The sequence below is a fragment of the Suricata suricatta genome, chromosome 12 (genome assembly GCF_006229205.1).
Source record: "Suricata suricatta isolate VVHF042 chromosome 12, meerkat_22Aug2017_6uvM2_HiC, whole genome shotgun sequence".
NCBI lineage: Eukaryota > Metazoa > Chordata > Mammalia > Carnivora > Herpestidae > Suricata > Suricata suricatta.
The window spans coordinates 9,398,496-9,461,508 of NC_043711.1; the positions used below are offsets into that span (position 1 = coordinate 9,398,496).

Genomic DNA, 63,013 nt, shown 5'->3' on the forward strand with positions numbered 1-63,013 from the left:
AGGCGGTCCAGGCGAGCGCCCGCCTGGCCTCATACGCGCCGCAGTCCCCCGCCTCCGCTCAGTGCGGCAGCGGCCGCCGGCCAGCCGAGGTTGGCGCCAGAGCCTCCCCCCACCCTCCCGGCGCAGCCGCTGTCCACCTGCCAGCGGGGGAGGGGCGCGGCGGGCACCTCGGGTCAGAGGTCGCCGGGCCGCAGGCAGTCGTCATTCATAAGGCCTGGCGCAGTAAAGCAGGGTCCAAGCCCAGGAGCCTTCTGGGTCTCCTCCAGCCATAGCCAGATCTTCAGGAGGATGCTGGGTCCCCGGGAGTAGGGGGTGGTTGGGAGAGGGCTCTGTGCCGATCCCTTTGCTGGGCATCTACCCTGGGCTTGTGCGCACTTCAGTAGTAAGAGCTGGCACTCCTTTGCACCACGCTCCTATCACGGAGGAACTGGTAGCATCACTCGCACTTTACAGATGAGGAGTCTGGGGCATAGCCAGCCTGGGACTTCCCTTTGTCCCAGAGCATTAAGATGACCATTTTTTCTAGGTGCCCTTTTATTTTTGTTTTTATGAAGATTTTAAGTAATCTCTGCATCCAATGTGGGGGTCCAACTTATCAACCCTGAGATCAAGAGTCCCATGCTTCCCCCACTGAGCCAGCCCTGGGTGCCCCTGGGTGTCCTTCTAAAACACAGCCTGAGGTCAGCTTCTCACTGCCACCCTACTGACATTTGGGGCAGGGTCATTCTTTGTTGGAGAAGGGGGCTGTCTTGTGCACTGCAGGTTTAGAGGCATCCTGTCTCTACCCACTGGATGCCAGTAGGGACCGCCCCCTTCTCCTCCACCGAAGCCATTTCCAGACCTTGTTAAATTGCCGCCTCTTTGAGAAACACTGCAGTAGACCCAAAAAGAAGGTGCCAAGAGGTGAGGGGGGCTGGATGAGCCAGCTATCTTGACTCAGAGAGGCTAGCTGGTGCCAGGCCCGAGAGCCAATCTGCTGCTCTGCCTATAGGCCTCTACGGCCAGAACCCCCTCTGGCAGCTGTCTACTCCCTTGTTCCTAGGGCCACCAGTTTCCGGGAGGTAAGTGGGCACTTCTATGAATTGTGGGGAAATGGCTTACCAGCCAGACCAGTCTACCCTGAGCTGTGAGGTTAGAAAGTAAGGTTAAGTAAAATTTAATAAAAGTGGTGCTGTGGGTGTCCTTGGAGCATGATGTTAACTTCTTCCTGTGGGTCAAGGTCAAAGTCTAAAAAATCACTGGTTATGCTCTATCCAGAACAGCTGCGTTGCTTAACTTTTGACAAAGAAAAATCCCCCCCTGAACCTCAGTCTGGAGTACAATTAGGTAACCAATTAAGACTAGGGTAAGAAGCTAAGCAAGGGGACAAGGGGCAGTCAACCCACTGTCTGGGGCAAGAGCCCCCTCATGAGGAGAGATGGACAGACATGCCTCAGCCCACCTAAGACAAAAGCAGAAACAGTCTAGATGAAGTGCTTTTTATTTTTAGATCAACCAAACATGTTTAATATAAAAACCTTTTAATATACAAACTGCAATCACAATAGCATCCACGTAGCAGCGAGAGGACTGGGTGTGATGGGGGAGCCTGGCAGGGGACAGAAGTTTTTAGGGTCCCTACTGTTTCCTGTGCCTGGCATCTGTCTGTGGCCTGGAAGAGCATGAGGTCTTTGCAGAGGGGGCCTGATGCTGGCACCGACATGGACCGAGCACAGTGGCCTCCCCCGCCCCCCCCCCCCCCCCCCCCCCCCCCCCCCCCCCCGGCAGCCTCCAGGGAAAGCCAGACCTCATTAGGAGAGGGCAGGAAGGTGCTTGGGACTGAGAGTTGGACCATCATTCCTCAGCATCCTGCGGAACACACCTTTGGGAAAAGAGGTCTTCCAGAGGCTGTTGGATTGCAAAGACCTAAAACCTGTCCAGGAAGGACAGAAATTGTGTCCCAGTCCACCTTCTAACCAAGATTCCTTGCCTGTGACTCCAAAAAGCTGGGTGGGTCTGCTCAGATGTTTGGGGAGGGACAGGAATGACAGCCTTTGTCTCAACAGTGCTGGAGCCTGGCCAGGCATTGACCGGGAGGGTCTCAAGGCAGGTGAGTGAGGTCTGGGGGAGGAGCACTGGGCCGGTGGTGCTCACAGGACCGCGGTGGCACAAAGGCCCGCTGGTAGATTTATAGTATGTGTGGAAGAGAGAAAAGACACAAGTCACAAACAACGAAAACCTGAAGTACCTGCTTCTTACAGGCCTGGGCAGTAGAGGGAAGATGATCCTTTTGGGTCAGGGTTAGGAGAGACCTGAGGCCCGCTCCTTCCTCAGAGCCATGTCTGACCCGCCTTGGTGTAGCTGATGGCCCCAAAGTCCTCCAGGTGGCCTCCATGGGACTGTCCGGGAGGCCCGGCTGCCCCCTCCACATGCTCAAGGAGACTGGCCACTGTCCCAGCTGGGCCCACGTTGGGCCCGGATTCCTGCAGTTAGATGCAGTCCATGGAATTCTCGGGGACGAGGCCCGGGATGCAGCCAGGGAGACCCAGGCCCTTGACGGGTGCACAGCTGAGGGGGAGGCCACAGCCCAGGGCAGGGTCCTGGTTCTCTATGGCTTCTAGACTGTCCATGTTGTTGTCCCAGTTGATGTGGAAACGGGTCACGCGGGGGTTTGAGGCCAAGATGTTCCTCTGGAGCTGGGGCAGAGAGAGAGGAGTGTCACCCTTGTGGGCATGCCTGCTCATTACTCCCACCGAGCCGCCCCCCCAGACCCCCTGCCCCAAAGCCAGGAAGATCAGACCTCAACTTATTCCATCTCCACCAACCACCACTCCTAGGACACCAGGGAGGGCCTGTGTGCCCTTAGGGCTGGGACCTATCTAATCTCGATTCTGCAAGGGCCGCTCCTGGGAACAAAAGACCTTTCTCTTCTCCAGTTCTAGTCTGGAGCCGCAAGATCTGAGGATGGCGTGAAATCCTTCAGAAGTGACCTTGGCTCCCAATTCCAATGAGTCAACTCCCCCAGGTACAAGGGAGCCAGCCCGTCTGAGCAGGAAGTGCAGAGAGGAGCCCCACCTGAGAGAAGTCTGGCTTCGGGGGCGGGCTCTCCCGCAGCTCGGGACTCGGGTACTCGTTGTTGACATAGTAGCCCACGCGGATGAACTCCTGGCCGTGGTAGGTGCAGGTGATGAGGACCACGGTCACACCCACGGCGTCAGTCTCGGGGATGAGGGACGGGTTGGGGGCGTCAGCCTAGAGGAAACACATCCTAGGCCTTAGCACTGACCACATAGCCACATTGAGAGCAGGACGACAGTGATTTTTCAAGTGACACGTATTTGAGCCAAAGGTACGTTCTCTGCCAACGGGAGTTCTTAATCGAGTAGGGAAGACAGAATCAATCCTGCGAATGCCTGTAAAATGCTCAGTGTGACAAGTGTGCCACAAAGAAGGAAGTGGTGCTGAGGAGTGTAGTGAGCAAGGGGGGAGGGTAGCGTCAAGATAAGGCTGAACAGGTGGGCAGGTTGGTGGCCAGCCAGCCGGGGCCTTCTGGGCCAGTTAAGGGCTCAGGAAAGAGCAAGAATGCTTAGCAGGAGATAAGGGATAGGTAAAGAAGACTTGCAGGGGCGCCTCAGTTGGTTAAGTAGCCACCTTGAGCTCAGGTCATGATCTCACAGTTCATCAGTCGGAGACCTGTGTTGGGCTCTGTGCTGACAACTCAGAACCTGGGGCCTGCTTCAGAGTCTGTGTCTCCCTCTCTGTCCCTTCTCTGCTTCTGCTCTGGCAGAAATTAAAAATTAAAAAGAAATTGAGTCAACTCTCAGGGCACCTGGGTGGCTCAGTCCATACGTCAGTTAGGCGTCCCACTTGGGCTCAGGTCATGATCTCATGGTTCGTGGGTTCGAGCCCCGCACTGGGCTCTGTGCGGACAGCCCAGAACCTGGAGCCTGCTTCCGATTCTGTGTCTCCCTTTCTCTGCCCGTCCCCTGCTTGTGCTCTCTCTCAAAAATAAACATAAAAAAATAAAAATTAAAAAAAAAATGAAGACAACTGGTGGTGTGGGACACTGTCGCCTGAGGAGGGCCGGATATTGTGGAGGCAAGGATACTGGGCAGGAGGTTACAGCAGTCAGCCTGGAGCAGGCAGAGACTTAAACCAGGAAGTAGAGGACAGATGTGGACAGATTTGGGGGTGTGTTGTTATGAACAGGCCCAGCTGTGTAACTGGTGCAAAATGAAACACGGGGTCCCTTGTTCATAAATTAGTGGAGAGGGGTAGAGGGGCTCACTGGGGCCTGGGTACAGGTGGATGGAACCCCTCCTCACGGGATGAAAGGAGGTGCTTGGACTGCGGCGGGCGGAGCGGAGCGGGAGGAAGGTGAGGATCTGAGCAAAGCCTGCCAAACTTCAGCGAGCGTGAGAATCGCCCTGCACCTGTGCGCCCGCAGCCCCTGTGATACTGGGTTAGAGAGCAACTCCGCAGTGACAGTGAATCTTCATCTGCGATTTCACTTACTCGATAATAGTGATTTGTAACCTCAGGATCGGGGTGCTTTCATAGTCCTCGAGGACATGCACAGAGTGGGGAAAAATCTGAGCTGCCTGATGTACAGGTTCCCAGGTGAGGTCAGAAAAGGTGATGCTCTCGGCCTTAGCTCAGTGCATATTGTAAATGGGCATCCTCCTTGTGGTCTTTTTAATGCCACGGCTCCCACATTTTGATGCTTATTGTTGGTGATTTTGCTGTTTAAAATGGCCACTGGGGGTGCCTGGGTGGCTCAGTCGGTTAAGCCTCCGACTTTGGCTCAGGTCAGATCTCGCGTTTGTGGGTTCGAGCCCCGCCTCAGGCCCTGTGCTGACAGCTAGCTCAGAGCCTGGAGCCTGCTTCCGGTTCTGTGTTTCCTTCTCTCTCTCTGCCCCTCCCTCCCTCATGCTCTGTCTCTCTTTGTATCAAAATAAATTAAAAAAACATTAAAAAAAATAGTTAAAAAAAAAAATAAAATGGCCACCAGAGGCGCCTGGGTGGCTCAGTTGGTTGAACGTCCAACTTCGGCTCAGATCATGATCTCCCAGTTCGAACCCCGCGTCAGGCTCACAGTGTCAGTGTGAAAGCTGCTTTGGATCCTCGGACCTCCTCCCTGCTGCCCCTCTCCCACTCACACGTGAGTGGGTATGTCTCTCTCTCAAAAATAAACAAACGTTAAAAAAGAACAAAAGGCCACCGGGTGGCTCAGTTGGTTAAGTGTCCGACTTCAGCTCAGGTCATGATCTCATGGTTTGGGAGTTTGGGCCCTGTGTGGGCTCTGTGCTGACAACATGGAGCTTGGAACCCGCTTCGGATTCTGTGTCTCCCTCTCTCTCTGCCCCTGCTCCCTCACGCTGTCTCAAAAATTAAAAAAAAAAAAAAGGCCAGCAAGCATAGTGCTTAACGCTGTCTAGGGTTCCTAAGTGCAAGAGGGTGATGATGTGCCTTATGGAGAAAATACGTGTGTTAGAGAAGTTTTTTTCAGGCATGAATTATAGTGCCGTTGGCCAGGAGGTCAATGGGAATGAACCAACAATAATATTAAATAAGAGGTTTAAACATAAACACACAGAAAACAAGATTATGTATTTACCAGCTGACAAAAATAGGACTTGTAGGAACCCAACCCTGTAGTTCTTCCAGGGGCCATGAATGGTTCAGTCTTTGTTAATTCAGCATTCACAGCGACCTTCTAGAACCTAACTCCCATGAATAAGGAGGACTCACCCTGAACCAGTGGCTCGCGGTGACAATACAGAGGTGGAGGAAAAGGGAAATGTATGAGGTACCTCTGAGAGGCCAGACGGTTCTTGAAAGCAGAGCCAGAATTTTGAACCTGAACTTTTGACCACTGAACCACACCGTGGGCTTTCCAGGCAGAAGCGGATGTTTTCTAGGGGTCAAAGCCTCAGGCCTGGTCTTTCTTACCTGAAAGACGAACATGTGTCTCCCTGCCGGAACAGGCCCCACCAGCACGGAGTCTAGGATTTGATCAAACTCCTCACTCTCAGCGGAGCCAACATAAATGATCTTCCACTCTAGGTCTGTAAGGATATGAAGTGTTAGGGACTTGAAATGGCCGGGCAGCATGAAGGCAGGGGAAGGGTCTTCTCAAGTTGAGTTTTGGGACGGATCCTTAATCTATCGGAAGATTTTTCTTCTCAAGAATACCTGGACATCTGCTGGGCACTACTTGCTGGGCACCGCTGCTGCCCTGCACACTGGGATGGGCACGAGCCTCTAATTCTACGGGGGAAGTTTCTCCTGTGAGTCTAGCTTTGCCAGCCGCCCTTGACCCTGCACCTCTGGGGGAACTCGGGGGTCTCAGAGCCCGAGGGTAGACTGTGCGGCAGAGGTTGAACTAGGCACCACGTGACAGAGGCGTGCTGGGGAGGGAACAGCAGGGAATTGGGCCATTTCAGGGCTCTGCCCACTGGGTGCCGGGAGAGGAAGCAGCATCCTCTTTCACACACAGGGACCGGTGCCACCGAACTGAATAGATCCCTCGACAACTGGGGCAGGACAGCAGATTCCAATCCAGCAGAAGAGCCAGCCGGCAGGAGGGGGAAGACGAGGCCACTGGGGGAGTCAGCCAGTCCCCGGGTCTTCTAGATCTGGCACCAACTCACGCCAGGCTCTCAGAGCCTTGGGTGACAGTGACTTAAGTTAACCAATGTGGCACCACAGAGGGACCCTCCGAACCCCAACTCTCTCTTTCATTCCATCCAGGGGGGGGTGGGGGGGTTCTCATCCCTGAGTAGGTTCCAGCAAGGTAGAAGGAAAAGTGCTTAAGGAGAGCCGGCCCATCAAGCGCCGGAAATCCCTGGTCACGGCTGCCTCTTGCAGGAGGTCCAAGTGTATCAGGGGCAAGGTCACGCTAGTACAGGGAGGCTTGGCAGGAGACTTGAAACTTATTTTGGGTTCTTTGAAATCACACAGCCCATAGCTCCAGCAGCCGGGGGCGGGGGAGGTTTCACAGGAAACAAACTGTCGTTGGAGTTGCCCTGTTTCTTGGTCCAGCTGTCCGGCAAGAGCATCTAACTTTGGAAAAACAGCTCTGTGGGCCGCAACCACGGAGGTTTGTCACCTGAGCCCAGAGCTCTTCCTCGATACGCTGATTTCCTGTCCCTTTGCAGTTTCACCCAGGCTGTCTACTCAGGGACCCTTGGCGGGTTTGTGGGACACAGTGACCAGCAGGCTCACTGGGGGCTCGAACTCCAGTCTCTTATTATTTGCAGGGAGCCGTTAAGTCTACTGATTTATCTTTGTTGCAAGTAGTGACATGGCTAGGACATAACAATGCCTTTGGAGGAACAGAAATCAAGCTAGCTCTGCCCTTACCTTTCTAACACAGCTCTAGATTTTAGGATCTTTCCTCCTGGCCTCCCCCGGTCCCCCCAATCACCAGTGGAGTCCCGTATGTGTGCATTTAACTAACGTGCTGGTGGGGAGATAAAAAGGAGACTGAAGTAGAGTAGGCCCTGTGTAGGCCACAGGCACTGGATGTTCAATACTATTGGCAAAACCTACACAAAGACTGGAGTGGGTGCTGACCGGAAGAGAAAACCGGCAGCCAGGCAAACGGCCGCTATGGTGCCCTCAATGCGGGCCATTGAGGAAATCAGAGAGAGAGAGATGGGGCGCCTGGGTGGCTCAGCTGGTTAAGCATCCAGTTTCGGCTCAGGTTATGATCTCATAGGTTCGAGCCCCACGTCGGGCTCTGTGCTAACAGCTACTCAGAGCCTGGAGCCTGCTTCAGATTCCGTGTCTCCCTCTCTGACCCTCCCCTGCTTGCGCTCTCTCAATCTGTCTCTCAAAAAAAAAAAAAGTAACCAGAGAATTAACGGAGGGCCATATATAGTGAAATACTGACTCAAGGGTCAGAGTTGCTGATGAAGTCATCCACGGAAGATAGATGATTGGAATAAGGACCTACAAATTGGATCACCTTAAACTTGCCGAAGTGGTTTAAGCAGAAGCATACTTGAGTGCCTTCATTTTGTAATGTAACCATTCTTCTGAATTAGATGTGGGACAGAAGTCACTAGTAGAGCCCAAAGTCATTCCTTTGGAATACAGGACACAACTATACCCAGGAAATGCAGTGCACCGAACTATTTAGGCAATTTCAAGGGTAACTTGATGGCACTATTTTGTCTTTATGCTCTAACTTCACAATCGAACAGCCGACAACATGCTCCTCTCCACTAGGTATGGAAACAAAACCAAAACTAACAACCTGATTAAAGCCATGTAGAAAACTAGCGTCTTTGATCTAGCTGGAAAATGGTTCCTGCCTTAAAGCAAAACACAACACACAAACACACACAAAACCCACCTACGCAGCAAGCTGTTTTCTGTTTATCACTGCCTTTTTTCACAATCATCTACATGAACCCTGGCCTGACCACGGTGATTGCTGTGGGTCAGGACATCTGGTTCCATGACTTATTCAAACACTGGCTGTTGAATTTCTCAGTGAAACAGTGGAAAAACACACCTAATGTATTAAACACAGATTTATGCCTTGGAAGCATCTATTTTCGGAGCCAGTGGGAAACATGGTCAGCCGATGACCGGGGGTTGGATCTTTTGTCAGATCGTCAGTTGCTAGTGTCAAGGTAACAGGACTGAGATTTCTCCAGAATCTGAGAGACTCCTGAAGCCAAGCCCCCTCCATCTGTTTGAGAGGCAGGAAATGGGTTCTCTCCGCTCCACGGGAAGAAGGCCAGGCAGAGGTAGAAAGCAAGCTTGGCAGGTCAGAGTCATGGCCAGCCCCAGGGATAGAACCAGGGTCTGGATTTTCAGGCCAGAGTTTGCTTTCCAACTTGAATTTCTCTGAGCAAAAGCTTTACGGTCTGGGTGTAATTAAAAGCACTCCCTTCCTTCTCTTTCAAGAGTGTCCTGATGTGGAAATAAATTCTACGGTCAGTTCTATTTATGTCCCACTTCTAAAATAAGGGATGCATTCTTTCTTTCTCAGGTTATAGCACAGGTGGGGAACTGCGGCCTCGGGGCTCAGAGACACACTCTAGTGTCAATACTTCTACAGACTGGCTGTGTGACCCTGGAGAAGTCATCTCATTTCTATTAAAAAAATGACCGGCAGCGGGACTTTTGCCTTTCCTGCTCTGACTCTATAAACAGATTAGTAAAGTAACAGGGCAGGGGTTTTCCTAGGAATAGAAGTACTAGATAATGACTCTGCAACTGTTTTTAAATGCAAGGAGCACAAACAGGCTGTATGAAACCCGATCTCCTGCCTTCTGGGAACTGTGAATCCCTTAACCTATTAGCTCCTTACATCTCCTCTTGGCTTTAAAATTAAATCTTATTCCACAGTGTCATTCTACACTTTAATTATTTATTTACACCCTGCCTTGTTCCAGAAAGGGTTTAACTGGGCTTATTCTATAGTTAGTCATAAGTAGGTTCCTTAGTTTAAAAAGCGGAGAAACCAAGGAGAGACGATGCCTTGGCCCGGCCCAGAAGCACACATTACCTCAAACTTTATCAGCCCCAAGCGGATCCAAGGATCCAAAGGACTGGCTTTTCCCACAAGCCACCCACCCACTTCGGACAGGTACTAGTTAGCGCCCCTGGCAGATCTCTACCTCCTCACTGCTGTCTCTTCTCCTTTAACCATCAAGTGGAGAATTGGTCTAATGGAGTACTTCCTCCCTGAAAGTGGTGGCAAGAGTCCGCCGGGGGCACCCTTAGATTTTTAGGTTTTTATAGATCTTTACTTGAAAGGTCTTTCATTCTTTGTGGCTCCGGTCTTCTCATCCGTGAGATGACAGCCACGTCCACCATTAAAACACCCAGATGAATGAGTACGTCTGTGAAAGCACCTTGGAAAAGATGCACAAAAAGGTCTGACCTCTGAGCCGGTTGTTTGAAGCCAGATACCGTCCTGGTGCAGCCTGGCCCACCCAACTCCCCCACCCCCATCCCACTAGGTCAGACCATCAAAAGTGTTGGAAGAATTGCCTCACATCAGCTGGAACCTGGTGGGCAGACAGTGGGGACCGACTCATGCTCGCCCGGCGATGCCACCCCTCGGCTAGGAGTGTGTGTATCAAAGCAGGAGAGGAGGGAGGAACCGGCGCTGGGGAGATCGGGCTGTAAATCTGCGCTGCCGCCGAAGGTGGACATCAAGAGTGGAAAACAGGGGCCTAGCTAAGGAGGTGGAAGCCAGGTTCTAGGTGTGGGCTTTGGGGAAGAAAACCATCGGAAGTGGGTGGCGGGCGGGGTTGCTTTAAATATCAGCAGGTTAGGGAGGAGACTGGGAGACAACTGGTTAGATAGGGGTGAATAAGGTCTTGCCACGGCTGAAAGGAGTTTCAGAGGGAGAAAGGGTCTGGGGAGGGAGCGTGGGGAACACAGGGTGGCTGAAGTTCTTTGCAGGTTAGAATGGAGGCTGAGATCTCTGCAGAGAAAATAGGTGCCCAGCAGAAGCTCGAGGGGAAAAACGGGGATGATGAGGTCTCCACGGGGGAACCTGGAGTAACCCCGGGGAAGGGGTTGGGTTGGCCATGGGATGTCAGGGGTAGTCCCTACAAGGAGGCCGGGGCTGAAGGGGAGGGAAGGAGGGAGGTCAGGGTTGGAAAGGAGATCGGTTGTTTCGCGGGGGAGGTCGGGGTTGGCCGGGGGGAGGGGGAGCTCCACACAGGCCCAGCCTCACCGTCCGCCAGGTCCTCACTGCACTCAAAGCTGATCTCGAACCGGAAGGGGCTGTGGAAAGGGCTCGGATTCTCCAGCACCGCCACGTTCAGCACGGAAACCTTGGCCATCGCCTTGCCGGACGCGGCAGAGGCCACAGCTGGGGCCGAGCCCGCGCCGGAGTCCTCTATGGTCAGGCGGGTAGCGTTACACAAACCCGCTCCCGCCTCTTCTGTCCGCCGACTGAAGTGCGTATTAGGTCCGCGCGCCTCCTTCAAATAGCCGGCCCCACCCCCCGGCCAATCAGCGTCAACGCTTTCCGGCGGCGCGAGCACACCCTCAGCCAACCCTGGAGTGCGGGTCGGCGCGCGCCGAGACTCCTCGGACCAATCCGTGGAGCTCCCTCTCCGGGACGAGCGAGGGAGGCGGAACCATTTCTAGGCTTCTTTGGGTGTCCCCTGGGAACCAATCCCCAGCGTCTCCGACTCGGATGTCTAGGGAGGGAATGGGTGGAGTCAGAGCGCAGGGCTCCTCTCGGCCAATCCCGAAGGTTCCCGCACCGGCGTGGCTCGCGCTTCGCCCAGTCCTTCCGGAAGACGCATCCCCACGGAGGGCAGCGCCTCCAACTGCCTAGTGGTGGCGCGCGGCGCTCGCTTAAGAGGGCGGGAAGGGCGGTGCCAGCGCCCGCTGTGATTGGCAGGCAGGAGTGTGGCAGGGACGCAGCCAATTCTTTGAGAGATGATTGGCTGGGTTGGTCGCGGGGGCGGGCGGAGAGGAATACTTAGCCGGGGATTCGTGGCAGAGGAGCGGAAGTTGGTTGCCGGCGTGGTGGAGGCGTGCGTGGAGGGAGAGGAGGAGCGTTTGTCGCCTTGGCGTCGGTCCGCAGGTGAGCGTTGCCAGGATCTCTTCTAAGGGGCTCCCGGCCCCTCATACCCAGCGGCGGGGGAGTCCGTTGGGAACTTTGTGAATGTTGGTCACCCCACTCCCCCACCCCCGCCCGAGGGGAGAACGGAGCTGTGGTCGCGCGGCGCGCTTGGGCTGAGGCCCGGGAGTGGGGCCTCTGCGACTCCGCGGGTTCGAGTCCCGCTCTCGCCTTCTTGAGGGCCGCTGGGAGGTTGACAGGTGGACGTCGAGCGCTGTCCGAGGGAGTTGGAGTCCGGCCCCTGCGACTCAGCCCCCAAGGCCACGTCCCCCTCCTTCCCCCGCCCATTGCCCGGGCCCGTGAAAACTTGCCGACGAGACTCGTGACTGCAACAATGCAACGAGAAACTTCTCTCGGCGGCCCCCCACGGCGGGGTCGGACCGCCGTCGCGCCCTGCCGGCCAGACTCTGCTTCCACCCGCGACCAGTGGAAAAATGACACAAGCCGCATTTCTCGTTTCACAGTTTTTCTAGTACGGACGTTAAAAAAAAATGAAATGAAGTTTAATGTTACCTTTCACCCAGTATGGCCGATATAGTATTTTGACAAGTGATGGGTCTCAACAGGACAAACGGGATCTCTTATGTGCTTCTGCAGGGGCTGAGGCTTCGAGGTCCCGAGTGTTTTAGGGTTACAGCTACACTTTCACCGGAAATAGTTGGTCTGGCTTTGGGTTTCATAAAATTGACACTTGAAGGTGGAGATGCACGTGCCCACGCGGTTCGCAACAGGCTGAAAAGTTTTCCCCGCGCCACGTTACACAGCGGTTTTTAAGTGTCCGTGTGAATTAGTTAGAATTAAGTGATGTGGAAAGCTCTGTTTTTTACCGCGGCGGGAACCACCGCCGGGTGTGGCTCCTGTTTTCCTGGCCCGTGTGGGTCTGAGACAAATTGGGTCACTCTATAAAAATAATAATAATAATGGTTTTTAGAGGGCAGAGAGAGAGGGAGATACAGAAGAAGAGGCAGGGCCCCAGGCAGGGCTCGAACCCACCAACCGTGTGATCATGACCTGAGCCCAAGTTAGATGCTTAACCAACTGAGTCCCCCAGGCGCACCCGGATCAGTCCCTCTTAAACATGAGTGGTTTTCGTTTTCTGGAGGAGACTATGGTCTTCCAGGCTCTACAGCCTTGGTTCGCGTCACCTGTCCCGCCCCCCCAGGCCCACCCTCTAACTTCAGTTCAGCCAGACTCTCTTTTTGTTCCCTACGAATCCGGTGCGGCATTTCCAGTGCGGAACCGCTACCCACAACCTCTGCTCCTTGCTCTTGGCATGGCCGGTGCCTTGTCACTCAGGTCTGCCCATTCAGATGTGCTTTTCCCGGAGAAGCCGTTCCGGAGGGGGTCCCCCTGGCCAGTATTCAAACTCCGAGTGTAGGTCTCAACACCAGTTCAGGCTGCTGGCTTTTCTTAGCCAGCCACCACTGTGGTTGGTGTCGGTCTAGTTTGCTGTAAGGCCCTCGTGATGCTAGGCTTTCTTTTTTTTGGTATTTGTATCTTAAAAAAAAAAAAAAATTTTTTTTTGGTGGGTAAATTCATTGAAAGTTTTTTTTCCCTTTGAGATGATTTGGCTGCAAGAAAAATCCACTTTTATGATCGGCTACAATTTCTTGGCGGATTTTTGTGACTGGGAAAATCTAATTCTCCAATTATTTCCAAATGTAACTCAATTGTTTATGTGAATGCTACACTTAATTAATGATGAATGAAGTTGCCATGATGTTGTTTCCCAGACATTTTAATTAAATACTTACGCCCAACTTTGTAGCGTTCTTTTTGCATTGTGGGACTCCCCTCATACCCCCCAACCTTTTCATACCTCCTGAAAAGCTCATCAGCCCCGAGCGTTATGTCTGTGGTGCTAATGAAGAAAACGGCTCCGTCTATAATGAGTCCTCCGTACAGCTGGCGGAATCCTCTCCAGTGTACACCAGACCATGTCGTTGCCCTGCTCCAAACCGTCAAAGGCTCATCAGACTGGGAATGAAACCTAAGATCTTTACTGAGGCTTAGGGCCGCACGGTGACCTCCGCTGACCTCGCCGTCTCCTGGTCTCCCTCCTGTCCCCACTCTCCAGTCTTGCTGGCTTTGCTTACTGTCTCTCAACACACCATGCTTGTTCCTGCCGGAGGCCTTTGCCCTCGCTGCTCCCGCTGCCCGGAATGTGCTGTTTTCCGACAGTTGCACGGCTGTCTCATCCCCATCGTTTCTGGATCAACTACAGTGGCCGCCTCAAGGAGGCTTTCCCAGGCCACCCTAGTTAAGGCAGCTCTTTTTTTTTTTTTAATGTTTATTTTGAGAGAGAGAGAGAGCAGGGGAGGGGCAGAGAGAGAGGGAGACAGAATCCCAAGAAGGCTCCAAAGCTGTCAGTGCGGAGCCTGCTGTGGGGCTCAGACCCAGGAACTGGGGAGATCATGACCTGAGCCAGAGAGAACAGCGGAGGGGGCTTAACCTACTGAGCCCCGCAGGCGCCATAAAGCAGCTTTTCCTTAATCACGGCACCCTGCCGTATTATCTTGATAGCATTCAGGTCGCAAATTGGTTTCAGACTGCTTTTCTCTCCTCATCCCTCAGTAGAGTGACAGCTAGTTAAGGGCAGAGAGCTCACTTGCCTCCCCCTGACCTCTGAGTGTATGCAAAAAATAAATTCCTGTAAATGGCTTAACATGGGCCTGGGATCTGAAAGGCGCTCCATAACATGAGCGCCTAGTGGTGTGTGGTAATAAGGAGGGAAGTCTTTGCTCTTGCGTAATATTTCAGCTACACACACGTTTGGGAAGGTAGAGGAAATGCTATAACAAACATTTTTGCCTGTTGCCCAGCTTACGTAGTCAAACATCAGAGATGCAGTTGAAAGGCCTGTAAACCCCTGCCTCAAACCGAGTCCTTTCCCCTTGTAACTACAGCCCTAGATTCCGTGTTTGCGTTTCCGTGTGCGCTTGTACCACTTAACATACGTGTGTCTTCAAGCAATGTATTATATGTCACGTTCTACAGTCTTATGGAAATGAAATCTGTGCAAAAAAGAGTGACCATAGTAGGCATGGGACTGCTGTCCTTAGGCCTGTTTGCAAGGTTGGCCCCTTGGAATTCAGAAGGGCTCCACCATCCCCTAAAGAGCGGCTCGCGGTGCCTGAACTGTACGGTGTACTCTATGATGCAAGTGTCCTTTTCTTCTGGAGTCTGGTGTTCTGGTACCCGGCTGGCCCCCAGTAAATACCCCGCGCATTGGGTCTCTCATGAGCGTCTGCGGGGGGCGTTATTTCACGTGTGTTGTCACAGCTCTCCTGGAGGAACTAAGTGCATCCCATGTGACCCACGGGCGGAGGATGCCTGGAATCTTGTGCCTGGTTTTCTCCGGACTTTGCACCATCTGCCTTTTCTCTTGGCTAATTTTGCTTTGTACCCTTTCCCTGTAAGAAATCATAGCTGTGTGTAGGCTCTGTGCTAAATTCTGTGAGTCCTCCTTGTGAATCCTTGAACCTGGGATGATCTTGGGGGCCGCTGACACAGTCGCATGCTGGATATACACTTAAAAAGTGAGGCAGGCATGGCACCTATGGCCCAAAATTTAAGGAGGCGTTCACTCTCGAGGTCACACAAGTCTCCAACCTGTACAGCCGTGAGGGTGAGTGCCTTCTAGAATTTTCACTCTAGACGCCTTGCTCGTTCCACTCTAGTCCCAGCCATTACCTCTGAAACTTGCTTTTTTTGTCCAACATGATGCTTTTGCGGTGCCTCTGTGTTTACACATATGTAGTGTTGCTGCAAAAGCATTGTGTTGGACAAAAGTATATTTTCACTGCTGTAGCTGCACTGTCTGATGTGGTAGCCATTTTCTACATGTGACTATTTAGATTTCAGTTAATCAAAATTAAATAAAAGTTCAATTCCCTAGTCACTCTTAGCCATGTTTTTTGTGTTCCTTGGGCACCCTGTGGCTGATGGCTACCGCCTTTGGACAGCGTGGGTAGAGAATACTTCTATGTCACAGAAAGACTTGTTGGACAGTGTTTACGTACCTGCTTGCCACTTGCTTAGTATTCCGGTTGTTTCTCGCTTCCTACTCCTGCAGACGGTGCTTCCGTAGTCATTGTCGTACGTGTCTCCTTGTGCACACACGTGAGGGTGTCCCTAGGATACGGATCTAGGAGTTGAATTGCTGGCTTACGGGAATATCCACCTTTACTAGATATCACCAGTTTGCTCTTCAAAACGGCCATTCCAGTTCTTTCTCCCACCAGCGGTGTTGCTCTTGCTCTGTGTCCTCACCAGTACTTGGTACTGTCAGATTTTTACGTTTTTGTTTTTCTGATGGGTGTAAATTAGTGGTTTCGGTTAGCATTTCCCTGATGACCAGTGAGATTGAGCTATTTATGTCTGTTTATGGACCCTTCGTCTTCTGGGAGTTGCCACTTCATGTCTTCACCCGTTTTCCTGGTGCCTTGCCTTGTCTTCTTGAGCCCAGATGTTCCCCCGGCTGCAACTTGCCTTTTCATTTGCATGGTGTCTTTTGAAGTTCAGAATTTATTGGGGCGCCTGGGTGGCTCAGTCGGTTAAGTGTCGACTTCGGCTCAGGTCATGATCTCATGGTTTGTGAGTTCGATTCCCGTGTCAAACTCTTTGCTGACAGCTCAGAGCCTGGAGCCTGCTTTGGATTCTGTGTCTCCCTCTCTCTCTCTCTGCCCCTCCCATGATCACACTGTCTCTTTCTGTCTCTCAAAAATAAATAAATGTTAGAATTTATTATTAGTATGTTAATGTCATCAGAATGCTCAGTCTACTTAAAGTTTGTGTTTTTTCGTGCCCTGCTTAAGAAATCTTAACCTATATCTACTGTTTTTTTTTTTCTTGGAAGTTTTACTTTTCATATTTAGCTTTTAAAACATCTATCTGGAATGCATTTTTGTTTATGATGTGAGGTGGGACTGTGGTTTTGTTTTTTCCACACAGAAACCAGTTGGCCTGGTTTCCTTTATTGAGTAGTTCAATGGTTTTCAAAACGCGAGCTGCTGGGGATCCACGAGGTAAACCGTTTTCCTGATAATTCTGAAGTGTTACTCGCGTTTCTCGTTTGCGCTGTGTTGCTCTGTGCACTACTGGTAGAATCGCAGCGGTGGGTCAAACTGCTGGTGCCTGAGCACAGGGGTCCGCCCGGGGTCCCCAGACCGTGTGGCAGTGGTCATTGTCCTCGCTGCTGCTGCACGTTCGTTCATTGTTAAAAATACTTTCACTTACGAGTGTCCTTGAGAAGGCCACGCGTTAAAACTTAGCCCTCTGGGGACGCCTAAGTGGCTCGGTTGAGTGTCCGACTTCGGCTCAGGTCATGATCTCACGGTAATGACACAGAGTGTCATTACACTCTGTGCTGACAGCTCAGAGCCTGGAGCCTGCTTCTGATTCTGTGTCTCCATCTCTCTCTGCCCCTCCCCTTCTCGCGCAGTCTCTCTCTCTCTCTCTAAAAAAATAAAAAATAAAACATTAAAAAAATTTAAAGCCGTAGCCCTCTGAGCGAGTCTTCGGACCGCTGCGTGGTGAAGGGGGAAGCTGGCACGGAGCGCTTCTGTGGCTCGCCGAGCGAGGGGGTGCGCCCTTGCACGGCTGTTCGGGCAGAGGCGGAACGGGCGCCTTTTCTCCTGGAGCACCGTTTTTACTTGGAAGAATGACCGACGGCAGTCATTCAGTTAGGATATTTGGCAGATTCAGTTCTCAGAAACGAGTGAAGGGAGCCCGTCACTTCGGGACCACCGACGGTTTGTCGCCAGTGGTAAAATTGGAGCTTTCAAGCCCCAGAACCTACTCTTTGGAAAAACGTTCATTCACCATGGGCCTGATGACTTTGCGATGTTTAAAGATTTTTTTTTCTGGTAAGATCAGTGGTGATATTAACAGAAGATTTTTAAAATACCGTGTAGTGAAGATTTAAAAGAAAATCCTGTAGGAATTCAGTAAATTAGTATTTTCCAATACGCCAAGGGGGCTCAATGTAATGATATGAAAAGTTCATTGATACAGTTTCATATTCCATCTTGTAACTAACTTTTAATTTTTTAATGTTTTTTTAGTTTATTTTTGAGAGGCAGAGAGAAACTGACCATTAGCGGGGAGGGGGCAGAGAGAGGGAGACACAGAATCCGAAGCAGGCTCCAGGCTCCGAGCTGTCAGCACAGAGCCTGACGCGGGGCTTGAGCCCACGAACTGTGAGATCATGACCTGAGCTGGTCAGACGCTCAACCGACTGAGCCCCGCCAGGCGCCCGGACGTTACAAATAACTTGAACACACGACTACTTGTTGAGTTTTGGTATAAGTAACAAAGCAGGATATCCCCAATTAGCTGAAAAGGCTATAGGGGCCCTCCTTTCCTAACTATGTGTGAGGCAGGATTTCCTTCATGAACTTCAACCAAGACTGCAGAACCTGTGTGAGAATTCAGGGCTCTTCTGTGAGGCCAAACACTAGGAGCGTCACAAAATGTAAAACGGTGCTATTCATTTCACTACTTAGTTTTTTAAAAACCTGGTTATTCTTACAAAATAGCTGATTTATGTTAACATCTAATGGATTTATTAGCTAATTTATTTTTTAAATGTTCATTTTGAGAGAGAGAGTGAGTGGGGGAGGGGCACAGAGAAGCGGGGGTGCGTCAGAGGATTGGAAGTTGGCTCTGTGCTGACAGCACTGAGCCCAGTGCAGGGCTTCAACTCTTGAGCTGTGAGATCATGACCTGAGCCGAAGTCGGCTGTTTAACTGACTAAGCCACCCAGGCGCCCCTGATTTATTAGCTAATTTAAAATTTAAAAAAACCCCATCAGCTGTACTTTCTAATTTAGTAATAAATTAACTATAGAAATAAATTATAATTTAGATATAATCCCTATAAACAACAGCTCTTTAGGGTTCTCATTAGTTTTTAAGATTTAATTTTTTTTTAACTTAAAATTTTTTTAAATGTTTATTTAGAGAGTGAGAAAGGAAGAGGGGCAGAGAGAGAGAGAGAGAGGGAGAGAGGGAGGGGGAGAGAGAATATCTCGGCAGGTTCTGCTGTCAGCATGGAGCCTGACATGGGGCTCAAGCCCATGAACCCCATGAGCCGTGAGAATATGACCTGAGCCGAAATCAAGAGTCGGACATTTAACTGACAGCCTCCCAGGCGCCCCTTTATTTATTTATTTTTTTTAAGAGCAGTTTCAGGTTCACAGCAAAATTGAGAGGAGAGCACAGAGATTTCCTGTTTGCCCCCACCCCCCCTTTTCTCCTGCGTCGCCTCCCCGACCCGAGTGGTGTGTTTATAGTTGATGATCCTGCATTGTCACTATCTCCCGAAGTCTGTGGTTTACGTTAGGGTTCACTCTTAGTGTCGTACATTCTAGGGATTCAGACAAATGTATGCCATCATTATAGTCTCAGAGTATTTTTTTCTCTGTTCCCCAAATCCTGTGTGCTCCGCCTAGTCCTCCCCAGCTCCACTCAGTAAGTTTTAAGAGGGTAAAGGGATCCCAGGAGCAAAACCCTTGCGAGCCTCTGGATCAGCCCATCCTTTCGCTAGTGATTTGTAACCTCTGGACCAAGTTTCCATCCAGTCACAGGTCTCTTCATGGGCCTGTTTGTCTCTCTGTGCTGTACCAGCACCACGTTTTCCTAAACAGGACCACGTAACTACCAATCTTCCTAAGGCTAGTTCTAGTACCTAGTTAGTTCTTCATTCTTTTGGAGGTATTGGTTATTCTTGTTTTTTGTTATTCCTCAGAAGGTAGGACACAAATACTTCTTTCCTATTACAAAAGTAATACATGTTTAATGAAATAATTTTTTATTTTATCTTATTTTAAAGTTTTTTAAAAATGTTTATTTAATTTTGAGAGAGACAGATCATGAGCAGGGGAGGAGCAGAGAGAGGGAGACACAGAATCCAAAGCAGACTCCAGGCTCTGAGCTGTCAGCACAGAGCCCGACGTGGGGCTCAAACCCACAAACTATGAGATCTTGACCTGAGCCGAAGTCGGACGCTTAACCGACTGAACCACTCAGGCGCCCCTGAGGTAATTTTTTTAAATGCAGAATTGGAAGAAAGTAAAAGTTACCCACTGTTAAGATTCTGAAGTGTAGCTTTATATTCTGCATATTTTACGTGTGTACATACATATACACGTAACATTAATCTTAAAGATAAAACTGTCAGTTTTAACAGCAAAAATGGGTTTATTTTGGATTAAGAGAAATGCATTTTGGGACTTGCAAGCTGTGACAAGGCAAAACCGTAACCATTGGGCAACTCTGGAGGACGAAGGAGAGGTATGCTCTTATAGAGAAAAGGGGAAGTTGGGAAGGCTGTTATGAACCAAAACTCCTTTGGAGTGAACTGGCAGTCCGAATTATAGTGGCTTTTCATTGGCTGAGTTAATCTGTCTCCTCTTCAGCCGGGCTCTTGCTGAATGGATTGGGGGGGGGTGGGGGGGCGTTGGCTGGGGTAGCAAGTAGTATCCATGTGCAAGGTGCATCCCTTCCTGTTGGGTCTGCAAATGACTGCTAGTGATAGGGAATGAGAGCTCCACCTTCTGGCCTCTTGACTCCATTTTAGTGAGGTTTCCCTTTATTAATTTTCACAATATACACACAGGCATGTGCACGCGCACGCACACACGCGTACACACACACACACACACACACAGTTTTATAGAACTATATATGTGCTGTTTGCATAGAAGTGTCATTTGAAAAGGTGGGTCATGCTTTATCTTTCATCTCTAACTTTTTATACAGAATCATATTAGGAATTTATTTCCATGTCACTTAGTGTTTTTCTGCATCATCTTAAAAACGTATTCATTCATTTATTTATTTTTAAATTATTTAATTTTGAGAGACCGTGTACAAGCAGGGGAGGGGCAGAGAGAGGGGGACAGAAGATCTGAAGTGGGCTCTGTGCTGACAGCAGCAAGCCCGATGTGGGGTACGAACTTGGGAATGGTGAGATCATGACCTGAGCCAGAGCTGGGCACTCGCATGACTGAGCCACCCAGATGCTCCTGCATCATTGTATTGAATGGCTGGATGTATGGTTTTATGTGCATGATTTATGTAGTGATTTTCTGTGCTGAAATCTTTAAATTTTTTTTTTTAGTAATTTTTATTTATTTTTGAGAGAGAGACAGCATGAGCCAGGGAGGGTCAGAGAGAGAGGGAGACACAGAATCCGAAGCAGGCTCCAGGCTCGAACCCACGAACCGTGAGATCATGACCTGAGCTGAAGCCGGACGCTTAACCGACTGAGCCACCCAGGCGCCCCTGTGCCGAAATCTTATTCGTTGTGTCTCACTCACAGAAGTCTGAGCGCCGTGAACCTTCTTGCTGCTAAGTTTTCATGTGCATTTGTGATTCCTCGGGATTGATTCCCAGGAGGGGACTGGTTGGCTTACAATGAGGGCTTGAGGTGCGAGAGGCCGGGATCACTTAGGTGAAGGTGGAGGGTTGTGGAGGACGTGGGACAGGGCAGATGAAAGCGGACGTGATGTAAATGGGGGGGGGGGGAGAAGCCAGCAGGGGCCAGTCCTCATTCCATGACTGGTGTTCAGAGGGGTAAGAGAAGAGCAGAACCGGCCTGTGCGTGTCATGGGGATTGAGGACTGGCCTCCGCCTGGCTTCCCCAGGCCTTCCTAAGAGACGATGGGACAGAGGAGGTTTTCTCCAAGATGGGAGGCCCCCAGTGCCGTTAGCCTTTTGGGGTCTGAAGAGAATCCCCTGTGGCCCCGCATGAAGGCCAGCCTTCTGGCAGAACTCACACGGGCCCACTCCAGACCCTCGCACTGCCTGCACGGGGCCTGTTGGGGCGTGGCGTGCTCAGTGGGGGTCTCCTGTGGTGTGGGGAGCCAGATTGGCCACCCTGTCTGTCGTGTGCCGTGTGGGGTGGTGAACAGTGAAGGGGAGTGGGCAGTTGCAGCCGAGCCCAGACATCCCTAGAAGCAGCCCCTGGGGTCAGAAGACCAGGATGGGGGCCTGGTCCAGCTCTTTCTTTCTAGTCGAGTGAATGTGGGGTTAAGCCATCCTGGGTTTCAGCTTCTGCAGCCATAAAACGGGACTCATACATGACTGCCTTGCCAGGTCACCGAGGGGATTGCCGTGGATGGCATGCAAAGCACCTACAGATGCAGACACTTTGTTGTTGTTGTTGTTGTTTAGTTGGTTTTTTTTTTAATATCTTTATTTTATTTTGAGAGACAGAGTGCAGGGTGTGAGCAGGGAGGGGCAGAGAGAGGGAGACACAGAATGCGAAGCAGCTTCAGGCTCTGAGCTGTCAGCACAGAGCCCGACGTGGGGCTGGAACCCACAAACCTTGAGATCATGACCTGAGCTGAAGTCGGACGCTTAACCAACTGAGCCACCCTGGCACCCCCAGATGCAGACACTTTGAACTTCTCAGTCGTCCTGTTTGAGCAGATCATTATCACTCGAACTTCAGTTTCCTCGTTTGATAAGTAGGGATAAGAATACATGCTTTGTGAGTAAAGGATACAGTGAAAGAACTGGTTGCGTTATAGAATCTCCTCTTATGCTGAGATTTGATTTCAAAATCGGAGCATGAAGTTAAAATCCTGAAAGCGCCCAGACTTGTGCACAGAGGGTCTTGCAGTAAGTCCAGTAGAATTAGCTGCTCTTCCAGCATAGGAGCAGATTGCCTGTTCTTGGGTTGGGTACCCGCCGAAACATTGACCTTTGGTGTCGGGGACTGCGCCAAATTAAACCTCAGCATCGCACACCGAGGGACCCCTCGGAACTGGGAGCGGGGGGGGAATGGCCGACTCGCGGTTCGCATCGTTGGTAACTCTCCTCTCAGGCTCGCTCTGGGTCTTGTGCCCATTTCGGCTTTCCATCCTTTAACAAATATTTATCGATCGCTTACTGTGTGTCAGATGCTGTGCTAGACACTGGGGAACAGCCCTGAACAAAAACACACCATTCTACATAACATTCTAGTTGGGGAGGCAGATAATAAACAAGCAAAGAAGTTTCTTAGTTTGCGAGATCGGAGTACTATGGGGAGACCAACGAAGCAAAATGTGTGGTTTAGGGAGTTCACAGTAGCCGGTCGTAGTTTGAACGGAGTAGCTTGGGAAGCTCTGCCTTTCGTGAGCCCTGCAGGAGAATGAGTGAGTGCTGTAGAATGGCCAAGGCAAAGGCTCTGAGGTCCGCATGTCTGCCCTGTGAGGAGCGCAGCGGGGCTAGAGTGGAGGGAAGCAGGGGGAGAGCCATGGGGATGAGATCTAATGTCATAGAGCCTTGTTGGTCATTGTAGGCCAGTGGGCTGAGCTGGGCCTTTCCTCTGGGCAAGAGAAGAGGCCATTGGAGAGTTTGGAGCAGAGGAGGGACAAGGGAACTAGTTAGGGCAGTGTTGCATTGGTCTTGATGAGAGACCGTGGTGGGTTGAACCAAGGTGATAAGAACTGGATAATCTGAAGTTAGAACCACCATTGCATTTCCTGTCAGATTAGATGTGCGGTTGAACAAAGAGATAAATTCAAGGGAACCCCAAAGGGTTTCTTCTGGAGTCTCGGATGGATTTGCCATTAGCTTAGGTCGGGGAGCCTGTGGGAGGAGCTGGGGGGACACGTTTGGACAGGCTAAGTTTGAAGTCCTACCAGACCCCCAGGGGGAGATGTGGAGCAGGTAGTTGGGTGTATATGAATTTGGAGCTCAAGACCCAAGTTCAGCCTGCAACTCTGTGCTTGGGAGTTGCTGGGTTACAGTTGTTATTCACAATCACGCAGCAAGGCTGAGAGCTCCCAAGGCGTGCGTGTAGGTAGCTGCTCTCACCAGTGGTAAGAGTTGAGAGATGAGAAGGATCCAGCTGCACACTGGGAAGGAGTGGCTGGCGAGGTGGGGAGAGAATCGGGAGTGTGGCATCCTGGACGCAGAGGTCGAAAGCAGAGAGGCACAGAGAGAGATGCTTGCACTGAACGGTCCTCCTCTCTCTCCCCGCACGATGCGGTTGCACCTTGTCACGTTGGAGGATGCGCCATTCCAGCAGCACGTGGGAGTCTAGGAGTGGCAGGTGGGGTGAGACGGGCACTGCTTACAGTGCCTGCACTCTGCTTGACATACAGCTCACGGGGCTTCTGACCTTGACCTGCGCCGTCCTGGCCAGAGACTCGGGCATGCGTCCGGGCGCTGAAGCCAGGTTCCCCGTCTGTAAAATGGAGATCTGAGAACCTCCCCGCTAGAGCATTTATGCGGAATCAAAGAGCAGCCGCGCCGGACGTGCTCAGCCAGGCCCAGGAACTTACCCAGTTCTCCGTGGACGGTAGTGGTTCTGTGACTCAGCAGGCCCCCTCGGTGGGTCCAGAATGCCGCAGTGCAGGCTCCTCACTGTGTCAGCCTCAAGGGGTGCTCTGAGCGATCCACTCACCCGCTTCCCCCCCCCCCCCCCCCGCAGTGAGTCACGCCACTCTGGTCATTCCAAGAAATCTTAATTTCTTTATTGTTTGATTTTTTTTTTTGACTCAACAATTTTTTTTAAACTTTTTGTTTTTTTCTGAAACGTTCTCGTTATGAGCCTTTTTTGTTCTCGTTAAATGCACTCGACCCAAAATTGGTTTGGCATATCGAAAAGGAGACCAAGGAGGGACTTGGGGGGCGGGCATGGGAGAGGGGAGGAGGCCCAAATGGACACAAGAGAAATTGAGGGTGAAAGAAGAGGTACACAGAGACAGTGAAAAAGACACAGGGAAAGAGGTGGAGACAGAAAGGAAGGCAAGGGAAACAAAACAAAAAAGGACGAAGATTTCAAAGCAAATGAATTCAGGAGCCCAAGGAAGAGAGGAGGAGAGGAAACCGAGACCCTTCCTTCTCTTTACCATCCCAGCGGGGGTGGGGTGTCAAGGCACCGGGTCTGGTTGGGGTGAGGGGACACCTGGGCTCTTGGGGGTGCCTTTGCACTTGACTGCAGTGGTGTCCAACCCCACCAGGGGGCCCTGCCCTGCAGCTCTGAGGCCTGGGGATCCACCTTGGTGATGTGGGCTGGAATGGGAACCCAGGGACCCACCACACCCTCTCCCCCCTTGATTGTCCGGATCTGGAGAGATAGAGGAGGGCTGGTCAGGGGAGAGAAAGCGGATTCTTTGCACGCCTCTCTGCCCCCCCCCCCCCCACCCCCAGGGACTCTCCCCGAGCCTGTGCTCCAGCCCGCTTACTGGTGGCAGAGGCGGCCTCTGGCTCCAGCGGACGGATGCCTGGCCAACTCCCCCACTGTGTCTCCTCTCTTGCCAGCTCTTCGCCGGCCTCTAGCTGCCCCTTCCTACAGTGGAGTTGCTGGCCTAGTGAGACCAGGAAGGCCACAGAGCTGTCTGGGCAAGACTGGCCCTATCCTTCTCTTCCCCATCCAGACTTACCCATGTTCTTCTGCTGAAGGAGGTTAAGCCTTCCTCCCCGAAAAAGCCAAATACGGAACCCAAACCTGCCTTCTCCCCACACCTGTCTCCCTCCATGGGACAAACCACCATCTTTGGTCTGACCCCTTCTCCCCTAGCTGATGGGGACACACCAACCTCAGCTCCCCGGGAGAAAGGAGGGACTTTCTAGCAGCGAAAAGGGTTCCTCCAGCCACCTACCTGTCCCTTTCTCCCAGTTCCTCCATAGAGCCTCCCCCCCATAACCCAAAGAAATTTATGGCAGCAGCAGGCTGAGACCCGAAGATGTTTGAAAACTCATGGCACTTGTGAGAAAAGAGGGAGGGGCAAAAGAGACAAGAAGGGGTCAGAGTAGAGGTGGAGGGCCACCCCTGGGAGAATGGCAATGACAGGTCTGGGCTAGTGTGGCAATGGGACTACCCTACCCTCAGAGTTGGGGCGGGGTAGGGGGAAGCCAGTGTGAGAGGCTGCAGAGGAGGGTGCTGGAAGAGGTACTTGGGAGACAGCCCCGGCCTGAAGCTTCCAGAGTCTACAGGTTTAGGGTGGAGCCCCAGTATCTGGCTTTGCCTCCCCTGCAGGGGGGTGGAGGGTGGGCAAGGTGGTCTCTCACCCTTGCATACTACCCCCCCCACCTGCCCCAAGAGAGAAGACAGCTTCACCACTCCTAGCCTCCTGGTCACACCCACCACTTGCTGCCTTCACTTTCCTTCCCCCATCACCCTCTCTAGGTGGGACATCAGTCCCTTTTCCCTCGGCCCAGAGTCCCAGAAGCAATATACAAGAAGCGGGAACTCAAAGGGACAGCGCAGCCATCTTGGCAAAAGCATCTTTGGGTGTGAGGGTGCCTCCCCTGGGCCTGTGGGGAGGGGAGGGGGGAGACAGGCCCCTGTCCCGGGGCAGGCAGTGAGGTACACACCCCAGGAGGGCTGACTGATGCCAGGGACAGGCGGAGCAGGGAAAGAGGCGACAGAAACGGTGCCGGGAAGGAAACAGGTTCTTTGTTTCGCTGTTGCTTCTAGATTTTGTTTTCTGTCTCTGGATTGTAAAAAGCTGCTCTGGCGGCCCGCCCACCCCGGCTGGGGATGCACACATACACGGAGAAGTCCTGGCTGCCAGGGCCCGGTGGCGCCACTCTGCTCCGGAGAAAGCCCCGGGCTGGCTGGGCCACAGGCTCCCGGTGGCTTCAAGTGATGAGATTTTCTTTCCTTATTTTTTTCTTTTTTTTTTCTTTTCCATTTCGTTGAAATATTTACAGCAATGGGGGAGGAGGAGGAGAGAGGAAGGGGTAAGATGGCCCCCTAGGGAAAGATCCAAGCCCAGGACCCACTCCCCAGGGAGATCCAGACCCAAAATCTGCTCCCCAGATAGCCGAGCCCACAGGACTGGGAACTACCCAAATATGGCCACCCCTGTGGGCTGGGGGCCCTGCGGGGAGTTGTGCTTCATCAGGAGTCACCCCAAGGGAGGGGGTCACTGGGTGCACTTGAGGAGGCTGATGGGCAGGCTTGCTGGGGAGGCAAGGATGAAGAGCAGAGGGAAGGAGCTTCAGAGAAAGTTCCACCTTTAAACCAGCAGCCACACCACCCATTCCTCTTGCCCTGGGGCCTTCTCTTGGGCCAGAGGCCCCAGTCTCTGAGGAGCAGGGAACTGTAGTGCAGGAGGAACCTGTCTGCTCCCGCTGCTCCTTCCTGGTGCAGCTGGCAGCATTTCCGGCTGCAGAGAGAGGAGCAGCCGACAGGTTCCCTGCAGCAGGGCCCTTGGCCCAAGGAAACCAAAGCCCTCGTTTCCCTCTGGGGGGTAGGAAGGTAGGGGAGCCGGGGAAGTACAGAGTGGGCTGCACCCATCCAATTTCTCCTTCCTCCTCTCTTGGGGACCTCTTGGCTCCTCCTCACTGCACTTCCCCCAACTCGAGCTGGTGCAAGTGGCTGGTAGGAAGCCCTGTCCGTGAACCCTGCACCACAGGGCCCCACGGCAGAGCTCCTGAGGGGCCTAGAGGGCCCACAGCCGACAGGTACCTGGAGAGAGTGGCCCACCAGCCATTGCCTCCATGAGTCTCCCTCTCCCACCAGAGCCCCACCCAGGGTTCCCTCCCTGGCCTGAGCCACCAGCCCCTGGTCCGTGAGGTCCCTCAGAGACTGGTGACCAGCTGCATCTGCCCGTCCCCGTCGGGCCCCGGCCCCTCGAGGCCTGGGGCTGCCAGGTAGCCCTCGTGGCTGGGCCGCCGCACCTGGTAGTAGCCCTGCAGGGGGTTCCGGGCCACCAGGGCTGGTGGGCGCGAGGTGTAGTAGATTTCAGGGGGGCCGGGGGGCGCAGGCGGGGGTGGGGGCAGGGCCTCACTGGGCCCCTCGGGGCTGCTGTCCGGGTAGGAGGGCGAGTCCCGCAGGTTGGCCCCGCTGGCATAGAGGGAGTCCCGGCCAGGAGGGGAGGACAGGGGCCGGCTGGTGGCCCCGTCCTCCGCAGTGCAGCTCTCCGACTCCTCCAGGTCGCTCTGGTACAGCACCGACTGGGCCCGGGGCAGCAGCAGCGGCTCCTCCAGGGCCTTGTAGAGAAGTTCGATCTCCGCCCGGTCCGCACCCCCGGGCCCGCCCGCTTCTTCCTCGCCGCCCCCGCCCGGCACGGGCGGCACGGGGGGTTCGGGCGGTGGGGGGCCCTTGGCCCCACCGCCGCCCCGCAGGTTGTTGTGCACCAGCTCCGAGATGATCATCTTCTCGAAGGCAGCAGCGTCGGCCAGGTTCCGGCCGCGGGGTGGCTCGGAGGCCCCGTCCCCGGGAGGGAAATCCCCACTTCGCAAGGAATAACTGTTGTTGAAGTTGCCATTGAGGGGCAGTGTGTCCATGCCACAGGCTTCCCGGCCTCCCAGAGGGTGCTCTGCAGGCAAGAGGGGGCCGGCTTAGGGAGGAGGGTGGGCAGGGGCCGGGGCAGGGGCCTGCTTCCGCCTGGGCTGAGATCTCCCATTCCCAGTCTTCCTCACTGGCAGTGGGGACACCAGCCCAGCAGCAGGTTTGGGGAAGGGGGTGAGAACCAGTTCCCTCGAGGTCCCCTCCCAGTTAAGAGACTATGCGAAGAGTCCTATGTGACCAGTTCTACTTCCTGTGCTCTGACCCTTATCACCTTCGCTGCCTACCTGAGCGCCAAACATAACCCCCTCGGGCTGTATAAGTGGGAGGCTTGGGGGCCACCCCGAGTTCCCCTCCCCGAGTGAGCTCATCCCAGAAGGCCACTCTCACGTTTTCCTCCCAGCTTCAGAAATGTTACCAGAGAAGTCACACTTACTGGGTTCCCGGTAGCTCCCTGCAGGTGCCAGCCAGGAGAGAAGAGAGAGAAGGTGAGAGGGTGCTTGGGAAGTCAAGCCCAGGCTCCAGCTCAGGAAGCACTAGGATGCCCCATGCTGAGACCCTTGGGTGCAGACCCCACCCTCCCCGACCTGGGCTGTGGACCTCTTCCTGTACCAGAGTGCTCTCACCTGGGGAGTTGAAGACAGGGGGCGAAGAGGGATTGAAGCCCACTGACTCAGCAATAAGGGTGTTGTAGGGGCTGGTGCCCCCGCGGGGCTGTAGCACGGGGTTGGTCAGCAGGTGGTTCCCCATGGTACCTGTCCAGGACGTCAGAGGTCACAAGGTGGCCCAGAGACACTGGTCCAGGGATCTTGAGGGATAAAGTGAAGGGCGAGGGAGGTCTCACCTCTGTTCAGGGTGGGGGTGCTGTTGATGTCGCCTGCCATGAAGGAGGACTCCGTCTGTTTCCTCACGGTGTCGTTCCACATCCGCCGGATTCGGCTCTGGGGACACAGCCCGGATGTGAGGGGGCCCCCTGGGCCACCCACCCTCCAGGATCTTTGGGAGATCACTGCCCTGATGGGCACCACCGTGGGCCCGGGCTGAGCGCTGCCCTGCCTCTCGGGCTTGTGGGTGTAGCACTCAGCCCCAGGGAGCCCTGCCCGGTGCCCCGGCCCCGCCTGATACCTGGGTCCCCGTGTAGTAGCGGGTGTTGCTCCGCATGGCTGAGGTCTTGAGTGAGCCGTGAGCGCCCCCGGGTGGGGAGCGGATGCAGCAGTAGGAGTGGCGCAGGCACTTGCTGTACTCCTTGTGCACCTGGGTGGGGGGAGCACAGGCAGCTGGCACCGGGCGCCCCTGCTAGCCTCCCAGCCCTGTCTCCTGTCCCGCTGCAGCCGGCCGGCCGCTCAGGCCCGACCTCCTTGTCCACTGATGGTTTCGATTCCGTTCATTCAGCATGTCTTTAACGAGCACATGCTAGGTGCCAGGTGCAGTTTAGGCCACAGGGATGGTACAGAGCAAGTCAGACACCCAGCGCCACCTCTGAGAGCCAGTACCGTGGTCGCCGGAGACCGACGCAGATGCAAACCTCAACACGTTAGGTGGGATGTGAGGTGGCATTAGGTGCTGTACAGACAACACTGGCCGGGAAGGGGGTCAGGCGGTGCTGGGGGGTTGGGGGTGTTTTAGGGGGGTCTGTGGTTTCACAGAGATCAGGGAAAGCCTCACTGAGGGGACCTCTCAGCCAAGACCTTAAAGGAATAAGGCAGCAGACCTCGTGGGTACGTGGGGAGGAGCAGGGACAAGCCCTGAGGGGGTCCACGTCTGGGTGTTGGAGAGAAAGCCAGACGGGAGGAAGAGAAGGGAGGCCGGGTAGGCACGTGTGAGCCTGCGGCTCCTGTAAGGGTGTCGCTGTCACTGTGTCGGCATCTGGGGATGCCAGAGGGTCACACTGTCCCCGTGCGTCGGATGCAGGCCACAGGGCAGGGCAGGTGGAGTCTTGCAGCCAGGGCTCCTGTGACCACGGCTTCCTCCATGCCCCACTTCAGCCGCACCCACTTCGCTGTCCGACCGGGGCTCCCTACAACCACTGTGGTCCAGGCTTCCCGCTTTTCGGCTACAGCTTACTGCCGGTCACCCTCCCCGCACTCCTCTGCTGCTGGAGCTCCTTTGTACATGCATCTGTTCGTGGTCCAGATGCTCACATATCGGAGAAGGAAACTGTTACCCCAAACTCACAGGTCGTCTCCCGTTGAAGTAGAAGTGTTCTGTCTGGGTAGAACTCCGTCCTCTCCCTCCTCCACACCTGATTCGTGCCCCCCACGGCAGGGGCGGGGGCTGACCCTCTGTCACAGCTCTTCGCTGTGCTCTCCCAGCTCCCCAGATCCACGCTCCTCTCTTGCTCCCCCCGCGTTGCCGTATCTTACTCTTTCCCAGAACCGTCTCCCCGCCCCCCCCGCATAAATCCTCCCTGCCCACAAGCCTGTGCTCCCCTCACAGCAGACCCGGCGCCACTGTGGGAGGCAGGCACTTGCACCCCTTCCCCGCCCTCACCTTCTTTTGTAAGGCGCAGTGAAAGACAAAGATGAAAACCCCCTGGAAGGCGTTGAAGGTGGTGAAGAGATAGGCCATCACCACCGACTCCTTATTGATGAAGAGCAGCCCGAAAGCCCAGGTGAGGCCCAGCAGGAAGAGCAGCGCGATGGCCCCCAGGGCCCAGGATCTGGGGGCGCAGAGGGGCCGGGTGTCACAGTCCCTGCCGCGCGGCGCTGTGTGCAGAGCCCCACCGAGGCGGCGTGGGCCTGAGGGCGGGGTTCGGGGTTTTGCAGAGGTCAGTTGTTAGCCTTCAGCCTTTGGTCCGTGTTTCCAGACCCTTCAGCTATCTTTTGCTGCCTGTTTCCTTGAAGTGGACTTCCCTTTTGGACTCAGCCTTACCGCAGGCAGCGATGTCCCCAAAGGCACAGGTGAGAGGTGTTAAATCTCATGTTTTGTAATACTCGTTAAGTAGACATATAGCAAACACAATAAAACCCCGCATTTGTCCTTAAAGCCACATCGGGGTACGGAAAGCGAGAACACATTTTAGGAAGCCCTGGGAAAGGCAGGGGCGCTCACTTAATGTTGTCGAGGCGGCTGGAGTCGGGCTTGAGCACAGACGAGCTGCGGATCATCTTGTGCAGCGTCACCATGAGGAACACCAGGTTCACCTGGGTGGGACAAGGGGAGGGGCTGGGTGACACGCGATACTGGGTAGGCTCGGGGTCCCTCCCCCGCAGCGTGAGCTCCTGGCCAAGTGTTAGTCTCAACCCTCCTCCTTCAGGGCCGCCTTAGCTAATGTACCTGCGCTCAGGTGTCTGTTCACTGGTGACAACCGCTAAGGCGGCTCTGCTGCTGGCAGGACGGGCCGAGGCCTGACCCAAGTCACAGCTCCTGGGCGGGCGGGCCCTGGTGCTGGGGCTGTGCAGGCCCGCTATGCTCTCGTCCTCTTGGTGGGCTGCTCAGTTGCAGTGGTTGTCAAACCAGCCCCCTCAAGGCTTGGGGAGAGTGGGGGGTGCTTAGAGGTCAAGGCCAGCTTGCATGAAGGGTCCTGGCGGGTACCAGCTTGCTCCTACTTACCACGATAACAAAGGAGACTGGCCCAATGAAGCTCCAGATGAAGTAATTGTCCACTCGGAGCCAGCAGCTATAAAGGAAGTGGGGCTGGGGTAGACAGAGGCGGGAAAGCCCTCCTCCCCACCCCAGTCCTAGCCCCCAGGGACTCCGCTGGCCTTGGTCTCAGATCTCAGGAGGAGGGAGCCCAGTGCCCTGAGGGGCCTGGTCTGAGGGGCACTGCTGAGCAGAGCCAGGCAGGAGGAAAGCCTAGGGGGTGCGGGGGGCGGGGGCACTCACGCCTTCTCGGTGCCGTAGCTGCGGTAGTCGATGGCGGCCGCGATGCCCACCACCAGCGCCGGGAAGCAGTAGCCACCCAGGTAGTAGTACTTGGTGCGGGAGTACTCGCTCTCAAACACTTCCACCAGTAGCAGGTAGAGGTGCACGCCCTCCAGGCACAGCCAGGAGAAGGCGGCCAGGAAGAAGTAGTGCAGCAAGCCAGCGAAGATGGGGCAGGCGATCTGGGGGCCGCGGGGAGGGGGGCCGCAGGTGAGGAGCTACCGGGACAGTGCCACCTCCCCTCCCCACCCTGCCCCTGAGCCCCAGCCCACCTCATACTGAGTCTTGTCTATCCCCACCAGGAAGAGCAGCTCGGCCAGGAAGAGGTTGATGCACAGGTTCTTGTGGATGGTGTTGCGGTCGGTCTGCAGCCCCCGCAAGAAGCAGAAGGTAGAGATACAGATGGCCAGGCAGACGAGGGAGATCACGATGCCCACCCAGGTGATGACCGACAGCAGCAGCTCGTTGATGCGGCCCTGGTACTGGGGGAGGGGCGGCACTCAGCACCCATGGCCTCGTAGGTGGCCAGGCTCATGCTGGGCTCAGCCAGGGACTAGGGGAGAGCAAGGCCCCAGGTCATGGGAGCCACCAGTGCGGTCCATGTGGCCTTCTGGGCAGCCCCCTCCCGCCCACCCCCCCCACCCCAGGCTAACTGCAGGTGGCACACTCCTTCCTGCTCTGGAAGGCTGTGGAGAGATGACAAAGGGGACCCAGCTTGCTTCTCCAGAGGGCCTTGGGAGAAGGTGGGGGACGGAGGCCAGAAAGAACCAGCCAAATGGCCTCATGCCCCAGGCAAGATTGGTGGTCCCCCTCCTGCCCCCAGGCCCACAAAGCTGGCCTCCCTGCACTGCCCAGGCCGCGCACTACGATGCCATGCAAAGCCAGGCCAGCAGGGGGGCCTGCCCGGAGGGGCGGGGCGCCGGCCAGCTTACGATCTCGTGGTGAGCCATCAGCACAGCAAAGTTGGTGAGGTGGCTGCAGGCACACGTGGTATGGGTCTTGTTGGACTCCACCAGGCGGCAGCCCTGGGTTGACCAGTAGCCCAGCATGGAACGCTCCGAGTAGTTCCAGAAGGAGCAGTTAGCATTGAAGTGGTTCTTGGCCTGTTATGTGGTGGTGGCTGGGCAGTCAGGTCCAGGGAATCCCGTTCCAGCCCCCGCACCCAGCTACCGGGATAGTGACGAGCATGGGAAAAGTGCTCGGGGCTCTAAGTGACCCTCTGGGGCTCAGAACAAAAGGCCCAAGCGAGGTTGGGGGACTGGTGTCCCAGGAAGGGACCGTAACATGTTCTTGGGGTGGGTGAACACAGTGCGGAAGACCTGCAGTCTGGGAATGGAAGGTTGTGGGGCCCCACAGAGGGAGGGGGACGCTCCAGCTCACCTCCAGGTGGGCCACGGTGAAGATGACAGGGTCCATGAGAAAGACACGGCTGGACTCCTTGTTGATGGACGCCGCGATGACCTGTGAGTTCACCACGAGGGAGGCGCCGCCCAGGCCGCCCGCGCCTGCTTCGCCCGCCAGCTTCACTGTGGCATTCTCGGTGGACAGGAAGAGGCCCAGGTTGTTGTAGAGGATGAAGACCACTTTGACCACACCTGGGGGCCAGGGCAGGCTGTCAGGCCTCGGCCAGCACACCCCCAGCCACACTGGCCTCCGGGGCCTCCAAAGCCAGGCTGCAGCCCAGGTGCAGGGGGCTTGGGGAACCCTTTTGTGTACCATTGTTCAGCTGTAAGCAGCTCCAAATGAGGAAACATCCTTGAGGAAACCCCCAGTCTCTGAGCCTTAGTCTCAAATGGGACAGGCCTCCCTGAGCCATGAGTGGACTGCTCTTACACAGGAGTGAGCCCTGCAAACTGCAAAGTTCGTACGCTGCGGGGCTTTGGGGGGGGACCCCACAAACCCCCTGAAATGTTGTGCGAGCTGGAGTGTAGAACAAGCCTGTGTGCTGTTGTGGGTCCCACCCTTTTCTCGGATCCTTCAAAACCAATAAAACCTCAGAACCGACGTTTCTGGCGAGTGAGGCAAGGCCACCAGCCCAGGGCTTGGGCACTGACCGTTGCGGCTGTTCTGCTTGATGGTATTGGCGGAAAGCTGGATGGAGTTCTCGCTTGGGTACTCCTGGGGGAACACCAGCTCCTGTACTTGGCCCTCGGTGTTGAGGACTGTCACCTCCAGGACTGTGGGGACAGGGGAGGGCAAGACAGATGTGGTTGCGGTCCGGCCCAAGACCGGGGCATCCCCTTGAACATGCCCTGGGCGTGACCGCAGCACTCACCCACATTCTGCTTGGCCGCCAGGAAGCGGGCGGGCTCCCTGACATTGTCAGCTAGCAGGAAGGCACCCTCCTCCAGAACATCCAAGAGCATGGTGGCTGTGTGCACCTGCTCTGTGGCATTCATGTCCTTCCAGGACTCCAGAGCCTCTGGCCGCAGCAGGTTGTCCACGGTCTCCACCACAGCCTGTACAGGCGAGGGGGCAGCACTGCGATCCCTCCACATCCTCCAGTTCCTCACGCTGGGCTCCGCACCCCCTTCTCCCAGTCCCCGGCCCCAGTGCTGCCCGGGGCGTGCCCAGACGCCATGAGGGCTTCCTCACCAGCTCTACCTCCCCCTCTGCTCGGCTGAGGCCAGCAGGAGCCCTCTGGGCCTCACCTTGATGTAGTCTTTGCAGGTTCGCTCCCGCTTGTGCATCTGGGGAGAGAGGGCGGTGCTGTCATTTCCCTCACCCCCATGCCGGCACGTCTGGGCCCGGAGAGGTTGCTTTTCTGCAGCTACCACCGCCCCAGGACTGGGCCACCAGCAAGCCCTATTCCTACGGGACCCTCCCAACCCCAAGGACCATCCGGGGCAACTCGGGGGGAAGACCCAATATGCCTAGGATGGGTCCTCTCTGACCACCATGGGTGACAATCCAGCTTAGAGGTCCCAGGCTGGCTCTTGAACACTCAGGGCACCCCCCCCCCCGCCCCTGCCCCCGCTGGCCCTACCACCACGCCCCACCTTGTTGTAGTTCTTGCCAGCGGACTCTCGCTCGATGGGCCGCAAGGCCTGCAGCTGGGCATCCAGGATATCCAGCAGCTGCTCCATCAGCTTCACGGAGGAGGACACGTCACCCGCGTAGATGGAGCCTCGGGTGTGACGGGCCAGCTCGCTGGCGATGTTGGCTGCATTCTCTCCACTCTTGATCTGTGCGGGGTGGGAATAGGGGCCCCCAGCTACCTCAGAGACAGTCTTGCTTCCCACGTGCTCCCTTTTAACATGCCCAGCCTGCTTGGCCCCTCTCCGCCCTCCCCATCCATCTCTGTTCCCTCTGCAGGCCAGGCAGGGGGCCCCACACAGTCCTGGCTCCCAGACTTGCCGGCCTATTTGTCTCCCTAGTTGCTCTACTGCCCCCAGTGCGCCTTGTGCCCAGCCACCCAGGGCCCAGCGTGCAAGCAAATGTGCCAGTCTGGGAGGGGCAGCTGCTGGTGGTACCTTCTGGGCCACCTGGTTGACCCAGGGGGAGGTGCAGTTGCTGAGGTCAGGGCCCCGGGGGTTCCAGAGCCCCAGGGCGGGTAGACACTGGAAGGAGGCAATTCCTGCAGGGACAGACAGGAACAGGGAAGGGAGCCATGGGGAGGGAGAGAAGGAGGGGCCACAGCAGGGAGAAGAGGTAACAGAGGAGGACAAGTAGGTGAAGGAAACATGGAAGACCAGACATGAAGAGGGCCCAACTGTCAAGAGAGGCATTGCTCTGAGGTGAGAGAAGCCACCCCTCACTTCTCAGCTCCCCCTCTTAGCTCCTCTTCCTTCCATCTTTGCCTATCAGAAATGGAACTTTCTAGCAAAGCCCATCTTGGAAGCCCTCCCTCTTTCCCTGAAGCCTCTTCAGACCCTCCTCTTGGAGCACGTGGTCCTTCCCCCCACCCCCCCCCAACTTCAGCTGCTCTCTATACTGCTGCTACTGGCTGTTCGGGGCCCAGGTCACCTCCTGTGGGCTCCCTTCACGGTCTGCCCGGCACTGCAAGAGGGGACAGGGCAGAGGGACTCCCTGAGCTGCTGCTATGCCCTGACAGCATGGCTGCAGAGGTCAGGTGTGATGCCCACCCCCATAAAGGGCATGCTCGGGCATGCGACACAAACAAGAGACTGCACCTGGGCCAAGCTGCATGGCTGACATGTCCCTGATCCCTTCCCCGGCCAGGCCAGGCCACTCCCCAGGCCAGTCATAGTGAGGTGACTGCAGCCTCTATACTCACCTCGGGTCCCCTTGGGGCAGGGCCTCTCGACCAGCATGCCCTGCTGGGTGGCTGGCCACTGGACCCGCCGCACCTCTCTGGGTTCACAGAAGAGCTCTGGGGACACGTGCAGGTTGGGGGCTGGGGGCCGCCGCGTGCTGGGGGCCGGGGCTGTGACTGGAGGCAGGTCAGGTCCCAGCTGGTTGATGGCGCCCACGGGGTGTGTGGTGAGGGGCACTCGGCGGAGCGGGGTGGTGGCTGCAGGCGAGGCCGTGCTGGTGAGGGGTGTGGGTCGGGCTGTGGTGGTTGTGCTGACAGGTGGGGAAGTGGCTGGGCCTGGAAGGGAAGAGGGTATCCAGTCACCTCCGTGCTCGGGGCCCTGCTGTGCTGTGCCCAGGCATGGGTCCCTGGCATTCTAGCATCTTCCCTAAAGTGGGAGGATGTCCTGGTCCCCACTGGGTCTGGGAGAGTCCTCCTGGCCTCTCTCTGCCCCCAAGACCACCGAAAGCATCAAAGAGCAGTACAAATTCACTTGAGTGTCCCCTGAGGTGGGGGAGAGCAGCCCCAGAGTGCAGGCCCGGAAGAGGCTGTCAGGACACAGCCACCTCCCATCTGCAGTCCACTCACTCTGGTCTCTGGGACCTGGCCGCGTCCCTGCGGAGGTCTCTGATCCCCCTTTTGCCAGCGCACCCGGATTAGATCGGGCTCCCTGGAGCCCTGGGGGCTGCTCAGAGCTGGTGGAGGACACTGAGAGGGAAAGGAGACAGCACAGGGACCCTCACCCCAGCCAGCGCTGGTAGCATTACGGACAGCCAGTTTCCACCCAACATTTTGATTGACAAGGGTTCCAGGGCTACAATTGCACAGGCCTCTGGGAAAGGTTGGGGGCAACTTCATGCTTAGGGGTGTATGGCCTAGGTACAGATGCCCCCAGAAGTAAACAACCCCCCCCCACAACCCTCCCAAGTGCTTCTGTTTCTTCATCTTCTGTAAAAAGGGCAGGAGAGCCCAGCCTCATAAACGGTGACAAGTGAACGAGACGCTTAGAGCAGCCTCTTAACCCGTGACCTTGACTTCCCAGCTCTCAGCACGCGGGACCCCGCCTCAGGCACCCAAGGAGGCAGGGCTGAGCGCAGCCCAGCCTACCTGCACTGGGATCCGGCGGCCCGAACTCCAGGCCGTAGCGCACCACAAAGTAGTTGTTCCAGACGTAGAGCTGGTTGTCGCGAGGGTTGTAATCCACGGAGGACACGAACTGGTAGGGGTTGGGGAAGGCCAGGCTCACCGGCTCCTCGCGGTTGGCGTTGGTGTTGAAGGCGTAGTCCACGCGGTTGCCGGCCGCCTCGCTGTCGTCGTCCACGTACACGGAGCGCAGCACGTACAGGACGCCGCACACCATGAAGGCGTTGGACGCCGAGCGCTTGTCGTAGCCGGTCTCCCACGTGCCCTCGAAGCGCAGCGTGTAGGGGTTGAGCTGGCTCACCACCAGGCGCCCGTTGTTGCCCTCGGTGGCGTAGATGACCCACAGCCCGTTCTCGTCCACGGCCAGGTCGATGTCTGTCTTGCCCCCCCAGCGGTAGGGCGAGGTGTCGTGGTAGTTGGCCGTGTTGATGACCGTCTCCCCGCTCTTGATGCGCGTGCGCAGGTCGTACTTGACGATGTTGCGCGTGCGCTCCTTGTTGTAGAAGACGGCGCCGTCGTAGACCACGAAGCCCGTGCCGTCCACGCGGTTGGGCAGGCGGTAGGTGGTGGTGTGGCGCGCGGCCACGTAGTCCTCCCATGAGGCGTACTCGGTCAGCGTGTCCGTGCGGTAGGGGATCCAGGGCATGACGTAGATACGGTCGCCCGCCTGCAGTGGGTCCTTGCACCAGGCGCCAGACTGGTGTTCCGATTCATGCGTGGAGGTGGGCTCCAGCACCTTCTGCAGGGTCCCTGGGCACACGAAGACTGGGCCAGGCGGGTGGGAGGGCGGGGAAGACACCGGGAGAGGAGGAACAGGAGGCGAGGGAGGGGGGAGAGAGAGGCAAGTTGGTCACACGGCCTGGGGCAGCCAGGCTGTCCCCTCCTGCTGCTGCAGTCACGGTTGCTTGGTAGGGCTGGTGAGGGGAAGGGGGTTTCCGGGCTGGGACCCCTACCCTGCCCAGCTGCCCCTCTCCCTGGAGAGGTCAACCCTGGAGGCCATTAAGAGCAGGGTTAGTGTGTGTGTGTGGGGGGGGGTTGCCCCTCTCCTTCCCTGGCTGCTAGAGACCCCACAGGCTGGGGAAAAAGGGTTTGGCAAGAGCCCTCCCAGACTCTTCCTCATGTGCCTTAAGTGGGGGTGGAAAGATCGCCTCGCTGCAGCCACTGGTGGCTTTGAGGTTCCAGGGACTCAGTGCCCTGCTCCTTTACCATTGTCACAGCCCCCCTATGGAAGAGCTATGGGTCGAAGGTCCCATCCTTCACCAACCACACCGGGACAGATTTTTTTTAATTCCTTCTCTCCCCCCAACCCCATCCCCGGCAAAAACTGCAAGGTAATGTGACTTTTTGGTACCCACAGTGGGTGTCAGGAGTGCCCCCCTTTTCCAGGGTGGAGGAGGCCCCCAAGGTCCCTGCTGCAGCCTGTGCCCTACCCCCACACCCAGTACCCACGAAATCAGTAGGTGAGGAAGGGTTTTTGGAAGAGTGCAGCCCCCCCCAATGGTGCCCAGCCCTGCCCCCAGCCGGCAAGGTCTCTCATGGGGTTTGTTCAGCAGCAGACACTGACACTGGTGCACAGGGGTGGGGGGAGTTGGGGCACATGGGAAAGGAGGGGGCTCCCCAGGAGAGTTGGGGAGGGGAAAGGAGAGCTGCGTGGAGGGAAGAGAGACAAGGTTGGGGGGGCCTCGGCGAGGTCCTGGCTCCAAGGGACCACTGGAGCACGCTGGAGACCACCTGGGAAGAAAGGGTTAGTGCTGGCGAGGAGAGAGGGGTGAGCAGAGAATTCACTCCAAGGCCCAGGCCCGACTGAGGGTCCCTCAGGGGGGCAGTCCCAGGTCCAGCTCAGAGGGGGCAAGGGAGGGAACCAGGAGCTAGGATAAAGACCCAGCCCGCCCCAGCCAGGCCCCCCCGCCTCCCCTGCCCCGGACCCCGATTTACCTGCGACCATCCCCGGCTCGGGAGGAGGGACCAAGGCATCGCTGATGTCAGAAAGGTGGGGGGCCCCGCCCCACCCCCCCATTCCCTGAAAAGGAGGAAAACCTCAACTGCATCTCGTTGGCCGCCGCTGGCCTGCCCGCCCTTGCCCCGTCACACCCCGGTGCCACCTACTCCTAAGCCTCCCCTCACCGACCCAGCAGGAGTCTGGACTCAGGAGTGGGGGTGTCCAGACGCCCTTCCCTCTAGGATGGCAGGGCCTCCCTCTCACCTCCCTGCTGGCTGAACCCACACACAGGCCAGGGTGAGGGTTTGCAGTGAATTCTCTGCTCCTGCTTGGCCTGTCACCAAAGCAGCTGGCCCCAGGGGGAACAGGAGGGCTGGGACCAGGTGCGGGCGTGGGGGGGTGGCCCCCGTGGCAAGAGGGTTGTGGACAGGCACCACTCCTCACTCCCCCACGTCCAGCCTCACTCTTTGCCAGGCTTGCGTTGGGGGGGGGGGGAATGGATAGCCAGCCCTCCCTTCACAGCATCAGGGACAGCTGGGCCCAGGGGTCCCCAGGCACAAAGCAGCCAGGGGCACACCCTATTTTAGGAGGGGGAGGGGAGCCTGGGACACAGAAGTGAGCAGGAACCAGAGAGGTCCTGGCTCGCGTCCCAGGGCTCCGCCATCTCCCGGTTCCCAGTGCCCGGAGGGGTTGGCCTGTACCCTGTGCCCATCACACCTGGCCTCCATCTTTTCCCTCTGTGCCCAGGTCTCGCTTCTCCCCAGCCCAGGGCCCCTGCAGGCTCTGCAGCCCCTGAGCAGACGTGTCTGTGTGTGTGAGGGGGCGCTGGGAGGCCTCAGAGCCTGACCTGGTCGGAAGGGTGTGGAGGAGGAAAACGTGGTTAGAGGTTACCCTGGGGAAGGGGGAGAAGATGAGGAAGGGTCTGCCTGGGGCCTCTGACGGCAAGGACCCCTCCCCAGCACCAAGCTCCCAACACCTCCTCTTCCCTCCCCCCTCCCCCTCGGAAGAGAAAAGATCCAGGGCTGCAGGATCCAAACCACCACCGGGCCTGTAAGAAGAGTGTCTGGTGCTGGGTGCGAGAGACTCAGGGTGAGAGAGAGGGAGAGAGAGGGAGCGAGAGGGAGCGAGTGGCGGGGCAGTGAGGGGCGGGGCCTGGGCTGGGTGCCCAGGCCTCTGAGATGGGGAGGGCAGGGGGAGGGGAGCAGCTCGGAGGGACCCCGCCCCACCTTCCCCGAAGGGATGCTCCACAGACCACCGTAATTTCAAGGCAAAAAGCAACCCTGAAAGGATGGCAAACCTGTGGCCAACCTCAAAGCTGTCAGTCTCCCCTAAAATTCAGAGGAGCGCTGGACCATCTCCAACATCCCAGCCATCCTCAAAAATTCTTTGGCTGTAGTGGCCCCGCCTCCAAACGCCAGAGAGCTGCACCCCACCATGGAGTTTCCCCCTTCTCCTGCTGAAGGCTAGCCCTGCAAGAAATTACGGTGCTCGCGGAAGCCCCCAGACCAGGCCCGTACCCCCCAGCCCTCCTCTCCCTGGTCCTCTAACCAAAACAGCCCAGAAGGAACCCTGACTGCAGCTTCGCAAGTGTTCCAGAACCAGAGAAAACGTTCCCCCACCCCGCGCTCCCCCCACAGTGAGCCCCCCGCCCCCCCCCCCAATTTGGCAGACTGCCCTCCCAGGGCTGGGGACAGCTCATAACCCTCCCCCAGGGCTGGGCCCCTGGCTGGGCAAGGATGGGGTTGGGGGCGGGGGAAACTGGTGCTCCGTGCTCCAAAACAGCTCTGGGCCTTGGAAACGCCAAACCAGAAGGAACTTATGCCACCAGGAGCCCAAGAGATAGAAGGAATCTGCTCCCCAAAAGGAAAACAAAGGTGTCCCCGTGTCCCACCACCCCTGAGCCAGACACGTGTTACAAAAGTTGGGGCAGGAAGAAAAGGAGAAAGACGGCTCACCCTCACCCGGTGCGCTCTGCCCCCAGTTGGGAGCCCGAGAAGGGAGTCCCTCCCTCCCCTCCCGCCCTGGATGCTTACACACTTCTCCTGAAGGAGGCAAAATAAGTATGAGAGAAGGCCAGGTCCCCCCTGCAAGGGCTGGGACGAGGGAGGAGGGACAGGGAGAGACAGAAAGAGAAAAAGAGGCAGAGAGAGAGAGAGAAACGGAAGGTCCTGCCCGTGCTCAGAGAGGAGCTTCCTCAGGTGTCTGGAGGGTGGAGTTGCCCGTGGTGGCACCAGGGCTGGCCCCACCGGGAGGACACCCGGGGTGGGGGACACCAACTGGACCAAGTTGGGGTGGGGAGAAGAAGGGGCTGAGAGGGGAGGGCGGGTCACATAAGTATGGTACAGGTAAGAACAAAGTGTGAGTTAGGGGTTAGCATTGGTAACAGTGCGTTTACCTTTCTGCTCCACTTCTACTTTAAGCATCGGAAGAGAGAGAGAAAACAAATTGAAAAAAAATGTGCAAGAAAAAAAAGAGAAAAAAAAGATTAAATTGCTTTCGTTTCTTATCTGGCAACATGCCCCCTTTTCCTTTCTTTCCTCATCCTGGTTCCCCAACCCCGAAACGTAGCATCAGCTCAGCCCCCGCCCCCAAGTCCCCTCCTCTGGGGAGGATGTCGGGGGAGACAGTCACAGGGAGGGGGAGACACGGGGGGGGGTGTACAAACAGGCAGGTGGACAGAGCCCTCCGATGGGTGGGAGCACCCTCAGTGCAGGGGGTGGTAGCTTCAGCTGGAAGGTGGGCTCTGGTTAGGGGAGCACCAGGGGCGAGGGGCGGAAGAGCCTCACGGACCTCCTCGCACCCGCCTGCTGCCCCTTCTGCGAGAATCAGGGGGGCGGGGGGGGGGGGCTCAGTGCCTCCAGGGGCCTGGGCGCCCCCCCAGCTGAGAGAGCATGCTGAGCTCCTTCCCTTTCTGTGCTGGCCCCGCTAGAGTCCAGCTGAGCTCCCCCCGAGCCCTCGAGACCCAGAAGAAGCCAACACAGAGAGAGAGGGTGCTAGAGTGGGACACAGAATGACGGAGAGGCAGACAGGCAGAGCCCCTGGGCCTCAGAGAGCCGGGTTGGGGAGACAGAGGCGGAGAAGGAAGGTGGGGGGACATCACAGACAGCAGGTGGGGGCACAGACACGCTCCCACGCTCCCCCGGGGCAAGCCTGTGGCTCCGATTGCCCAGCACCCCCCTCCCCGGGGGGCCCCAGAGCCAGGAGCTCCCTGTCTGCTGCCCGGTGGGCGGGCGCACCTAGGGGAGGAAGGGGGCGTGGTTAGAATGTGCTCAGCTGCAAGGCAAATCCAGCGTTAGTCGGGCCTGTCTGGGGGGGGTGTGTGCGCGTGTGCGTGGGGGGAGTCCCACACACTCACCGTCTCCTCCCCACGGTGGGCCCCTGCACCCACCCCCGACTCGCCCGCACCAGCACTGGGGTCACCCCAGCCCCTGAAGCCCAGGGCAAGATGGCTGCCCAGGCGGCTCCAGTGTCCCCCGCCCCTCGGGAACTTGCGACTAGGGCCTCCCTCTCCTGCCACCTCTCTTGAGGCACAAGCAGGGAGTCCCGCAGGGGAGCGATTGGCTTCCTTCCCAGCGCCTTACCCAGGGCCTGGCACGCAGGCAGTGCTCAGCGGGACAGGCGAGCGCCCCGCCTTCTCGCTCTCCGGCCTAGCTTCCCTCACCCTGCCAGCTCATCCCCCTTCTTCTGGGACCAAAGGCTGCACCCCCACGCCCCTGGGTTCTGCCTGTCGAGGGCACACATGGCCCCACTGTGTCCCACACACATTCACTGGGTGTCTGGTCTCCCCCAGGGCTCAGGCTAACCCTCTCCACCAGACTGCCCATCCCCGGGGCCATCCCGGTCTCTGTGGGTCATGCCCACCCCCCCCCCCCGCCCACCTTTGCGGGGGAGGCGGTCAGCTTCAGGAGGTCCCTAGGCCTCTTTCCTCCCTACACCCCGTAACTTTTTTCCTGCTTCTTTACCACGTGGCATCCACTTGGATCAGGGGATTTTTTTCCTGCCCTTTACCTCACCTAACTCAGGAGGAGTTGTGTTAGCGGTTAGTTTTGATTATCAACAGCCATGGTATCAACTGGTAAAACCACCACGAGGAGTCATAGCAAAAGCAATGACTGCTGAGTATCTAGCGCTTCCTAAGTGACTAAGTGCCAGGAACCATGCTCAGTACTTCCCAGGTAGTCTATCAAGAGCCCGGTCTATAGATGGGGAAACTGAGGCTCAGTGACGTGAAATCACACAACAGAGACCACCAAGCAGCTGGCAAAAGTGGGCGCCGTTTCTTGGACACCCAATGGCGTGGGGCACATGAGGTGCCTTGCCCACTTTCTCTCTACTGCTGGCCATGTCCCTGGGAAGGGGGTCCCCTCCCGCCATCACGGATGAAGATGCAGGCTAAGCTGGCTTGGAAGGGCACCGGTACCCTTGCTGAGCACATCCTGAGCCAGGCTCGGGTCTGGGCGCTGGGGGGTGAAGTCGAAGCCTCTGCCCTGGGGGAGGTCACGGCGGCACCTGCCTCAGGAGCCAGCTCTGCGCAGCCTCGGGCCAGGCGCTTCGCGCCCACGGTCTCCTGGACTCTCGCCTCCTTTGGCAGCAGCTCAGAGAAGTTAAGTCATTTGCTCATGTTTCAGAGTCGGAAAAACCCAAGAACCAGGCCAAGCCTCGAACCCAGCCTGATTTCCCTGCTGTGCTGTGCTCCCAGCCTCCTGCCTTCCTTCCCTGCTGCCCCAGCCACGGGGGCGGGTAGGCAGTGTCCCCAGTGCTGTGGGGAGGCTTCAAAGATCAGATGGGCGTCCCCCTCGGGTGGCGGCTGGAGGCCTCCGTTGCTGAAAGGAAAGGGTGAGGAGTAAAAGGTTATGGAAGCACAGAGGTGATCCTGTTTTCCCCAGCACGCACGTCATCACCTGCGAGGAGAAATCAAAGGTTGAGGGGGTCGGGTGGGAGGGCAGAGGAGGGAGAGTCACAGGGCCTCCGGCTCCCCTGCCCCATCCCCCACTCTCAGACATCCTGGTGGCCCTGCCTCCTCCCCCATCTGCCCCGGAGGCCCTACCTCCAGGTTGGCTACATGAAGCTGGCAGGGAGAGGAGGGGAATGGATGATGGGGAGAAGGGAAGGGAGAAGGAGGGAGGAAAGAAGGGCCATGTTAAGAGCAGAGTGCTGAGGAGGAGAGACCCTGTCTTTGTTTGCTCCCTTCAGCCAGATGCAAGAAAAGCCAGGCCCCTGGCTCCCCAGATCGCCCTCCTCAGGCTTCCTGGGGGCCGCCCTAGTCCAACATGGCAGCACTTCCCTTGCAGACAGGAAGTGCTACCATGGTAATGGACAAACTAACCAAGACATAGGTTTCTGAGGAAGATGCCCCTGGTCCTTCAAACCAGGCCTGCCACCAGGCCTCAGGTGGTGGTCTGCCTCTCTGTGGGTCTGAAGTCCGGCTTCCAGGACTGGGAAGGGGCAGGACTAGGAGCAAGTGAGAGGCGAGGGCGTTGAGAGAGGAAATGGAGTGAGGGGGAAGAGCAGGCGTGTAAGGGGCAGTCAGGAAAGGAAGTCATGTGAGAGGAGGCAGGAGGCAGGGAGGCCGGAGGGCAGCCAAGGCCCAGGCCCAGGGAGGAGGAGACAGACAAGTGCACCAAGCAGAGTTCTGGCCTTGAAGTGTGTAAGGAGGGGGCACATGAAGGAGCAGGGCCAGCGGCCGGAGTACCAAGATTTGGAGAAGGTGCCCTGGGGCTAGGGTACAGCTGGTGGGGGGTGGGGCAGGTACTGAGTGTGGACAGAGGGGTCAGGGGAAGACACTGCGTGAGGGAGGGAGCAGGCAGGCCCGGTTGTCCCCCATGTAGCTGGCCCCGACTTGGCCGTGTGTTTGTGTGTGTGTGTGTGTGTGTGTGTGTGTGTGTCAAGGTGTCTCCTCCTCGCTCGCCCCTGGGAGGGGAAGGGCCCGTGTCCGAACGAGGAACAAGATGACTCACTGTAGGGGACACAGTCGTACTGCACCTCCAGGTACTTGTAGGTCCCAGGACAGGGGTCGGGAAAGGCGTCAGAGCCGGCAACCACCACGCACTGGGTGCGGTTGTTACACCTGAGAGAAGAGACAAGGAGCTGGGAAAACACAGGCCTGGAATCGGGGAGGGGGTTCTAGGGCCAGGAGAGGAATGAGCACCCCCAAACCGAGAAGGAGCTGTGGCGACCAGGGCCAGCGGCCTCGTGGGGCCCCCCACGTCCCGTTTCCTGCGCGCACTCTCTTCCCCACACCCGGGTTTCTTCTGCTCTCAGCCTCGGGGCTGGGCTGGAGCTGCGCCCCATAAACTGCTTCCCCCACTGCCCTTCACCACCTTCATCCCATTGGGGTGTCACTCCTGCCATCACGTCTGACCGCACGCCGTGAGGCCGCACGCACGAGCACAAGCTGGTGTCTCTGCAAACGCGCTAACGAGACACCCCCGGGGCCTGTGTCCACCTCAGGCCCGAGCGCACCTCACCCTCCGGACAGCGCCGCTGTGACCATCCGCATTAGGACACGGGCAGGCTCCACACCTTGGCGGCAACCATTCTCGGTGCCCCAAGGGGACTCGGAGTCCCCACCAACTGCCCGGGAGCCTGGCCAGCACGTAAAGGGACTACCCAACGACAAAATGATGCTTCTCCTCTGCTGTCTCTCCAGCCAAGGTCTCTGTTCCCTAGAGCCGGCCAGGGCTCGGCGGGGCAGCGCATGAACTAATGAGGATCTGCTCATGCGCACCCACTGCATCCCCCCTGTTTAAAAACCAGAGCACTGGCCTAAGAAGGTTAAGGACAGAGTTACCCAGCACCCAGCAACTGCATCCCCTAAGACCCCGAACACAGGTGCTCAAACCACTTGTATGTGGATGTTCCCAGCAGCACCACTGACCAAGAGCCAAGATGTGGGGACAGCCTGAATGTCCCCTGACGGATGAAGGGATGATGAGGGGATGAGCCGAATGTGGTCCCTCCACACGGTGGAATAGCATCGGGCCATAAAAAAAGAAAGAAGGTCTGATGTGTTACAGCGCGGATGGACCCTGAAAACTTCATACTGAGCAAGACAAGTCAGACACCAGAGGCCGTGTTTCACGATTCTATTTCTGTGAAGAGTCCGGAGCAGGCAAATCGCCAGGGGCTGGGGGAGGGGACGGGGGCTGGGCACTGACTGGATGAGGTTGCCCTTTGGGAGGGGGAGGGGGGAGGAAAACGTTCCGGAACTAGATAGAGGTGGTGGTCGCACACCACCATGTGCTATTAAGTAGCACTGAGTTGCTCACTTTAAAATGATGAATGAGGAGCACCTGGGGGCTCAGTCGGTTAGTGTCCGACTTCGGCTCGGGTCATGATCTCACGGTTCGTGGGTTCAAGCCCCATGTCGGGCTCTGTGCTGACCGCTCAGAGCTGGAGCCTGCTTCAGATTATGTATCTCCCTCTCTCTGCTCCTCCCCCACTCGTGCTGTCTCAAAAATAAACAAACTATAAAAAAACCTTTTTTTATGATGAACGGTAGGACATGTGAATTGCACCTCCCTGCCCAGAGGGACAGGGGCCAGGGCTGTAGGTCCTAGCCTCCCCGGCAGCTGGACGTGCTCGGGAGGTGGGAATGCGGCACAGCCCATGCCAAGGCGGGAAGCTGAGTGAGGGGTGCTCGTGCAGGGGTGTCAGAGAGGGAAGGGGGAGGGGGTGCGTGCTGGAGAGGAAAAAGGTGGGACGGAGGGAATGAGGCGGCTCCAGCCTGGCCCACCAGGCTGAGCCACCTGACCACGCCTGTCCCCTGCCCAACTCTCTCTGGAGGCTCTCAGTGACCCTGCCCTCTGACTTATTCTAGAATCCTCTGCCAACATTCAAGAAGCTGCAGAGCTGGCCCCAGCCCTCCTCCCCTTTTTCGGCTCTGCGCTCTGCATCCTGGAGTGACCCTTGTGTTCTCTTGGGCATTTAGCAAAAACTCAGTGAGTGCCTCTATGTGGCCGGGGACGGCAGTGATGGACACAATGTCCTGTCCCTGTGGGGCGAGCAGCCCGGTGAGGGAAGACAACATGAACACGATAGAGGGGAAATATTCTCTTCTATGGAACTGCGGTAGAGGTGAGGGCTAGAAGATAAAGCCGGGAAGGGGCTAAGAAGTGGGGCGGACGCTGTGATTTTAGAGCAGGTGGTTGCCTCACTGAGAGGAGAGCTGGTGAGAAAACCCAGGGAGAAGGGAAGGGAGGAGCCAAGCAGCTGTCCGGGAACAGTGTTCCAGGCAGGGGGAACAGCAGTGCAAAGACCCAGAGGAGGCTGGAGGCAGATGACCCCTGATGTACGTCAGGCGCAGGCAGGGTGACGAGAGCAGAGTGGGGGGTGGGAGGGACCAGCGTGGAGAAAGTGAGGCCCGGGCGGAGGGCACAGGGTCTCGGGGAAGACAGGCTCTCGCTCTGAGCGAGGCAGGTGGGTGCCCTGGCTCAGGCACTGGCAGGCACCCTCTGGCTGCTCGCAGGGGAGGTGGGAACAGACTGTTGCGGGTGAGGCCGGGCAGCCCCAGGGAGCTGGCCATGCGGGGAGCCCGGCTGTGACGTGACGCAAGAGCAAGAGCCGGCCAGCCCTCAGTGGACTTGAGGTGCTGGCAGCTCTACACACCCAGCGCCTTGGCCTGGCATGCCCCTCGCACTCACACCCAGCCTTGCACGCTCAAGCGCTCACTTCCTCTTGCACTCACGTGCACTTGTGTTAACTGTGTTCAGACTCCACCTCCTTGGGGAGGTGACCAGTGGGCTCTCCCCCGCACCTGTGACACCCTGTCCTGCTATTGCTTTCACACTGCAAGACCTCCACCTCCTCCCCCACCGGGCTCGCAGCGGGCTTCTGGGTGCTGGCTGCGAAGACGGGCCGGGCCCTGCTGGCTGTCTGCAGGGCACCGAGCACGTGCTCAGGACACACGTGTGGAACAGACGGAAGGCAGATCAAAGGCGCAGACCGGTGCACGGACCACCCCTGCCCCACCCCAACCAGGAGCCCAGGGGCGGGGCCCCGCACCTCTGAGACATGATCTTGAAGGCGTCGGGCAGGTAGCACTGCACGTTCTCCATCTGGAAGGGGTCGGCGTCGCAGATCTTGTCGTCTGTGCGCCCGTAGTTGGCGTTCTCCACCATGATGACGTCGCTGCCCGGGCACCGCAGCTCGATGGGGTAGCCTTCGCACGCCAGCTCCCGGCGCATCAGCCCGAACGGGAGTCCCGCCCGGCTCAGGCCTGCGGGGAGGGAGGAGGCTGCTGAGGCCGCACCTCCTGCCTGGGCGGGACCCAGGAGCAGGCTCCGGGAACCTCAGTTCTTTCCTCCGCAGGATGGGCTTCCCGGTGTGCCCGTGTGCCGCCTCCGATCAAGTCAGGCTGTCGGCCTGAGGAGCGTCTGGCCAGGGGCCAGGTTGCATGGTCTGCCCCAACTGTTTCGGGTTGAGCTGTGTCCTCCCTCGTCCCTCAGAATGTGACCAAACTTGAAACACAGGTGATGGAGTGAAAACGAACCCCTTGAGGCAGGCCCTGCTCCAGTTAGGACCGGGGTCCTTATGAAAAGGGGAAATTTGGACACAGACATGCACAGAGAGAGGATGGCGTGGAGACACATGGGGAGGACCGCCTGCGGTAAGCCCAGGAGAGAGCTGGGCACAGCTCCCTTGTGGCCCCTACTGACAACTTGATCTTGAACTTGCAGCCTCTAGAAACCTCAGACAACGAAATTCTGCTTTTTAAGCTACCCGGTCTGTGGTGCTTTGTTAGGGCAGGCCTCGCTGATGGGCACACTCATGGCTCTTGGCTGGGGGGGATCGGTGGACCTCCGGAAGGGCTGGTCCCCCACGTCTACGTGACTGAGCCCCAGTAAAAGGCCCTGAACAGCGAGGCTTGGGGGCATGTCCCAGGTTGGCAGTACACCACTCGAGTTGTCCCACAGCACGTGTGACCACGGCGCGGGGAGGGGACGAACCAGGAGCCCGGTTCACAGAACCTGCCCAGACGCTGCCCCATGCATTGCTTCTCGTGGCTGATTCTCTCTGACGCGTTCACTGTAAGAAGCTGTAACCAGGAGCACAGCGGCGTTCTAGAACGCTCTGGTGAGTCATCACGTGTGCGGGTGGTCTTGGGCACTCGCCTCACCTCACACGGCCCCCCGCAAGCGAGAGAAATGGTACGGGAGGAATGTTCGGGGAGACACCACAGCCTGGCTGTGCCGCTTCTCAGCTGCCGGGCCTGAGCCTCTCTCAGTGTGGCCTGGGGACCCAGGGCACCAACACCACGTGGTGGCTGCCCCCACCCCCAGCGGTGATGCCAGGAGCCTGGGACTGGTGTGCCCACCAGCGGCTCCAGTGCACGCCCAGTTTGGACAGCCACTGCTTTAGCCTCCTCAGGCCTCAAGTTCCGACCTGCAAGATCGGCACTGACAGCCTAGAACTGTGCTCCGAGGAACTCCATGCACTAGAGAAGGTTCCTGAAGGAAGCACGGAGCACGGTGCCCTGTGTGGGGAGGGTCTGCGTGACCACGAAAGAACAGGCCCCGGGGAGGCAAGGCTGGCTCACGTCCATCCCCATCCTGTGCCTTGTGAGCCCTGAGGGGGTGTAAATCCCTGGCTGCGGTCCTCACCCAGTAACTGCCCCCCTCTGTGGCCCCAGATCCTTCTCTAAGGAGCCGCTGAGGGCTGCAGCAGGTGCAAGCAGAACGCGGTGAGTCCAAGTGCCACCGCCAGGGGGGGGGGGTCAATGAGGCGGCCAGACTCTGCATGATAGAATGGGCCCAGCGTGGCCCACACCTGCCGGGTGGCCACCTACTCAGGCATTGCGCCTTGCTGGGTGCTGGCAGGAAGCGTGCATGCCCAGGATGGCCCACAGGCCCAACACGGGGACCGTGGCTCATGGGTAAAGAGAAGGACTGCTGCAGAGGCCGGCAGTGCCAAGCAGGCCCCTTTCAGAGACCTGTCCTTTCACTGTTGGTGGGTGGCCCGAGGGGGATGGCAGTGAGGCCCCTGGGGTTTTTTGGGGTGAGTTGAGTCTCACTCGGGGAAAAGTATTCCATGTGCTCCTCCAGCACCATCTGCTTCCACAGCTAATTTTAGTCCTTCCCAGGCCGGGAGGGAGGCCGGGGGTGGAGGCTGGCTCCAATGGGTCTGGGGGTGGGAGCGGCCCCTCCCGGCCCAGCTGCGGCTGTGGGGCAGGACCCGGATGGGCAGAGGATGTGGGCACCAGCAGAGCAGAGGGGGCCAGCTAGCCGGAGCAGTGCCAAGGCCCTGGGGCCCGGCTGAATAGCACCCCCTCCACCTGTGTGACTTTCTGGAGTGCTGGGTTCCATGAGGGGCTGCTGGGGAGCGGAGTCTGCCAGCAGTGCCCTCCAGACAGGGCTGAGGGGTGCGGCTGGGGGCAGGCCCCTTCTCTCCGCCTCTCCTCTTGCCCTGCCCTTGCCCCTGCCTAGGCCTGCCATGGGGGCCATAATTGAGTAATTGGTGAAGGTGGGTGGGCGGGCTCGGGGCACTAATTGTTGCATGTGCAGGATCCTGGGGCCGGCACAGGGCCGAGCTGGGTAATTAGTTGTTTTTAAATAAACGTCAGCGGGCATGCTTTAATTAAGCCTTCTTCCCAGCGAGAGCCTCAGAGATGTAATCACAGAGAAAGCCACACACACAAGACAGAGGAGTATCAGCTCACCAGGAAGGCCTGTCCTGGTCCCAGGAGGCCACAGCCCATGTCCCGGGCTCTAGGACCCCTGGCTGTCCTGGGCCATAGGGGCGAGGGACTGGGCTGGGGAGCCTCAGTGGTGCCAGGGAGCGCAATTACCAAGTCTTCCTCTGGCTTCGCTCCACCAAGGTCTGGGGCCAGGTGGGGGCCGCGGTCGGAAGGTGCCGCACCGCGTCCTGTGCCACCCAGCTGCGTTCTGTAGGCGCAGCCCCTCCCCAGCCCCAGTGGCACCTACCTTGGGTGGCCGAGGTGACCAGGACGGCAGTGATGCAGAGGCTCCAGAGCACTGCGGCCAGGCGGGCCATGGCGGCAGCCGGTGGCGGGTCCGGGGCGCTCAGTGTTCTGTGCAGGGGGCCTTGCCCCGCATCAGCAGGTGGGCACCACGGCCTGGCCCACCGGCCTGGGAAGAACAGGGAGAGTGAGGCGAGGGGCGCAGGAGGAGGTGCGTTTGCGTTGGTCCCCTCTCCTCCTGCTGGTGGCCAGCGGCTTCCACCCCACGGTCCCTGAGAGGGGCTGTCAAGGGAACCTCCCTCGAGCCAGCTGTAGGTGACTGAAGCTGCCTCCTTGGGCCAGAGGCTGACGGGCCCCCCAGCACCTCTGGGTTACAGTACTAACCACCCTCCACCCCCACCGCCCCCCCAGCAGCCAGACCCACCCATCTGGGCACCCTGAACCGAAGAGAACCTCCTGGACGAGCCTCCTGTGGTCTGACAGTGCCCGTCAGGTAGCAGGGGTGGCTCACAAGGATGTCACGGCTTCGAAGGGCCCACCCGCAGCAGGCAGGCCTCAGGCCTTCTATCACGGGGGATAAAGACCTAGAAGCTTCTTCTCCATCCCCAAATCCCAACCCTGCCCACTTGTCTCCCCTACCTAGCTCCCTCACCCAGCACTGCATGGGGGCCAGGGCTGGGTACCCAGGCATCTGGGCATTGGCTGGCTTGGCCTCCCCATCTCCCCGCCTTGGGCAGGAATCCAGGCCCTGCCCCCAGCCCTTGCTTCCTGTCGCTCCTGCTCTGGTAGCTAATTAGAATCCAGCTGGCTGGCGCCACAGATCAGGAACCAGGGACAACTGAGTCCCCTATTTCCCCCCTGGGGGACCCTCGAGGTAAGCTGGAGACAGGCAGGGGGGGTGAGGGAGGAGTGTGCGGCCCCCTGGGGAGCCAAAGAGGGGGTGCTGGCAGAGTGTGCCCTCCCCTGCCATCTTCCCACCCATCGGCCCATTCCTGGGCACAGGGCTTGGTTCTGACCCTTTCGTCCCCTCTCGGCCACTCCTCCCTTCTGGCTGCCTCAGTCTCCCCCGATGCTCTCAAGCTTGCAAGCCTGGATCTCTCCTCTTGGCCTGTTCTCTGTCTACACCATGGTTCTCAAGGGCAGCCCTGGCCCAGGGGCGCCAGCCTGGCCAGAAACTTCTAGAAACACACATTCCTGGGGCGGGCCAGCACCCCGTGTTTTAACTGGCTCTCCAGCGTGTGAACACCCACTCGGGCTTCTCCTACACTGTCATCCCCAATCTGTCCCACACTTTCAATGCCATCGACTAACTGATACCTTCCATAGCTCTCATTTTCGGTTTGGAATCTCTGAGAGCCCCAACTACTGCTTCTCCCCCCACCAAATGAAAGCCTATCCACCAGCCCAGTTAGCTCCCTGACCCCATTTTTGCTCAGGCCACGCCTGCCTCGAATTATTCCTTGATTACACCAAGCCCTGCCTCAGGGCCTTTGCACTTGTCAGCTCCTCCATAAGTACCTTAGACTGCCCACCACTTACTCTCAAGGCTGCTCCGTCTCACCTCCTTTAGGCTTTTGTCCAAATGTAACTATCTACTGACACGAAACCCTGAGTTATTTTGCTCAGGCCTAGCCCCTGCTTCTAGAACAGGCCCGGCACACAGCAAGGAGCATTTGTTGCATCTGAGACCCCAAACTTGGGAATCCACCCCGATTCCTCAACCCCCCCACCCCCAGCTCTCCCCTTCATAAGTTCCATCAGCAGTCCTGAGAACTCTGCCTCCAAAGCACCTTGCCAACCTGCCCACTTGCCGTCCCTCCTTGCCACCGTTCGGGACCGAGCCGCCATCTTGGCCTCCCTGCCTCCCCGCCTGCCCCCAACTCAGTGCTAAGGGATCACTGAGTGACGTAGATCTGAGTATTAACCCTCCCCTCCGCTCGCCACTGGGGTCTGCATGCCTCGCCAGGGCCTAGAGGCCACAGGTAATCAGCGCCACCCTCCTGTGCAACCCGCCCCTCCAGTTCCTAGAAGGTTCTAGCTTTCTCCCCCCTCCCCTGCCTGGAATGCTCTCCCTGGTTCCCCATACACCTGCTATGGCTTCTCAGAGCTCAACTCCAAGGCCATGCTGGCAGAGCAACCTGGCCTGACCTCCCCAAACATTCCTGCGGCCCCCGGCGGCCGTCCTTTTGCCCTGTTTTTGACTTACAGCTTTCCACCACACCCACAGTTACCTTTTCACGCTGGCAGCTCTGGTGCCAACCTTCCCCACTAGACCCCAGGCTCCCTGAGGGCAGGGACTTGCAGCCCCCCCATGCCACCGTCTAGGATGAGAATTCCAAAGGTCAGAGCAGCACACCTGTGGGCAGGACAGCCCCCCAGGCCGTGGAAGCCTCTCAGGAAGTAGGAAGAAACTTCACAAGGCAGCCCTGCATACCCGCGCCCCTCCCCCTCCCCCAGCCTCCAGGACATTCCCCACCCCCCACCTCTGCTGCCTCCCTCCACAACCCTGACCAAACACAGCCTGCACTCTGGGTTCATGTCACAGCATTTTACTTATTTATTAAAGTTTATTTTGAGAGAGGGAGGGAGAGAATCCCATGCTGTCAGTGCAGAGTCCGACATGGGGCTCGATCCCATCAAGGATGAGATCATGACCTGAGCCAAAGGCAGGAGTAGGATGCGTAACTGACTGAGCCCCCCAGGCGCCTCTCACAGCATTTTATGTTACATCATGGGTGGTAGGGGCTTCCTCATGACCTCACCCCCCCCCCCGCCCCCCATCTCCTGGCCACCAGTCAGGCTCAGGAGAAACTCTGACCCCTGACTAATGGACACTCCCCTCCCTGGCTCTCCCTGAGGGACGTAACCTAGTGAGCAGCTGGTTAACACCCGACGGGCCGCTGGATGCCAGGCTCCGGGAGCAGCCACCCCACCTACTACACTCTGCCAGTGGTGTGAACTTGGGCCAGCTGTCCCCTCCCCCACCCCAGTTCCATCTGAGGGGTTCTGGGCAGGACAATGGTCTACACATGGGACAGGTCCGCCTAGGACCCCTCAAAGGGTGCTGTCCACAGCACAGCAGAGTCAGGACACAGGACACGCATCGGAGCGAGTTGGCTCCCTGTCCCCGCCCCCAAGGCTGCACCCAGGACCCAGGCGCTGGAACCCCAGGTCGGGTCCCCCAGCCTCTCCCCCATCCGCACTCCTCTGGGGGGACCTAACTAGCCTCATGGCTTCAACACGCTCTACACCGAGGCACCTGCCACACTGGAGGGCCAGCCCTGCTGGTCTCCTCACCATCTACACCTCCCTCGGGTCCCCAGGGCATCTTCAGCCTGACCAGACCCAAACAACCCGCCCCCATGTTAGTCTGGGGTCCCACCATCCCCCCAGGTCAAAACCCTTGGTTCCTCTTTTCTTCGTCCAGTTCAGGAGCAAGTCCTGGGTCTGTACATCCAGGACACCCCAGCGGCCACCCTCCGGACAGCCCTGACCTCCCCCTGCAGCCTCCGACCCCTCTGGCTCCCATGCTCCAGCCTCCCCCATCAGCAGCCACTGGGGGGGGGGGAGGGGCTTTAAAAAATTATGATGTAATAGACACGTAACATAAAATGTGTCACTTTAACCGTTTTTACGTGTATAATTCAGGGGCGTTAATTACATTCTCAGTGCTGTGACGCCACCACTGCCAGGGTCTATTTCCAAAACTGTATCACCCCCAACAGAGACTCGGTCCTCACTAGGGGCCACTCCCAGCCCCCGCCCCTGGCGACAACCAGTCTACCTTCTTCCTCTACGACTGTGAGTTCTCTGGAGCCCTCGTCTAAGTGGAATCCCAGTGTGTACCCCCGCGGCAGACGTGTGTCACTCGGCAGTGTCCCCTAGGCTCACCCACGCTGAACCGCATCGGGATTCAGCCCTCTCCCTGGCTGAGTAATATTCCGTTACCAAGATGGACTGCATCTTGTTTGGGGACGCCTGGGTTGTGTCCAGGGAGGCGTCCCTTTCTAAAAAAAAAATGCTTATTTCTGAGAGAGAGAGAGAGAGAGAGAGAGAGAGAGAGAGAGAGAGAGAGCGCGTGCGCACACGGGGAGGGGCGGAGAGAGAGAAAGAGACAGAGGATCCGGAGCAGGCTCTGTGCGGACAGCAGGGAGCCTGACGCAGGGCTTGAACTCACAAACAACGAGATCATGACCTCAGCCGAACTGACTGAGGCACCCAGGCGCCCCAGAGAGGGGTCCTTGTCTTTCTAAAGGATCTTGATGCATCACTCCTGGTCAAGCCCCCGCGGTGCTCTTGCCCATGATCCCCGCGCAGAGTCCCACCAGGCGTCCCTGGCTGTGAACCTCAGGTCGCAGCTCAGATGTGCCCTCCCTGGAGACCTAGGGGGGCCGCTCCTGTTCTGTTCTGTGCTGCAGTTCGTGCCAGCCTGCCCGGCCCCCTGCCACCCCCTCTAGGGGAGACGGGGATACCGCCCAGGGCAGCTGTGTAGACAGGAGGAATTCACGCACGCGAGACACTCAGGGCCATGGCTGGCACATCATGACTGCAGAGTGTCCCCGGCAGCAGATGTCACTGTCACCACCACTGATCATGTCACTGCCATTGCCTCCGCCACCGATCACGTCACTGCCTTGTGACTTCACCTGTCCACTCCGGATTTCCTTTATGCGCTGGGAATACGCAAGCTCCCCAGGCCACCCCCTGGTGCCTAGATATGCAGTAGGTCCTCACACAGGTATTTACTGAATGGATGCCAGGGGACAGTGGCAGGGGCTGGTGACCAGGGGGCCTAGGCGCCATAGCCGCAGGGGTACAGAGAGCATTCCCTCCAGGCTGCCCACACTCCCTGAAGGCCACTCCCAAGAACTGGGGCTCGGGGCTGGAGTGGGGGCGGGTGGGCGCTGTGACTTCTGTTCCCTCCCCTCTCCTGGCCTGGCTGTGTGCCTGCTGGCCCCGGGCAGCTCTGCCGGCCATCTGGCACTCACCTCAGCAGGGAGGCAAGACCAGGGGTGGAGAGGTGGGCGCCGTATCCCAGGAGGCCGGAGCCTGAATGTCCCTGGGGCCCCAAGAGGGGGTGTTATGAACTGCCCCACCACCACCAAAAAAAGATATGTTGGAATCCTGTCCCCAAGGACCTCAAAATGGGACCTGGTTTGGTCTTTTAACAGGTAATCTAGTTAGGGGCACCTGGGTGGATCAGTGGGTTGAGTGTCCAACTTCGGCTCAGGTCATGATCTCACAGTTCGTGATCTGAGCCCCGTGTCCGGCTCTGTGCGGACAGCTCGGAGCCTGGAGCCTGCCTCGGATTCTGTGTCTCCCTGTCTCTCTGCCCCTTTCCTGCTCATGCTCTGTCTCTCTCCGTCTCTCAACAATAAATGTTAAAAAAAATTTTTTTAAGGTAATCAAGTTAAAATGAGGTCATTAGGCTGAGCCTTAATTCAGCATAACTGGGGTCTTTATAAAAAAGAAATATTCGGACACAGGTGCACATACGGGGCCGCCAGGCGAGGGCGGTGGGAACTGGGCTGACAAATCTGCAAGCCAAGGGACGCCAAGGAGTGCCAGCGAACCCCTGAAGCCACAGGAGAGGCACGGGACAGACTGTCCCTCAGAGCCTCCCCAAGGACCCCACAGAGCCCACGTTTTGATCTTGGACTTCCCGCCTCCGGGACCAGGATAGTAAGTTTCCGTGGTGGAAGCCGGCCAGTCTGGAGTACTTGGTCACGGCCACCCTAGCAAATGTACCCCCAGGGGGGTCAGGGTCAGGACACATGAAGGGGAGGGGGACAGAGATGGGGAGGGAGCTGAGCCTCATAGCCTCTGGGAGCCTTTCACAAACTATGGGATCTCCAGTTCCAGACCCTCGGGTGACACCAGGGACAGCAGCTGACACTTCAGTGCCCCATTCCAGGCGCTGTACACACGCCCTAGGAGAGCTTAGTACGCAGGGAGGGGGTGGGGGAGGCACATGCCTGGGTGTTACAGATGAGGAAAGTGAGGTCCCAGAGGCACCCCACCGCTAAAGGGACTTCGGACCCGGGCAGGCTGGCCCCTGAGCGAGCCCCCTTCTCCGAGACCCCCTGCATTGTGGGCCAGCACCCCAGGAGCTGGGCACACCCTGAGGTGCTGCACCTGCGTCTGTCCCCGCTCAGGCCTCAGCTGGCTTGGGTGGCCCTCATTCAGTGCATGGGAAACAGGGCTCCTGTTCTCAGCCGGAAGGGGGACTGGACCCCAGGCATATCCAACCCCCGGGTCCTGTGGGCAGCCCGCCAGTCCCACCTGCCTGCTTGCTCCGGAGCCCCCACCGCAGCGTGGAGTCGAGGGGGAGGGTGCAGCAGGGGGCCTGAGGGCGGGTGACACAGCCCAGGCTCTGTCCTCAGGTGCCCTGAAATGGGGCAAGGGAGAGTGACAGGAGGAGAGCCAGCTGCTGGAGCAGAGGGGGCGCCTCTAGTCTGCCCTAGAGTGCAGTTGCTATGGCAACTTTCTCCTCGAGTGGGTGGGAGTCTGAATGCCTGGGGGGGACCCCAAAGGGGGAGATGAGAAGGTGGGAGTCTGAACGCCTGGGGGGACACCAAGGTGCGAGGTGAGGGGCTTAGGGCTCCTCATGGCCCTGCCCCTCCACGAACAATCCCCTGCCTCTAGCCCCAAACCCAGCAGCCAGCCAGAGTGCCCAGCTCTCCCAGAGGCCTGACTCCTCCAGGAAGCCCCCAGACCTGTCAGACGAAGGAAGCAGCAGGCCCCCAGGGGAAGGTACAGGAATAGGCTCCTGGGTCTGAATCTGGTGTGGCCTCAGGCTTAGCCCTTTGCCCCTCAGAGCCCATTTCCCTGTCCCAACTCAGGACTAATAGATCGACCTCGCAGAGGTGGAGCAAGCCCCCAGATGGTGCTGAGCACACAGTCCTCCTCCAGGAAGGGCACCGTGGGCTCCAAGAGGGCAATGTCCTCCCAAGCTTTCCATCCCGGCCCCACAGCTCACCATCTCCCAAGGGCAGCCCAGGGTCCCTAAGTGGTCATCCTAGACCCCTCTCCTCTTCTCACCCCTGCATCCAACCTCAGCGGCCCCCACGGCCCCTCCTGCCACATCTACTCCCTTCCAACTCCTCGCCCTCACTGGTCCAGCCCTGTCACCTGTCCCCTGGTCAGCCCCGCCACCTGTCCCCTGGTCAGCCCCGCCTCAGCCATCTCTTGGGCCTTCGCTGTCCAGAGCCTGTTCCTCCCTCAGCAGCCAGAGGGCGCCCACGAGCATCTGGGTCAGGGCGCGCTGCTCTCTCTGCCCAGAACCCTCTAGGACTCTCACCTTGCTGGGATCAAAAGTGCAAGTCCTTCCCCAGGGCATATGCGGCCCTGCACAATCTACCCTGCCCCGGCCCTCAGCGCCTCCCGCTCTCCTTGCTCGTTCAGCCCCGTTTCCTGGAGGAAAACATCAGGCATGGTCCCACCTCGGGGACCTTTGCACGATTGTTTCCGCTTCCCCCAGACACCCGCCCGGATTCTCCCCCCCCCCTCCTCGCAGTCTTTGTCCCGCTGCTGCCTGGTCAGGGAGGCCCCGCTGGCCCCCGTGCTCCCACCTCCTATTCTGGCTTTTCTCTCCACCGCATCCATCACTAGCATAACAGCCATGAACTTTATTTATCTGCTTATCATCTCTCTCCCACTAGATGTCGGTGCCACGGGGTGGGGTTTGCCTGTCTTGTCAGTTTTTAAAAGGTCACTGGTTCCCAGTGGCCCTGGACCCCAGAGGGGTGGGGGCCATTTGAAGAAGCCCTTGCTCTCGGGGCCTCCTCCCTGGTCTCCCCCTCATCCATCCGCCACTCCCACCCCATCCACTCTCTGCCCAGCCCTGGCGATCTTTGCAAAATAACAACCCAGTCATAGCCCTCCCAGCCTCCAGCTCTCCCTGGCTCCCTACTGTCTTGGATGTCCTAGCAAAGCGTCTCAAGCTCTGGTCTCCCGCCACCTTCTCACTCCCTTCTCTGCTCCAGGCTCCCAAAGTGCCCCCGCGCCTCTCCCCTCCCCCTCTCTCACAGACACACAGTTCCAGGGCTCCTGCCCCCGCCCCACTCTTCCTCCAGAAGGTTCTGCCCCCAGGACTGCCTGTGTTGGTCCCTCCGATACCCCGACGCCCGGCACCCCGGGCCTCCATGTTCCCCTTCTCTGACTGGACATGGGCTCTGCGGTTGAATGCCTGTCTTTCCCACCAGCTGGGGACTCCTCAGGGAAAGTTCCATCGCAGGTCACTCTGGCTCTCTGTCGCATGCCCAGCCCAGGGCAAGAACAAGTACTTGTTAATTTGTTTAATGAACAGAGACCCAGAGAATGGGTCATCCATTCAGTGGATAGTTACCTAGTTCCCAGTGGGTCACAAGTGCTTTGGAGGAAAACGGGCCTGAGGGGGAGGGAGGTGTGGGGGTGTATCTGGGTGTACGACTGTAAAGGGGGTGGTCATGGCACACCTCTCCCAGAGGGACACGTTCTACCAGACGCGTCAAGGAGGTGAGCCATCTAGGGACCTGGGGAAGGCAGATCCCAGGCAGCCCCAATAGCATGTGCAAAGGCTCTGGGGTAGGAAGCTGCAGGAGTGTGGCTGCAGCCCAGCGCGCAGGGGTGGAGCGGGAAGAGGCTGAGGGCAAGGGGAGGTCATGGGACAGAGCTGGCAGGGCCTTGCGAGGCAAGAACAGGACACCGGCTTTTTCTCCAAGTGAGATGGGCGCCAACCAGGGTTCTGAGCAGAGGAGGGACCTGGCCTGACTCAGAAGTTCGCAGACTCCCTTCTGTTGCCAAGGGAGACCAGACTGGGAAGGGGGGATAGGTTGCTGAGAGCAGAGGGTGCTCCCCACCCCCTCTTTTCTCCCTGTCCACTCAGCTGTCAAAGCCAGGAACCTGCGGTTTACCGCTTCCTTCCTGCCACCCTCCCACCAATCACCCACCCAACAGGTCACTGATGGTCTCAAAACCCTCTGCGCCAGCCCGTCTCTGATGTCTCCAGGCCCCTTCCGGAGCCGTCGTTTCGGCAGCTCGCAGTAGCCCCCTTCCTGCTGGCTTCTTGGCCTCCCTTCCTGCCCTCCGTAGCGCTCTCCCCCGCAGGAGCCAGGAAGAACTCATGCCCTCACCCCTCCGCTGGCCTTCCCAGCCCCCTGGACAAGCCCCGTGGCACAAACTCCATCCTCCTGCCCCCAAGACCGGCCTCCAGCCTCCTCTCTACGCGCCTGGCCAAAGCACAGCTTACCTTATCCCTTTTGAGCAGCCACCTTCTTTCTGGCCTCAGGGCAGGGCTCTCCTCACATGCTCTCTCCCCCCTCCACTTTATCCCTCCTTCCCCCTCCAGGTACCTCCCCCAGGAAGCCCTCCCTGACTGATTGACTGCCCAGGTGCCTCCTCTAAGCTCCCTACCACGGGAGGCTGGTACTATGGAGGCCTGCGATCCATTCCCACCTCACTGGTGTTCACTGCACAAACCACAGCCTTGCACTTGGTACATGACATGACATAGATGAAAAGTCAGAGGAGCCGGGGCCCAAGGTAGACGGTGGCAGGAGTCTGTGGGCCTCCAGATGCCGGCAGTGAAGGGGAGAGGTGGGAGTGGGGGGGAGATAGAAACCGGAGACAGGAGGAGATGATGCCTAGCAGGACAAGAGGGAAGAGTCCCAGGGTCCTAGGTTCAAATCCCAGCTCTGCCCTCTTCAGGCTGTGCAACGAGGCCCTCATGTTCTTCCTCAGAATTCCGCCTCTCCCCCACGGAAATGAGGTGGGAGCCTCCCACAGTGCCTGCGGGGCTGAGGAGTAATATAGGGTGATGACACCCATCCTCTGTAGCGCACCTGGGTACCAGGCACTTATCTAGGTGCCGGCCAGACATCTGCAGGTTATCCAGACACAAAGAGCACTGAAGAAGTCCGTTCCATGGGGTACCAGTGTTGTGGAGGTACAGGCGCTCTGGTGCGAGTGTGGCGGGGCACGGGGGAGTGCGCACGTGGGTAGGATTTAAAACAGTGATGCAGGAAGCCCAGACACTTCCGAGAAGCCCCACAAAGGCAAGGGAGGAACTGTACGGGTGTCCAAGGAAAAGAGTTCCTGCTGGGACGCACAGCCTGTGCAAAGGGCCTGGGGCTGGCTGCTGCTTGTTTGAGGACAAGTGAGGAAGCCAGTGTGACCAGTGGAGGGAGCGTGGGGGGAGTGGGAAGAGGCAAGGGGAGGGAGGCAACAGGCATGGACTGTATGAGGTTTGCCGTGTACTTAAGTGGATAAGTGAGTCCCAAATGGGGCTCTCCTCTGCTGAGGGTGCATGCACAGGTGCCCTAGCTTCTACCACCAAGGGCAGCTGTGCGTACTCTAGGGCAGACCTGACCCCCTGTGGCCCAGCCACTCCCTGTTTTCACACAGCCAGCGGAGTAAGTGTGCTCTTGCCACATTTAAAAGGTTGTGATGACGGGCACCTGGGTGGCTCAGTCGGCTAAGTGTCCGACTTCAGCTCAGGGCATGATCTCAGGGTTCATGGGTTCAAGCCCCGCGTCGGGCTCCGTGCTGTCTGGGCAGAGCCCGCTTTGGATCCTCTGCCCCCACCCCTCTCAGCCCCTCCCCCACCCCCACCTGCTCTCTCTCAAAATTAAACATTTAAAATAAACATTAAAAAAGATAATAAAAGGCCGTGAAGAGGAGGCAGAGGAAGAACATGTGAGAAGAGCAGGGAGGCAACCTTCGAGTCTCCTGAACCTTCTATCTCACGTTTCCCAGAGAAACGGTGCCGTCGCCTGGTCCTGAGCAGGCGGCCTCAGCTCTGCTCGATTCTGTTCTGGCAATGGACTGGCAACGTCTGGGGTCTCGCCCGGGGCAGGGGGGATGGGGTGCGGAGCGGGGATGCTGACCAAAGTCCTAGGACCCGCAGGACAGCCCCCCAGACAGCGAGCCGGCCCCAACTCCAGGGCCGCCTGGCTTGGAGACCCCATCGCCTTCTGGTACGACCTCTCGAGGGGCCAGACAGGAGCACCCATGGGGCTCCCTGGCGTGGCCCGTGCCTGACTTCTGGGGCATTTTTAGCCTTGAGTGAGGGACCCTGGCTACTTTTAGCTTTGGGGGGACAGGGCATCTATTTATTGACATTTTTATCTTCCCTGGGGTTTGGAGTTGGGGAAGCAGGGGGCTCTCTCCCTAGGGAGAGAAACTGGAAACAAGAGTGAGGGATTCATCCCATGAGGCAGAGAGGCCGTGTCTATGCCCCATGAGGAGGGGCTGCTTGGGCCCCAACCCTGGTTTCCAACCCCCCCACATGAGCAGAGGGCCCCTACGTGTCCCAGCCCAGGCTCGCCGTCCCACAGTGCGCACAGCCCCATATGGATCCCCCCACGCTGGAGACCCACGAGGCCAGCTCAGAGAGAGTGCTGACAGGCGGGTGCAGGGAACAGGTGCAGAGATGGCCCTGCAGGCCCCCGGCGGCGGCCCTCAACCCCCCCCAAAGGGCCAGGGTGGATGGGGAGCCCTCGCTACGCACAGCCAGAGGCCTCGGTCCTTTGACAGAGCCCCCTCCCATTCACTCAGGTAAGATTTCTTGAACACCTACTGTGGACCAGCTAGGAGTCTAGACACCTGGGGTCCAAAAGTGAACCAAGTGATAAACTCCCCGAGCCCTTGGATCCTGGCTGGGGAGACAGAGGATAAATAAACAGGCACAATAAGGAAATGACAGAGTGTGCAAAAAGGCATCTGGGCTACGCAGGGTCAGCAGGTTGGGGGGAGGCTGTGATTTTTTTTTTAATTTTTTTTAATGTTTTATTTATTTTTGATACAGAGAGAGACAGAGCATGAGAGGGGGAGGGTCAAAGAGAGAAGGAGACACAGAACCAGAAGCAGGCTCCAGGCTCTGAGCTAGCTGTCAGCACAGAGCCCGATGCGGGGCTTGAACCCACGAATGTGAGATCTGACCTGAGCCAAAGTCGGAGGCCTAACCGCCTGAGCCCCCCAGGCGCCCCGGGGGCTGTGATTTTAAACAGGCTGCATGGGGTAAAGGTTACAGGGGTGGGGGGAGGCTGCGATTTTAAACAGGCTGCATGGGGTAAAGGTTACAGGGGTGGG

At 57.6% G+C, this 63,013-nt stretch overlaps 2 protein-coding genes and 1 long non-coding RNA gene across 6 annotated transcripts; 1 reads left to right on the forward strand and 2 right to left on the reverse strand.

Moving 5' to 3' along the window:
• Positions 1-1,759: 1,759 nt before the first annotated feature.
• ASF1B (anti-silencing function 1B histone chaperone) lies at positions 1,760-11,278 on the reverse strand. Its single transcript, XM_029917332.1, has 4 exons — positions 10,688-11,278; positions 5,932-6,047; positions 3,055-3,231; positions 1,760-2,675 (listed from the first exon to the last, which is right to left on the reverse strand). The coding sequence occupies exons 1-4, from the start codon at positions 10,794-10,796 to the stop codon at positions 2,469-2,471; spliced, it is 609 nt and encodes a 202-aa protein (XP_029773192.1). The 5' UTR covers positions 10,797-11,278; the 3' UTR covers positions 1,760-2,468.
• Positions 11,279-24,069: 12,791 nt separating this feature from the next.
• Positions 24,070-51,113, reverse strand: ADGRL1 (adhesion G protein-coupled receptor L1). 4 transcript variants are annotated; one of them, XM_029917542.1, is made up of 23 exons: positions 50,949-51,113; positions 48,031-48,244; positions 44,985-45,094; positions 41,423-41,437; positions 37,053-37,853; positions 35,928-36,242; positions 35,164-35,267; positions 34,690-34,875; positions 34,342-34,380; positions 33,966-34,149; positions 33,745-33,867; positions 33,071-33,285; positions 32,623-32,793; positions 31,963-32,172; positions 31,652-31,872; positions 31,379-31,445; positions 30,878-30,969; positions 30,317-30,485; positions 28,952-29,080; positions 28,671-28,767; positions 28,453-28,581; positions 28,263-28,280; positions 24,070-27,857 (listed from the first exon to the last, which is right to left on the reverse strand). In XM_029917542.1, the coding sequence occupies exons 1-23, from the start codon at positions 51,016-51,018 to the stop codon at positions 27,118-27,120; spliced, it is 4,419 nt and encodes a 1,472-aa protein (XP_029773402.1). In that variant the 5' UTR covers positions 51,019-51,113; the 3' UTR covers positions 24,070-27,117. The 4 variants fall into 4 exon arrangements, with proteins under 4 accessions (XP_029773402.1, XP_029773401.1, XP_029773403.1 ...); XM_029917541.1 differs by having other exon boundaries at positions 41,423-41,440; XM_029917543.1 differs by lacking the exon at positions 41,423-41,437.
• Positions 29,483-33,694, forward strand: LOC115274142. The gene is made up of 3 exons (XR_003901109.1): positions 29,483-30,437; positions 30,633-30,726; positions 31,993-33,694. It is a non-coding gene; the product is annotated as an uncharacterized LOC115274142 (long non-coding RNA).
• Positions 51,114-63,013: the final 11,900 nt, after the last annotated feature.

Bases quoted from the DNA above. Each gene is read 5' to 3' on its own strand.
- ASF1B (XM_029917332.1), bottom strand. From the start codon at position 10,796: ATGGCCAAGGTTTCCGTGCTGAACGTGGCGGTGCTGGAGAATCCGAGC. The intron at 3,232-5,931 runs GTAAGAAAGACC...TGTTTCCTCTAG, and splicing joins GACACATGTTCGTCTTTCAG to GCTGACGCCCCCAACCCGTC. The intron at 2,676-3,054 runs GTGGGGCTCCTC...TCTCTGCCCCAG, and splicing joins CGAAGCCAGACTTCTCTCAG to CTCCAGAGGAACATCTTGGC.
- ADGRL1 (XM_029917541.1), bottom strand. From the start codon at position 51,018: ATGGCCCGCCTGGCCGCAGTGCTCTGGAGCCTCTGCATCACTGCCGTC. The intron at 35,268-35,927 runs GTGAGTATAGAG...CTGTCCCTGCAG, and splicing joins CTGCCCCAAGGGGACCCGAG to GAATTGCCTCCTTCCAGTGT. The intron at 34,150-34,341 runs GTGAGGCCCAGA...TCGCCTGTACAG, and splicing joins CCTGCAAAGACTACATCAAG to GCTGTGGTGGAGACCGTGGA.